Source organism: Uloborus diversus, chromosome 1 (assembly GCF_026930045.1).
Source record: "Uloborus diversus isolate 005 chromosome 1, Udiv.v.3.1, whole genome shotgun sequence".
In the NCBI taxonomy this organism is placed as follows: domain Eukaryota; kingdom Metazoa; phylum Arthropoda; class Arachnida; order Araneae; family Uloboridae; genus Uloborus; species Uloborus diversus.
Genome location: NC_072731.1, coordinates 248,799,455 through 248,871,543, shown reverse-complemented (window position 1 = coordinate 248,871,543; position 72,089 = coordinate 248,799,455).

Here is a 72,089-nt window from a genome sequence, read left to right as displayed (position 1 = left end):
TTATGCCTTACCTCGTTTGCCTTTATTCCATTGTCTCGAAGTAATTAGTTTACTGTAATCACAATTTCAAAAAGAAATCTTTGGTTTTTGAATTAATACTGATAAAAGCTTGAAAGTTATTACTTCTTCGCGTTTTAAATTTAGTTGCTAAAATTGAACTTTCAATTAAAAAACCTTTGTTTTTGCCGTTATACTATTTGTTGTCACCGCAGATTATAAAGGTTTTAAATTTTCTATAATCTTTCCATTGTATAAAATTTAATATACTGTTTTGTAGGTTATTCCCCCCCCCCCCCAAAAAAAATAGTATTGTTTTTTTAACCATTTTATTAAAAAAAGTAGCATCGTTTTAAAACATATCTTTAATTCAACAACTTTACATAACTTAGAACGTTTAAAATACTGCATTTTATACAAACATTCAATGGATTTCAAATAAAGCAAAGAAAGAAAACCATTATCATTGGTAACGTAAATCAGGGAAATTTTGGTGAACTAAATCAGGGAAAAGTCAGGGAACTTTTTTTCACAGTTCCTGTCGCTACCCTGTATCAGTATCATTCTTTAAAGGGAAATTCTGTCTTATTTATTAATGATTCCAGCGAAATTTCTTCTACATTTGAACGATGCAATTGCCTGTCTAGTGAGATTTTGATGGTTGAAATTTTAACCCTAACTCCAGTGGATGAACCCTAAACTGCAGTAGATAGCGTTCATGGTTGACCACTTTTTCTTTTCTTCATTAATCTGAAATTACACGGTCTTACCAGCAAAGCAGTTAAGTGACCGGATCCAGCTCAGCCTTGTCACGATAAAGCCTTTCCCTGCATGTCAAACATCACCAAAACATATTATCAAATTATCATGCCGTGGTGCGAGTTTCATTGTTGATGCGTCAGGAGCGTTATTCGATCATTGGCTATTATATGTACAAAGATGACTTTAGAAAACAATAATTTGAAAAGAATAGTTCAAGTATTGTGATCCTCTTAATCAAAAAATGTTTTCTGTGAAAATTTAATTGCGGTTTTTTGCGAATACTTTTCGGTTATTGGCAACCTTTTGTTGTACAAATGGTAGATGACGAATGGGTCCTCTACTGCTTTTAAATATTTTCCCATTTCTAAATATACTCACAAAAACCTGAAATTTCTATGTGTATGGCAAAAGGTCATGATTGAATAAAAAGAAGTATTATTAGATTAAAATAATACTATTTTGATTACGAAGAAGAAATTGGGAAAGTAAGCATAAATTTTTTAAAATTTAATGCAAATTTGCCTGAAATTGTGTGTACGTGTTTCGAACAATTACAACATCCTTTCTTCAGTGCGAAGCCGTGAAGTCACATTTGAAAGATGGGGGGAGTGGGGGGGGGGGAATGAACTAGTCCAGAAAAACTCACCTAAATTGTGTTATACAAAGTTGTGAAATGTAAGACATAATCATTCAATGAACTGTTGATAATTCATAAAAACCCGTGACAAATTTGGGAGAAAATAGGAATAAAAACGACGTTTGTAACTAAATCCTGCGTTTGTAACTAAATCGGTTAACTTCAATAGATGGAAGATTTCTATATAAAAAAAATATATATTAAGGACCGAAATAAATAAAAATGAGATTTTTGCGTATAATTTTGCCTAAGTTAAAATCTCATTCAATCTATAAGGTTGAATTTTAACCATGTTGAGCAAAGCTCGAATTTCTAAGCTTCGTTTTCAACACGAAATTACCATGTTGTTCCAAATAATTTTGGGGACTCGCTTTTCATATAACAATTTCGTTTTCGTCACATAATTTAGCCTCAATTAAAATCCAATGTATGGATTGAACTTAATCTTGTTAAGCAAGGGACGAATTTTTAAGCTTGATTTTCAATATAATTTGCGTGTTCTTCTGACATTGTTTTGGGATCTCGCTTTTTGTTTAATACTTTCGTTTTCGTCATATAATTTAACCTTAATTAAAATCAAATGTATGAGTTAAACTTTGCTCTTGTTGAGCATGACACGAGTTTTAAGCTTGGTTTTCAATACAGTTTTCATGTTCTTCTGACATTGTTTTGGGATCTCCCTTTTTGTTTAATACTTTCGTTTTCGTCACATAAATTAGCCTTAACTAAAATCAAATGTATGAGTTAAACTTTGCTTTTATTGAGCATGACACAAGTTTTTAAGCTTGATTTTCAATATAATTTCCATGATCTTCCACAATAATTTTGGGAACCCGCTTTTCGTAATTCATATAAGTGATTTATAATCGTTTTTCCGTTGTAAAATGTCGTCGCATGATACTGTTACGAGTTCAGTTGCAACTTCAAACTTTCTTTAAATCACAACACAGTTCTTGAGAAAACACAGGAGATTTATTTACAAATATGTACAAGAAATATCGTTAGCAACTACTAAATTAACCATAGTAATTAGGCAAATATCAGTTAACTCCGTAAACTCAACGGTAACACACGTATTTATATCAAAATACGCAAAAACACAGCGCAAAGGCTAATACACACTTCCAGCGGATCGCTGAAAACGAGACTCCACAGTTAGAAAGCAAACTAACTGACTTCACTTCATTCACAAGACGCCCGGCGTTTTATATCAGCTAAGAAAGATCCAGAAAATCCTACAACCTTCTACCAATTTCTCATATTTTCTTTTATTCCATTCACAAATCTTATCATTCAGAACTGGAGGGACCATATACTTCATTCGAATTTAAGGGGGATGTTTATTCATAGCAATAAACTATTTACAGGTTACATATTACATTAATAACATAATTTTAAGTGAAAGATAATGACATAAACGCCAAATTTAGCCAGATTACAACAAATTAATGATAAAAATTATTTACAGAGTTTGTAACAATACTATTTTGAATCAAAATATTTCTTGGAATATCGAAAACATAAACTGACTTTCTCTGCTGCATATGCCCCTTTATTTATTCACAAATCTTCGCTTTTCCGACAGTTATTCGTTCTTATGGCCAATGCTTTCATTCAAGCTTTGGACGGCTCAGCATTCGAGAGGGCCTTACGTCATCCCAATCCTATCAAAATTCCGTTTGCATTGGGGATCGCATCTAGGGGTCATGCCAGGGAAGGAATTACCATCATTGCTGGATATGCTGCGGAAGCAGCTTGAATCCATATCCCTTGCATTGCAGGGGTTGCCGATGTAACTGTCACCATGACGGGTGCATGACGTCACCCTCGTATTTCCTGCGTTTGACTTACGAGGGACATAACGGTTTTATTGTTACTTTGTTGCCACGAGTTTCTTTTCACCCACAAGGAAATCTCGTGTTTGGATTTTTCAAGTAAAAATATTTCTGCTCTATGATTGAATATTGTAACGTTCACAATAGCAAAACAAACAATGGCGCCCGCTGTCGCGATGGCGCTTTCTTCTACAGTCATATGTTGCTGTTAGTAACTGCAGTAAAATGTTTAATAAAATTGAAAATTTTGCGTTATGGGGATTGCGCACACGCAACGGGTTTTTTTTTTGCGCTGGTTTTTTTGACCTTCCAGAATGTGACTGAGTTTTCTGAAATCGCTCGAGTTATCTAATACCCAGTTCTCAAAACTCTACTGTACTAGTGATTTTTTTTTAAAGTAGCTGTTCTATTAAACATTCTGAAATAGTAGGTGTCAAATGTCTTGGCTTTTTGGTTGCATAATGCAAAATACTTCAGCAGAGAAGTCTTAAGAGAAAATTGTTTCAGCATTTATTTATTTACTAGCATTACCCGCACAGCGATTCCCGTGCTAAAAATTTAATGGAAGTCCGTTGAATAAAAAAAATTGACGCCCCCTTCCCCTCTAATATGAAATGATCATTTTTCTTTGAATAAACTGCGTACACACCTTTTCAAAAAAAAAAAAATAGTTCCGCAACTCCATTGTTTATCGCCAAACTCGTCCAGCAACCACCCTATCATAATCCGTCCATCTATCGAAAAAAAAAAAAAAACATCCTGTGGATTATTCAAAAATCATCGTCAGAAAAAAAAGAAGAAAATGTTGTACATTTTACTCGGATAAAAACGAATCAAAAGTTTCTTTTCTTTCAAAACAAATCGCCAAAACAATGAATTACATTAACGGTTGCCTTAAAACAATAATCCTAGACTGAACTGCTCAGCGCCTAACGTGTCAAGCGACCACGCTACCGGAACGCAGCCCTTTTCCGAGTGCGGATGTTTTTTCTTTGGCAATAATAAATGTTTCGCCAAACAAACAAAAAGGTATAAAATCACATTAACAGTAGCTTTCAAATATTTATATAGTAAGAGCTGCGTTGCCTGGCTTTGCCCAGTCTACCTTGAGGATAAAAAATTAAATCGCTTTTGATTTATCATAAGCTGAAAACGTGGTACACACCAAGCGTAAGCGTTCAGCGCGCCAGTGGAGTAGCGCGCCGAAGTTCATCACTTGTGACGTCATAAAGACCACGCCTTAGTTGAAAAATCGGACATTTTAAAAAATTGAAAAAAAAAAAAAAAAAAACTCAAATGTTTTGAAAATAAGACTTTTTTTGCTCCATGTTTTTTCTTTTTTTGCTCATTCTATCAACTTCAGTGACTAAAAGTAGTACTTTTTGACTAATGGAAACAACCCCATTGGTCACTATTCATCGTATAATTTCCAGATTTATTCAAACCGAATTGTTTGACTTTAGTCCGTCTACGCTCCTTTCAAGTGCTTAGGTGTTTTAATTTTCGCATCTACAGATGTGGGCATACCTGGAAGATTGTTGGAAAAGTTCTGTTTCCGAATTTTATCTATTCTTAGCATTGCTCCTTATTAACATTTGTACGAACAACTAATTTAACTAATGAATTTATTAATAAATAAAAAAGCACACCTTTTGTTAACTGATGTAATATTTTTTTCTTACTCACATTTTGATCTTTAACATTAACCTTTAACACGTGATCATGCTTGTATGCCACTTTGTTGTTGAATTCTTAATCGAGAGGAAAGAAAGAGGGCTTGTTTGATTGAAGAGTTGCAGCAAAACCTGGCTTTCCCTGAAGTTAGTGGATATATCTTTTCGTCTTGGCGCTTTATTTTGTTCTGATGAATAATAAATGAATAGTTTTCACAACAGTTATTTACTCGCTGCACTGTTGTAACTGATAGTTGTTTTGAGCAAATTATAGTTTTAAAACAGCTAAGAAAAGGTAATAAGGAAAAAGGAAGGTGTTTTAACTTTTTGAACTTAGCAATCAAGTTTTGTTCGAGAGCCTTGACAATGGGTTTTCTTCCTTAAAATACCATTCTACATTTCATTATCATTTTAATTTTGTGCGAATCCAGAAAACTGAACAACATATTATTTTTTCCGAAAAATAATGGAAATGAAAGAATTTCAAAAAAATAATTTGAATGATGACCTCTTGAATTTAAATTATGTCTTTCGCAATCACGAGTGTGTGTATGTAGGCGTGTGTGTTTGTGTGTAGGGGGTATGTGTGTGTAGGCATGTGTGTTTGTGTCTGTGTGCAGGCAAGAATGTGTGGGTAGTGGTGTGTATGAATGTGTGTGTGGGGGAGTATGTGTATGTACGTGTAGTTATATGTGTTTGTGTCTGTGTGCAGGCATGAATGTGTGGGTAGTTGTGTGTATGTTTTTGTGTGTGTATGTGTAGTTGTCTGTATGTGTTTATGTGTGTTTGTGTATGTGTGTAGGTGTATGTCTGTGTAGGTGTATGTGTGTATGTGTGTGTATGTGTGTATGTGTTTGTGTGTGTGTGTGTGCGTGTATGTAAGCGCGTGTGTGTAGGACATGGATACAACCTGGAGACGGCTTTCGCTAGAGGAGCAGCGTGAGGACCCGGTCGACGGTGATGCTGCGGAGGGTGGCGGTGGGAAAATAAAATGATAGGACGCCAAAAAAACAGTCAAATGAAAGCAATAAGCAATCGTGATTGCTCAATATAGGATGGTTATTCCATTACTTATAAGGCTGTCCGTGAATGATGTCACACTTTTTTTTTCTTTTCAACATTTTTGACCCCTTCCCTTTCTTCTACACAAAGCGTTACACTTTATCTACATCCTACGCTTGTCACATGTCACCAGGATTCCCGATATATATCAGTCGATATATACCATGATATATCCGATGTTTATTTTGAAAATATCATGATATTTTGATATTTTCGATATTTATTTTTCTAACTACACTATTTTAAATATAAAAATTATATCAATCATAGTAATATTGTTCATTTACTATTCAAAATAACCAAAAAGTTATGTACTTTATTTTTATGATGCATTAATACATCATTAATATAACAAAGTAATATTATATCCCTTTTTTATTTCATTTTCATAAAAGTAAGTAATGTAACATTTTAAATTCATATTACACGTGCCTAATTACCTATTAAACAATAGTCAGAAAAAAAGAAAGTGTCTTATGACTGTGCACTGACTAATGCACATTTTTTATGTCTGAATCATGTAACTGTGTAAAAGTAGCTAACAGAAGAAAAATGAGTAAAACAGCTAATGCCTAATTAACTCGATCAAAGTTGATTAAAATGTTAAATGAAATCTCTACATACTATGAAATGAAATGAAGTCTCCAAAAAAGCGTCTGTGTGTTTGAACCCTCAAAACTCGAGAACTACCCGATCGATTTTGCTGAAATTTTCGTAATTTGTTTCTTTGTCATGAAAAGGTTTTCAGACCAGTTCAAAAAAAAAAAAAATCGATGAATAGTTCTTTTTTTGTTCCAATTTAAGCCCATTTTTCACATAAATTTTCGAATATGTGGGTGAAAAAATACTTGCACATAGTAACATTTCATATCGTTGGAAATTGTAGAATTTTCCGAGTTCTACGCAATTTGTTTCAACACTCTAACTTAATTACGGCGGGAGTTATTAGCGTTCTTACTTGGAATTCTTTTAGGCTTAGCTGAAATTTAGGCACTACTTTCTTCATCACATCTATCAGCAAATATGAAGGAATGGTCCCGCAGATTTCCTTTTGACACCATTGGAAAGAGCGACATTTTTTACTCCAGATCTATCTCGACCTTTGGTCGAAAAAACTGAGCTTCTATCTCCAAAGGAAAAAAAATACAAGCCTTTTTAAGTCAAGTTCCAAAAATCTCATATCCGTTCAAATTGTTAACCATTTTCTTTCGCATTTTAATTCCTTAAACTTATTTTATTTTGTGTTTCCATGGTTACGCTCTTTGAATCCATCTTTCTCGATTGAATTTCTTAAAAGTATTTTTATATCTGTCGTCATTGTTTTTAAGGGAAATTTTGCATGATGCTTTTATTTATTTATTTTTTTTTTTTAGTTCAGCCAGATTGCTGAATATACGTCGCTTGACACAATTTTTATTTTCAAGGTAGACCGGGCGAAGACGGGCAATGCAACTAGTATTATTAGATATAAATAATGAAAGAAACCGTAATTTTAAGTCTACATATTGTAAAAACAATATAAGAAAATAAATAGTGATTTGAGAATGCATTTACTATTTTGAAGACTTTAGTTTGTGCTGATTGAAACTATCGGATATATATCAAAATATCTAATATATATCAAAATATCAGATATTTTCGAAAATACTACGATATTTTCGAACCCTGAGTGTCACGGTATATTATTACATGAAAATATTGCTACAAAAAATTACTTTAATTCGGTCCAAATGTGTGATGTCACACTTCCTGTTACCTCTTCCCCTCTCACCCTTGTCACAAAATGTCACAATTTTATGATCATCCTCCCCCTCAAAGTGTGAAATCATTTGTAGACAACCCCTGTCTGCATTTTGGAAACAAATTTCATCAGCAATATTGTTGCTCAAGACTAACGCGTTCCTGTTACCAAGTTAAACAAAAACTCTGATATAACTTTTGAAGCATCGAAAGTTATACGCAGCAGAAGAAAAGGGAATAAAATCGAAGGGAAGGATTGAACCGAAGAGAAGACAAAAGAAATTTGCATTTTTGGAGTTGTTTCTTTGCTTTCAGCATTGTTCTTTTCTTTTTAGTTCCAATTCCCACGATCGCTGCGTTCGACCGGCAATTCGCTCGGCACGAAATTCGCGTTCGAATAATCTTCGATGATCGCCGAAAAAGTTAAATGTTCAAAGGATTACTATCTCAATAACGGAATCTGGAGATAAGTATAAATAAATGAAAAGCTGTATCAAAAAATCAAGCATAAGTTGAATTTTCTCGCCATTTTGGGTCAGCTTAAAATGAATTGTTCACGCCGAAGTAGTTTCCCAAGAATTGTATAAGTAATAACATCATGTTGGCTAATGAAGAGAAACAAGTATGTGGGAGGAAATATTAAAAATACACTGGTTATCATAAATTAAGGAAAAATCACGAATAAAAAGTTTAAGTTTTGAGATTTTGAATTCAAACTATGTTTTTCGCAATCACGAATTGCGATAGGACCCTACTAGTTGGCTTTCCTGTCTCTACTAATGGCTTTTATCGCAACCATATTTGGAATTCAAGGCGTCAAAACTCAAATGAATGCCGCCAGGAGCTGGTTGCTGGATGAAATGTGCTGAATGCTGATTGTTGTGTGCTGGATACTTCTTTTGCGTAAAAAGAATTGTGTAAAGTCTGGCAGGTCGTTTATAAATACAGTCGAACCTCCATATATCGAACTTCCACATATCGAAGCTTTGCATATATCGAAATCCCAGTAAATTTCTATGTTCATTACATAAAAAAATTGTTTCTATACATCGAAAAACTCTCTACATATCGATTTTTTTTTCGACACATTAGTAGTTTTTTTTTTCCACTTTAGACTGTTTATCTAATGAAAAATAAAGGTTAGGGGAGAAAATTATGTCCACTAAAGGTTGCTACGAAACTCATAAGGAATCTGGGGTTGAGGGGTGTGTAGGTAGGTCTTTGTTTCTTTCTGGAGTTCTTAAATTCCCTCAAGCTTATTTCAAATATCTTAGTTGCAACCAATAATACAGAAATATCAGTTTCAAGTTATCCCTATTGCCTGTTGATCATAATTCCTAGTCTTTTTAGCTTCAGTGAAAATCATTTAAGTTAAGTAGATTGATTTTTTACTTTTCTCTCGATTGCATTGTCAAAACGAAAATCCCCTCATGTTGCGAATCAAGTTGAATTGCCAAAGAATGAAGATGTGTGAAGACGCAAAAATGTAATTTCTGTTACTTTTTTAATTATTAACTTTCATTTATTGCTCGTATAAATTAGAAACTAGATACACGAAAATTAGCTTTAATTTTAATGTTTTAGGAGATTTATAGGATAAAATAAGATCGTTTCTATATAACGAAATTTCTATATATCGAATTTTTTTCCGGCAATTTGCTACTTCGATATATGGAGGTCTGACTGTAGTCCAATTCCGAGGTACATGGACGCCTGCACTATAAGCATCTTTACTAATAATAAAGCTGAAAGTCTCTCTGTCTGGATATCTGTCCGGATCTCTGTCTGTCATCGGTGTGCACCTCGAAGCGATTTTTCGAAAATTGGATTTTTTTTTCTATTCCAACTTCAAGAACATTTTCCCGGGCAAAATTATCATAAGATGGACGGGTAAATTACCAAGTTATCATAACGTGGAACCGAAACATGGGCAAGCCAATTGGCGAGAAATTCATCATACATTATTCGTAAATATACAGGCGAGCCAAAAGACCTTTAAATTTTCTACTACGGGTAAAGCCGTGCTGGTGCCTCTAGTAGAAAAATAAAATCAAAGGACGGACGCCGTTCAACGGTCAAGTGAAAGCAATAAGCAGTTCATGATTGCTCAAAAAAAGGAAAGAAAAAAAAACTTTTAAACTGATTACTTGAATCGAGGAAAGCCACGAAAATCTACACATTATTTGAAAAGTTTCAAAAGACACAAATCCACTAAAGGGTTCTCCATAGATGATGTCAGACTTTTTTTCAACATTTTTAATCCCCTCCCACCTTTGTTACATACCACGCTAATTTTTATTGACATATTCTTATAAAAAATGCTTAACGTCACGCTTGTTGTTACCCCCTAACTCCCCTTGTCACAATCTCAGGAACACCCCTCAAAGCCAAGCGGTGACATCATTTGTAGACAGGACAGCCCCTGACAGTTCTAGCTTTTATCCAGCGAAAAAAAAAGAAAAGACGCTTATGAAAAAAAGTTAGGGGTGAAATAACTTTTTATTATTTAAGTAGTGGTACCCGCACGGCTTTGCCCGTAATAGAAAAATTAAAATGTCTTTTGGTTCGCCTGTATATTTACAAATAATGTATGGTGAATTTTCTCGCCAATTGGCTTGTACCCATGTTACCGTTCCACGTTATGATAATTTCGTATCTCGCCAATTGTCTTGTGCCCATGTTACGGTTCCACGTTATGATAATTTCGTAATTTACTCGTCCATCTTATGATATTTTTGTTCTTAAAATTGAAATAGAAAAAGAACCACATTGAATTTTCGAAAAATCACTTCAAGGTGCACACCCCCATGCTACAAACTAACTTTGTGCCAAATTTCATGAAAATCGGCCGAACGGTCTAGGCGCTATGCGCGTCACACAGATCCAGACATCCTCCGGACAGAGAGACTTTCAGCTTTATTATTAGTAAAGATAAAGATATAGCATCAAAAAATGTATATGTTACCGTTAAAGTATGAAATCCGTTATTTTAAAGAATACCTAGTTATTTCATGGAATAACTGTCGTGTCCGTTAAAGTGTTTAACTAGCTATTTCATAGAATAACGATCTGAAGCCCGTTTAAGTGTAAAATAATCTATATCATATATCTTGCACGACAAATACATTTACCTTCCACCCCTGTGTCACCCCCAAAATGTTCGTGTAAAACCCAGTGTGTGAACAGAAAATGTTTTGTTTTAGAAATAATTTTCTTTGTAATTCCAAGTGTCATTTTAGTAATCCTTGTTGTAACAAATGATTTTATGGTACATTTCCATAAATACAATTTATACGCTGCATAAATTAGATAAATTGCTTCCTTTTCATTTTAATTGTCTATCATTAGGTTATTTAGAGAATTCCTAGTTATTTCATTTTGGATAAATTGTTTATTTTACACTTTAACTGTCTCTCATTAGTTAATTTATAGAATATCAGTTATTTCATAGAATAACTAGCTAAAGTGTCAAATTAATAACATATTACACACTTTAACGGACACGATCAGTTATTTCATGGAAATAACTAGGTATTCTATAAAATAACTGCATTATATACTTTAACGGTAACATATATAATAAACGTTCTTCACTGAAATTTTTAATTTTTCGATTAAGTGTAGTAAACTAAGTTGATTTGATGTTACATCAAGACTTTTGTAATTTAATTTTATTATTGCATTTAAAAACAGTCAAGACCTTGTGATTATGCGTAATATGCTTTGTGGAATATGAGCAATAAAATGAGACTGCATTAAAAGTGAAATAAATGTAATAAAACGAGTTAAACTCTTTTCATTACTTTCATTTGTACTTTTTTACGCTATCTCATTTTACTACTTTGATGTGTTTGATCGTTAATAGGTGAAATAAACGCGTGTCCTTATTAAAAAAAATAATAATATAAAATATTTATTCTCAAAGCAGTTGAAGAAAAAGCCCTTTGAATATATTACATTTTTCTAGTGGAGAAATGATTAAAAAGAAATCATCAAATTTTAAACCTATACCTTTACAATTAAGTAATTGAAATTTTGTTTTAAATGATTCTATGAAAAAATTAACGCAATGGCATTTTTAAATTTTGTTTTTATTGAAGGGGGGAAAAAAGAGAAGATGATGGAGCAATGACATCATAAGTAATAGGATCCACAATGGCGGCGGGTGGAAGATGTTCGCCTAAAGAACGGTCCAATTCTTTTAACTTTGACCTTGACGGAAAAAAGAAAAACAATAACGGGAGGGGTGCGTGAGGTCGGGGTGACAGAGAAGAGAGAGAGAGTGGGGAGTCCGAGGAGAGCGAAGGAGCCGAGAAGAGTTCCGCAAACCGTCACGCGCATGCTCCCGCGCCGGACACCCCAAAACAGTCGTCTGCTTCTATCGTTCCCGCACTTGGAAAATATTTCTTCTGCGCGCGATCGCCTTTTTTTCCGCGTTCGAAAACAGAATCGCGGGAAATAAGCCTCGAGAAGTTGCGTCAAATATGAGTGTCGCGCACATGGATGCTGGTGACGATGGAGTGACGAATGGAACGAACTGGTTGATGACTGACCCCATCTAAATGGAAGGAGACTCGGCGTGGGTGCTCGCTCCAAACTGATGTTTTGTTTACTCTTCTTCTTTATATGTTGGAGAGCGTTTGAGAAATATGCGCGCCCAAGGGCCCTCTATTTAAATATTAGATTTTATGCTTGTGGCTTCTTTTAGTTCTAGTTGTTGGTGGTGTCCTGTTTTATTTGCTTACAAGATATTTTTGCTCGTCTAGTTTATTCTGTTTTGTCTACAATACGTTGAGCTTCGAAAATTTTGAAATGTGAAAGCATTGTTGTCAGAGGTGTCTTTTTTAGCTAGCCTTTAAGCGTAGGTTTTTATTGAAAGCTCAAGAATTTTACACTGCATTAATGCAATCAAAAACTACCGCAGAAAAAGGATTCATAGAACTAGAATTGTAGAAATGAAATTATTCTTTAGTTGGAATGAAATTTATTCTTGTTTTCAAACGGGCCGCTGCTGAAAATTCGGCCTAAAGACAAATCAAAGAAAAAAATAAAATAGGTTTTTGCAAAAAACCTGTGCAAATGCAAAAGCATAATAATTTGTTCTCCAATCGAACGCATTGTCTATCTAGTCTCAAGCACTTTGAATTACAAAATGGTGAAATAGTAGCGAATTCGTTTTGTTCGACGAGTCAGAAACGTCGATTTTCGTAACAGACAATTTGTTTTAACGCTTCTTCGAAAATGGGATGCTTCAAGAGCAAGAAATCGAGAAAGCCCGCTTATGTCCCGCTGCAGTCTTCGCGCGATGCATCGCCAAATTGTAGGTGTTCTTGTCATAGGAAGAAGGTAAGTTTAGTTTTTTTATTCAAGAAAACTTTGGAAAGTGCTTTGGTTTATGCTTTTACACAACAACGGTGGGGATAAGGTGTTCGCTGAGAAATAAAACTTTTAGCTAGAAGACAGAGTATTTCAGCTGTATGAAAAAATAAAATCAATGTGCTCTCTTCTTAGCTAATGAATGTTGTTATGCGCATGAATTTAATTGTGAAACGGGATTTTTTTGTGTATTTTGACCGTCATTTTCGCATCACCATTTTTGTGAAACACTTTTATTTTTCAAAGTTATTTGATAGTTAAATGTTAATCGAATTCATTTTTTTAAAAATGTCATACCACTTCTGTCTGAAATAGACAATGTCCTCATTAAGAAAGTTCTGAAACAAACAATGTTTCCATTAAGTAACTTCTGAAATAGATAATGTCCTCATCAAGTAACTTCTGAAATAGACAATGTCCTCATCAAGTAACTTCTGAAATAGAAAATGTCCTCATTAAGTAACTTCTGAAATACATAATGTGCTCATCAAGTAACTTCTGAAATAGACAATGTCCTCATTAAGTAACTTCTGAAGTTCATAATGTCCTCATTAAGTAACTTCTGAAATAGACAATGTACTCATCATGTAACTTCTAAAATAGATAATATCCTCATCAAGTAACTTTTGAAATAGACAATGTCCTCATCAAGTAACTTCTGAAATAGACAAAGTAATAATCAAGAAACTTCTGAAATAGACAATGTCCTCAATAAGTATTCTTGCTTGGAAGCAAACTAAATGAATTTCAATGAACCTCCTATCATGTCAGTCAAAGGCGAACAAAGTACATTACAGTAGCTAATTGGATTTACGGCTCGTACTACAATATCACGGGGGAGTGAAAGACTGCGACCAAATGTAACTAATTTGCGAGCAATCCTATATGGTTAATAGCCTGTCTTAAGAATCACTGAAATGATCATTAGATCGCCGATATCTTTTTCAATTTTTAGGATGATTTAAAAGTACTTGCATTTGTTCCGAAATACATCTTTAGACACCAATTGCTGCGAAATATATACTACTTATAACTTTAACATAACGTATGATTAATGTAATTTAAGCAATATATTTCAAACCTCATTTCATTTCTAATGTCATTTCTGGAAAAAGTTTCTGCAAATAAGTTTCTGACGGAGAAAAAACGTTCATTGATTTCATTGGATCATATAGCTATAAAGATGATGTATTTTTCCAATGTTAATGAAAGTATTAATGAAAGTATTCTAAACAACGGAAAAGAAAATAATGAACAGTACTTAATTATAAAACTGAATATTGGAAACATTTATGTTTCCCCCTCGTTTTTCTCTCTCAATCAAAACCTAACAGCGAGATAATCTCTGGGAATGAAGACATTTTTTAAAAACATGAAATCTTGAAATAAAATTAGGTCAGGGTTGAGAGAATGAGAACGCTAAGTAGTGGTTTTGTGTGTGTTTGTGTATTTAAAAGATTTTTTAACTAGTAATCTTTTTACAAATCTTTCAGACGTAACTTTTTTAATGATAAGAAAAGTAATTTTTTTGCAACTTACCTTGGCAAAAATATGGCATTAATTCTGAAATAGGAGTTTTTTTTTAAATCTGTGCCTAAGAAAACTGGTAAGACGAGTACAAAAAGCAAATTTGTGAGTTTTGAAACAATTTTAATTCACATTTAAATTAAAATGTGAGTTTAAAAAAATGCGTGTTGCATTTTTTTTTTACTGAGAAAGAAAAGATGTGTTTTCATTTGAAAATACTTTACTTAAACACTAAAAAATAAATAAATAAAAATAAATAAATAAATAAAAAAAACTTTAAAAAAAGAAAAACAGTCAAAAGTTCTGATTAGACTACTTAAAGGAAAAATTTACCTACGATTTCGCAATTAAAACTTTATTGCTTGTTTATGATAAAAAACAAATTGTGCAATGATCGTTATTTAAAACTATGAAGAAAAAGATTTGAAAGTATAAAATTATATAAAATTGTAGATGTTGAATTAACTGAGCAAATTATTCCGGATAAGGAAAGTTTTTTTGTTTGAAAAAAACAGGGGGGGGAGGGGGTAATGTGTGTGATTTAACTTGAGATTCACTTTTGAAATTGACGATTAGCTAAAATCTTTATAAAAACTTCTTGACGCTATATTTTTATACCAGTGATCATTAAATAATATCATTTTTTAAGTAATATTATTTGTTGTAATCTGCGTTCAAAATAGTAGCAACTGAAACTTCGTTTCTTTTCGCATCTTCTTCTTTCTTTCTTTTTAAAGCTATTATTCTAGAAAATCGCCCGTCAAGGTATAACGGGCAAAAATTGCTTCTTCATTTGAACGCAGGAATTGCCTGTTTGATGATATTTTGAAAGTTGAAATTTTAACCCTAACTCCAGTGGATTAACCCTAAACTCCAGTCGATAGCGTTTATTGTTGACCACTTTTCCGTTTCTTCATTCTCGAAATATGACAGTCTTTCCAGTAAACAGTTAAGTTACCGGATCCAGTCCAGCTTTGTCAAAATTAAGCATTTGCTTGCATGTCAAACATTACCAAAACATATTATCAAATTATCATGACGTGGAGCGAGTTTCATTGTTGATTACCTCAAGAACGTTTCTCGATCAGTGAATAGGATATTATATATATGAGGATACTAAGCGCTTCTACAAGAGTGCCGTAGGGAATTCAAAACACTGTTCCATCTGATATATTTCACCTTGCATGTTATCTGTATTAGTTTATATCAACTTCGTTGTTTTCAAAAAGAAAAGAGAGAGAGAGAGAGAAGATGGGAACGGTTTAATGTAATACAAGAGAGAGAGAGAGAAAGAGTGAACTTACTACTTGGGGAAATCTTAACAAAATGATTGAAAACTAAGGGAAGAAAAAGTTGTTATAACTAAAAGACAATTTTCATTTTTTATTGAAACAGATTTTTTTTTCTTTTAGTAAGACATCGAGAGAGCATATTAAAACTGAATTGGGTAATAAGTGAAATTAAACGATGAAAATATATAGAACATAGCTGATGAAAAAGCTTTGTGTTTTATTGTTCAGAAACGTCGATTTTCGTTACAGACAATTTGTTTTAACGCTTCTTCGAAAATGAGATACTTCAAGAGCAAGAAATCGAAAAAGCCCGTTTATGCCCCGCTTACGCGATAGAGAGAGAATGGGAACGGTATAATGTAATACAAAAGAGAGAGAGAGAGAGAGAGAGAGAACTTACTACTTGCGGAAATCAAAACAAAATGGTTGAAAACTAAGGGAAGAAAAAGTTGTTATAACTAAAAGACAATTTTCATTTTTTATTGAAACAAATTTTCTTTTCTCTTAGTAAGACATAGAGAGAGCATATTAAAACTGAATTGAGTAATAAATGAAATTAAACCATGAAAATATTTAGAATATAGCTGATGAAAAAGTCTTTGTGTTTTATTGTTCCATAAAATAATATTGCATTTATTTTTGCAATGAAACTTTCCTAAAACTCATTCATTTATCAGGATCTCTTATTTTTCTCTGACTGCATGTTATCAAACCAAGTGAAAATCATTAATTCAAGAAACAATATTATAGTTTGCAACATAACATATTAATAAACTTCAAAGTTTAATTCTCCTTCCCCCCCCCCCTCCCCGCGCAGTAAAAACTTTCAAATCGTTGGTGGGTGGAGCATGTATTTTAATCGTTGCCAAAACCAAATATGAATAACAGTAGATAGAAGTTTTATTTAACAAACCAATTTCAAGGTTGAAACTTAAAAAAGCATAGATTGTGGATTTTGAGCTTTTGAAAATTTCCAAATAATACAGGTTTTCGTGTATTTCTTTGATTCAAGTCATTATTTAAATGCGCTTATAAAGCTTTTTTTTTTTCATCATATGCTTGTTATTTTCCTAATTTTCAGTTTATTAACAGTTTTTTGATGCAAAATGGCCCTGCATCTTGTTCTTGAGGCAATAAACTATTTCATCATAAGTTTTAATTTTGAATAAGAGACGGAAATTAGAGCAGCAAATAACTGCAAAAAATACCTGAAAATTATCGTCATTGTAACATCGCATTTTGAAGCTAGTAAATTAAATTTGAAACAATAACAATGATTCGGTAGAATTTCTAAAATATTATTCGAAAGTTATTTTAAAAATGAATGTATCACAAATATATATATTAGAATGATGGTGAATAAAATAAAATAGGTGGAGGAAAACCATGTTTTAAACTCCGTATCAATAATGTTCTGTAATGTTTCAAAGTTGTGCAACTTCAAAAGTTAAAAAAAAAAAATGTTTATTTAAGTTTTGCCATTTTCTGAACGAGGACCACCACGTGGCAGATTGGCAAAGTTGCATCACTACGCGCCATCTGCAAGCGCAGCCGCCAAGAAAATATTTAATGTCTAAAACAATCATTTCGTGCATAAGTACATAATTTTTCTTTTTCCACCAGATTCCAGGGATATCAAAAAATTCTTTTGTTCTCTTTGTGAAAATACTAAAAAAAACCTCTCCACGAAAATTCTAACGTCAAATTAGTTCAATCTACCCTGAAGTACCATGCTCATTAAACCGAATCCCATAGCTTTTCAAACTTTTTTTCAGCATTATTCCTCTTGAAAATGCGAAATTTATCTGAATATCATTTCCACAATTATTACCGCCGCTTTTACTCAGATGAATGGTGTTTTAAGAATGAAAAAAGAGATTCTTTAAAAAAATGACCGCAGTCGGAATTGCCGTCATTAATCGTTTGTTGGCTAAATGATGAATTGTGCTTCATTTTGAGAAGGCGGAAACCGGCCATAGGGGAAAAAAAGTTAAGAAGATAGACTTGGCTAATGCAGTTTCCCTGTTCTTTTGTGGCTTTCCAATTTGTCGGTTGGATGATAGAGACCTGTTACATGTTGTTTGATGAAGGTCACGATCAAAAAGGCACAGACTTTTTTAACTGCGGGAAAAATTGTGGAATTTGTAGAATAAAAGGGAAGATGCTATTATGGGCACAACTTTGGTGTTCCAAACCATTATGAGCTATGTTTACCAGTCTGTGTTATTTTTTGGGTTTCCTCTCTATCGATGTGTTTACGCTTGTGTGACCTTTTGTTTTAAAATAATTGCCTTGGACACACGCACACACACATCTTTCTATCTATCAAATCTATTTACCTATCTATCTATCTATAAAATTATATAAGCATGTATATTAGGGTGGTTCAAAAAAACCTTTTTTCAGCTAGAGTCCAGGACACCCTCTATTTTTTTTTTTTTTGACCTCCCCAAAAATGGCAAAGGACCCCCTTAGGAACATCCGAATGCAACCAAAAGGGAAGGTGCACAACTAGACCCCACTAGGAGTCTACGTACCAAATTTCAACTTTCCAGGACATTCCGTTCTTGAGTTATGCAACATAACATACGCACGTGCATACGGACGTCACGAGAAAATTCGTTGTAATTAACTCGGGGATCGTCAAAATGGATATTTCGGGTATCTGTACGTTTCTAGGCATATATCCACGTGTGATCGGGTCGAAAAAGAAACTCGGCATTCATTCGGGGGTGAGAAAATGGAAATTAAAGGTGATTTTTGAGTTAAAATTTTTTCGCAAATACAATACTTCCTTTTTTGTAAAAGGAAGTAAAAAAAAAACGCAATATTTTGTATTTTTACACAAATATCAGGAATCCCGTTGTGTTACAAAACAATTTAAATTGTCTTGAAAAATTTCATGCACAAAACTTAATGCCTCTTTCCGCTGTTCTTTTTCCTGATATAAATGCTTTGAAGGAGAACAACAAAAAATTCTGAGTGAAAAAAAAAAGTTTTGGTGAGATTTCTATCTTTATGTGGCTGGTTCTGGATAAATGTTCAGCAGAAATATCTTTCAGTGATGCTGGGATTAACCGCGAGATAAAAAATTCGCCCATCCACGGCACTCATGTTGATAATAAAGTCTTCCGTTAATGGCGCATATTCCTGATTTCGAGCCTGTTTTAACTTGATACCCGAAAGTGTGCCGACGTTTGTTCTTGACGCTGTCTCACAATCGCGACAGATTTTTTTCTTCTTTTTGCCCTAGCCGGCAACGTATATCAGTTTCAACCTGCAATTTATCTCAGCATTTTAGCCATTTTTTAGGCCGTGTACAAGCTCTGTCGATTCGCAGTTTTATAGCTTAAATACGCCACCTTGCGGTGGTTTTAAAAAGTAGCCATGAGCTAAAACATTCCATTCCTCTTTTGGTTTAAAATATAAAATTTCAGACAGTTTGTAATGTTAAAGTAATTTGAAAAGAAAATGAAAAAGACAAACAATCCATAAACACGGAAAAAGAAGAAGAAGAAAAAAAAAACTCGTCAACTAAGTTTAAAAACTGGTTTTATGATTGGTTGTTCTACCTTATTCAGCAGCCATTAGTCAGGGACTGCAGCGCCTCCTACAGTTTATTTGTATGGTGAATGGTTGGATCGCTCGGAAAATGGGGTCGTTTCCAAAATTTTAAAAGTATTTTTTTCTGAAAGAGCATGCTTAAAAACATAGAATCTGACCATTTTTTAAATAATATGTTTATGTTTAATATTTAAAAAAAAATACTTAAATCGGTGCGCTTTTATTGTTTACAATTCTGTCCTGTGACATCACAAATGATGAAATGCCATTCAATGTTGCCATTCACAGAACAAAATATTTAATTCGCATCTTTACTCACGTGTATTGGCAATGATATGGTTGATAGCAAGCGTAGAGCGCAATTTTAATTCGCTGCTTGATTATCATTACGTGGAAACGTAGTAGAAAGATGCGCCAAATTGCGTCATTTGTGACGTCATAAAGACCACGCCTTGTTTGAAAAATCGTACATTTTAAAAAATTAGTTTAAAAAAATTAAAAAAAAACCGGTGGGTAAATGAAAGTATTTTCTGGGTCCATGTAAATTTTTTTGCACAATGACTAAAAGTAGTACTTTTGACTGAAGGAAGCCACCCCATTGTCTTCTTTTGCTGGCGGGGATCATGCAAAAGAGTTTATCGTTAGTACTGAAAATGAAAAGGATTGCTGAAAGTCAATGCGACAATTATTCCAATAATTTCTCATTGGATTTTCCGGGGTTGTGGAATGCATTTTATGAATGAGAAAACAAGTATACATTTTATGAATGGGAAAATAAGAATTCATATTATATGTGGGGAAAACAAGAATACATTTTATGAATGGGGAAATAAGAATACAGATCGGGGAAAACAAGAACACATTTTCATGAATGGCAAAACAAGAACATATTACATGAATGGGAAAACAAGAACACATTTCATGAATGGGAAAATAAGAATACATTTCATGAATGGGGAAAACAAGAATGCATTTTCTGAGTGGGAAAACAAGAATAAATTTCATGAATGGATAAGCAATAGTATGTTTCTTGAATGGGAAAACAAGAATGCTGAGTGGGAAAAACAACAGAATTTGTGTGAAATCAAAGATTGGCAAAACTAAAGGATGATGAACGAGATTTCAACAACCAGTGGCAGATTTACACATCTGTGGGCTATTCGCGAAGCATTTTTGAGGGACCTTAGTCTAACGTAAACTGTTTTTATGTGCCGTTTTACATCCCTTCCGGGACTCTAGTCTTGGGTCTCCTTGCTAGCACGACAAGGTAAGTCTGCCCCTGTCAATCGCACATTTGTTACTTCACCACAGATTCATATTTCAATCTACGTAATCGGAAATAATGATGTATTTTGTTTCCCGTTTATTATGCAGTAGTGACACCCGCACAGCTTTGCCCGTAGTAGAAAATTAAAAGGTCATTTGGTTCGCCTCCATATTTACAAATAACGTATGATGAATTTCTCGCCAATTGGCTTGCTCATGTTACGGTTCCACGTTATGATAACTTGGTAATTTACTCGTCCATCTTATGATAATTTTGCTCGGGAAAATGTTCTTAAAAATTGGAATAGGAAAAGAACAAAATCAAATTTTCGAAAAATCGCTTCGATGTGCACACCCCTATGCTACAAACTAATTCTGTGCCAAATGTCTTGAAAATCGGCAGAACGGTCTAGGCACTATGCGCGTCACAGAGATCCTGACAGACAGAGAGAGATCCGGACAGAGATATATCCAGACACAGAGACTTTTTGTTTTATTATTAGTAAAGATAAAGAAGAGATTTCGTGTTGCAGTCCTTGTACTTTATTCCCAGAGGACAACGATTGCCAAGTGTGCAGTAAGCTTCTATGAGAACTGTGTATTCACCAAGTTCTCAGCCAATTTTTCTTAGTCAGTGTGGACTTTGGAAACTCTTTTTAGCGTGGGGATGATTGCCAAATCATGGACAGAAATAATATTTTTTCACTAATTCATTCAATTTTATCAATCATTATTTGATGGCACAAATTACCACCCCGGCTGACACCCGTGCTTGAGGCACTGATTGTTTTTTTTTTTTTTTTGAGCAATTACGATTGCTTATTGCTTTCATTTGACTGTTTTGATGTCCTATGATTTTATTTTCCCGCCAGCACCCTCTGCCAGCATCACCGTCGACCGGCTCCTCACGATGTTGCTCCTATAGCAAAAATAGTCTCCAGGTTGCGTCAATATCCTACGCAAACATACACGCACGTAGACACACACACAAACACATACACACATACATACAACTACACACTTACACAAATATATACACACACTCAAACACATACACACGCACGCATACATACAGACTCATACACATACAGACACCTACACATACACACACAACTACACACACACACACGCACGCATACATACAGACTCCTACACATACATACAAACACCTACACATACATGTACGCATACATACACGCACGTACACACAAACACATACACACATACATACACCTACACACACATACACAAACACATACACACACTCAAACACATACACACGCACGCATACATACAGACTCCTACACATACAGACACCTACACATACATACACACAACTACACACACACGCATACATACACACACACACACTCGTGATTGCGAAAAACATAATTTGAATTCCAAATGTCAAAATTCAAATTATTATTTTTTTTTTTACTTTGCGACATTTAGTGTTCCGTCGGAGCTTCGTCAAAGACTATCGGGAAAAAACACATCCTTGCTCACTTTGTAATCCTTTCTAATCCAAATTGTTACGTTTTTTAACTCTAAAAGCACTTTTCCGAAGTCACTGAACCTATAACATTCAAACTCTCTCTCTTTCCCACTCTCCTAACATCAACTTATCAGGCTCTCAACCAATTTATCTCAACTTTCCTAAACTTTCAGCTACCACTCCAATCCTCCTTTGCTATTCCGAGGGAAACAAACGCCGCTGCTGCTTGTTTTCTGATTTACAGCTGTGACAAAAGACTTCAGGGGGCCCCGTGCCCTTTTAAATGGTCCCTGCCCCCCTCCCGATGCATTCCTGGCGTCTTCTTCCATCTCGGACGTAAATTTAAAGCTTGTTTTCGGGTCTCGTCGTTTTTTATGTTCCTTTTTTCCTTTTTCACTTTAACGTCTATATTGCGAATGTAATTTAATAAGTCCTGTAATTTGTAGACTTGTTTTCATGTGGCAGGGGGAGTGAGAGGAGATTTATTTTCGTTTGGTGTCGCATTCTTGGAAATGCGTTTGCTCCGACTTGTGTCGTTTGGGGAAAAGTCTGAATGAAATATACTTATGTCAGAGTTGTACGCTATAATTTGTTTTTCATATCGTTAAGATTGAAGGAAATTCTGTTCTTAAAAAAACGACTTTTATTCTATTAATGAGATCAGTATTTCTCATTCCACCCACCTAGAGTTCTTTTTTTTTTCTTCGGGCTGTTTTCTGCTATAAATAAGTCTATAAATTTTAAAAAATACAAAATTGGAAAAATAGGGATATAATTTGTGTTTGTCTGTTCTTTAAAAACTTGAAAATTAATCTCCCGTATTCAAAGAAATAAGAAAACTTATTTTTTTTCAAAGAATTTTGTTAGGATAACTCATAATTATTATTATATATATTTATTAAATACAGTTTTTCATTCAGTCTTGAACAGCTACGATTTTTATTCGTATAAACACGCTGCAATTTAAGTTACAAGTCTGTATTTTTTTTCACCAAAAGATAAGAGAGCTATTTTAAACTAATGTTTTATCTTAAAAAAACAATTTGCAAGGTCATTTTCTTATGTTTTTACTTCCTTTTACAAAAAGGGAAGTATTGTATTCGCGAAATAATTTTCACTCAAAATTCGGCCTTAATTTCCATTTTGCTCACCCCCGAATATAATGTTGAGGTTTTTTTTTTTTTTTTTTCAACCCGACCACACGCGGATAAGTGCCTAAGAACGCATAGACACTTGAAATATCTATTTTGACATTCCCCGAGTCAATTACAACGACTTTTCTCGTGGCGTCCGTATGTACGTATGTGCGGATGTGCGTATGTATGTCTCATAACTCAAGAAGGTATGTCCTAGAAAGTTGAAATTTGGTATGTAGACTCGTAGTGGGGTCTATTTGTGCACCTCCATTTTTGGTTGCATTCGGATGCTCCAAAGGGGGTCTTTTACACCTTTTTTGGGGGAAATCAATGTTAATTTCAATACAAACTCAAGTGGTGTTAAAATGTATACAAACTCTTGGCAATATATCGCCAAGCTTTTGATCACCAAGTTTTGTCACCAACTTGGTGCCAAACTTGGCGTTTTTTTTTTTTTTTTTAAATCTGGTTTCAATTTGGCCATATTTAGAGAGTTAACTATTGAATCACGTCAAAATTGCCAATAATGGGGAAATAACTTTAAATTGGTGTAAAAGGCAGTCATGTGATGCACACATCAGCTCGTTTATTTAGATTAGGGAAATCGTCCTAATATGACTACAAACGAAAATTTTTGTTTGTGCACACGTCATTTATTTGTACATTAAATGAATTCGTTACTTTTCACGCACGTCTTACGAATATATTGCGTATTTGTTTCCCGACAAGCGTGATACAACGAGGGGTTACTGTACTTCCAAAGTAGGGTATCGAAAAAAACTGTACAGTCGAGTCGCTCTACAACGCGGCACGAAATGGCTCTAACGCGAGTTTTTCACGAGTAACAATTTTTAGAATTACCGCGAATTCCTCACACACTATACAAAAATTTTTGCCAAAATTATTTCTGTAGCAGATCAACTGTTTCTTCTTCTCCCTCTTCTTCCAATTAGTTACTTGATGCGCATGACCTGGCAAGAGAAGACTGATAATAATCCAGTCGTACAGCATAAATCATCTTCATTTTTAAAGTCATAAATATAACTATCGTATCTACTGCACAGTACTGTTATAGTGGTGCATTTTATTTTTTACTGTAAACTGCACGTATCGTACTGTTTCATTTTATGTCACTCTCCCATTGATCATTGATTTTGTGCATCCTAAACAATATTTTATGCTGAATAATAAAGCTTTTCTTTACTAATAATGAAGCTAAAAATCTCTGTCTGTCAGGATCTCTGTGACGCGCATAGCGCCTAGATCGTTCGGCCGATTTTCATGAAATTTGACACAGAATTAATTTGTAGTAAGGGGGTGTGCACCTCCAAGCGATTTTTCGAAAATTCAATTTTGTTCTTTTTTTATTCCAATTTTAAGAACATTTTCCCAAACAAAATTATCTTAAGATGAGCGAGTAAATTACCAAGTTATCATAACGTAGAACCGTAACATGGACAAGCCAATAGGCGAGGAATTCATCATGAATTATTTGTAGATATTCAGGCGAACCAAAAGACCTTTTAATTTTCTACTACGGGCAAAGCCGTGAGGGTTCCACTAGTTTAAAATAAAAGTTCAGTTCCTTAAATACGAAATGGTAATTTATTGCAAAGAAATGATTTAAAACAGTTTAAAGGGCGTTTACAAATGTCTAAAACAATTTAGTGCGTTGAAAAAAATCGTTTATTAACATGTTGCACAACGCGAAATTCCGACTTACGCGAAGGGTCTTGGAACGCATCCCTCGAGTAAGTCGAGACTCGACTGTATGAGTAACTTCTCATTCATGTTCACTTTCGAATATTTATACTTTTTGTTCCGTTTCTTCTTGAAATTCTCCCTATAAATATCAGCTGATCAAACCTTTAAATCGAAACATGTTCTTCAAGTTCTTCTCGTCAGCAAACTTACTACGAAAGTTGCAATTTCAGTGCAATGTTTAAACAGTCGTCATTCAGAAGTTCTTGGTTTATAAATAAATTCTTGCAGCATACTCTTGCAAAAGTATTGCAAAACGTGGATTTTATTTCTGTGTGTGCGTTTCCTTTTTCACAATCTATCAATTTATTATTTCTTTATTATATTACGAGTGGTACCCGCACGACTTTGCCCGCAGTAGAAAATTAAAAGGTCATTTGGTTCGCCTGTATATTTACAAATAATGGATTATGTACTTCTTAACAATTTGTTATGTTCATTTGCTCGCCCATGTTATGGTAATTTGCTCGTTCACGTTATGATAATTTCCTCGATAAAATTTTCTAAAAATTTGAATAGAAAAAGAACAAAATGCTACGAATAAATTTTGTGCCAAATTTCATGAAAATCGGCCGAACGGTCTAGGCGCTGTGCGCCTAATAAGCATTCAGACAGAGATCCAGTTACACAGACTTTCACTTTTATTATTAGTAAAGATTACTATAATTTATTATTATTATTATTTCTATAATATTTTACTTTGTGCGTGCTAACACTTGTGACCTGATTGTACACGATTAGGTAGAAGCATAGCAAAGTAATCTTTACTAATAATAAAGCAGAAAGTCTCTCTGTCCGGAGGATGTCTGTAGGATGTCTGTAGGATATCTGTAGGATGTCTGTGACGCGCATAGCGCCTAGACCGTTCGGCCGATTTTCATGAAATTTGGCACAAAGTTAGTATGTAGCATGGGGGTGTGCACCTCGAAGCGATTTTTCGAAAATTCGATGTGGTTCTTTTTTTATTCCAATTTTAAGGAAAAAAAACTATCATAAATTACGAAATTATCATAACGTGGAACCGTAACATGGGCACAAGCCAATTGGCGAGATACGAAATTATCATAACGTGGAACTGTAACGTCGGTACAAGCCAATTGGCGAGAAAATTCACCATACATTATTTGTAAATATACAAGCGAACCAAAAGACCTTTAAATTTTCTATTACGGGCGAAGCCGTGCGGGTGCCACTAGTTTGACATAAAGTAAAATACGAGTTTTCTGATCGGCAAGTTATAAGTAATTTTTTGAAGTGCTAGAAAGGTTGAATAAGTAAGCATTGTTGTTTTATTTGAACTAAATAGTATTCTCTTATCTTTTTCACAATAAGAAGCAAAAATTATCTTGCAAGAAATAACTACTATGATCGTAACACAACAGTAGGTAGTTACGATAAATTTTTCATATTCTAAAAGCTGAATAATGCGCAGTTAGTTGAAAAATGGTTTTTCTTTCGTTCGGGGTCAGTACTGGATTTATTAATTTGATGGCCCGTCGTATTGTACTTTTGGGACCCCTTCACTTTTAAAATAAAGAGTTTGAGAAACAAGTATTGAGATCAGTTTTGGGGCCCTTATGTCATGGGGGCCCTCGTCTCAGTTTCATTACCACGAAATCGGTGATGCATTTGTTTATCGAAGCATCTTTGAAAATTTAAAACTGAAAAATTAATAAAAGTTTAGAAGCATTGATACTAACAACAATAACGTCATGAATTGTAAGGTAGACCGGGGCACATTTACGCGGATTTCTTTCAATGAGTTTTCTAAATTTTTATGTTTTAATTTAGGAAATTTCAGACATTGCGGTTTTACAAAGCAGTTAATGGAGTCAAAATTGGCATATTCGGTTGTTGCTCAGTTAGTGTTTTTAACCGTTAAAAAAAATTATTTTAGAGTCCAAGTCGGTTGCGTAAACGTGCCCCGGACACGGTGCACGTTTACGGATATTTATTTTGGCACCTAACGTGGTTCTGTTAGTGTTTTGAACTAATGCCTTACCATCGTTAAAATAAAGCAAATTTATTACAGACTGAATAGTGTATAAAGTAAAAGCTGAACGGGCATGAAGACTGCACTAAATGACTGTAAGCTGAAAGATACAAATTTGTAACTCAATTAAAAATTAAATGCGTAAACGTGCCCCGGTCTGCCTTGTACGTCGCAAAAGTTGTTAAACATTGAAATAAGAAAAAGAGAAGAAAGAAAATAATTTCCTTTCCTACTTATTTACCCCTTCGTCGACAATCCGTTAAGTTCATAAAAATCACATAAATTGCTAAATGCATTGAGAACCTAACTCGATAAAGTTAAAACCGCTTTGATTCGCTTTGTTTAAAAATAGATAAAATTCTCCCACTACTGATTAGTGAAGTAGAAAATGAAAGAAAAAAAAATAAATTAACAAAGGACGTTCGAGGTAATAACTTGGCGGCTTTACTGTAGTGAAAGATTTCATGACCCCACCCCTTCCCCTCCCCAAGAAGAAAGTTACGACATAAAATGTTCTGTGAAGAGGTCGTAAACAGTGTAAAAAAGGACATAACCATTAATTGTGCTTTGTTTTTTTTCCTTTATCGCATAAAAAATCTAATGAAAGAATGCGAAATTATAATCCCACCTGAAAGTAATTTTTAAAGACCTAAGTGGTTTAGAAAGTAATTATACTTTTCTAGGAAAGACCACTTTTCTACCCGTCGGTAACCTCCCCTCCCTCCTCCCCCGCCTTCTAAACAAAATGTTTTTGAAAAAATTAAGAATTTTATGTAGGCAGTTTCAATTAGCAAAATGATTTTTGAAAAAATCTTGCATGTAGTTATTAAAATTTTTGATGGCTTATTCTTATTTATAAGAATACTAGTCGTACCCGCACGGCTTGGCTCGTAATAGAAAAATTAAAAGGTCTTTTGGTTCGCCTGTATATTTACAAATAATGTGTGGTGAATTTTCTCGCCAATTGGCTTGTGCCCATGTTACTGTTCCACGTTATGATAATTTAGTATTTCGCCAATTGGCTTATGCCCATGTTACGGTTCCACGTTGTGATAATTTCGTAATTTACTCGTCCATCTTATGATATTTTTGTTCTTAAAATTGGAATAGAAAAAGAAGAAAATCGATTTTTCGAAAAATCGCTTCGAGGTGCATGCACACCCCCATGCTACAAACTAACTTTGAGCTAAATTTCATGAAAATCGGCCGAACGGTCTAGGCGCTATGCGCGTCACAGAGATCCTGACATCCAGACATCCTACAGACATCCTCCAGACAGAGAGACTTTCAGCTTTATTATTAGTAAAGATTCGCTGTTCAACTGTTTGATGTTTCCAAATGTAATCACTTTCCATTTTAATCCGTATTGAACATTTATTACTCTTTCCTTCCATATAAAAGGTTCGCATTCTATTCTCTAAAGCTGCAGTGCATCAGACAGTTATAATTGGACAGTTTTTCAATGGTTTCTGATGCAAGTTTTGTGAATGGTTCTCGTTTGTGACAAAAATGAACTTTCTCATTATAATTACCTCTAATCATTTCTTCGTAAACGATTGTGAAAACGCGCTAATAGAAGGAAGTTTTCAAATTGATTAATCGCTACGTAATAGTATCGTGCAAAGTGCGCAGTAAATAAAAACGTTTTCTTCCGCGCTTGAAAGCACTTGTATTTGTTTTATTAATGCAGTAGGATGAAAAATGCTTTTGCGGAATTTTCGTTAAACGGGGTTACTTTTTTTATCGTTTCCCTAAAATATGGGATGAAGAAACTTTTCTCAGGGTGTGTAATTGAATAAATTTTTAGCTCACGTAATCTTTTTTTTTTTCTACTGTTTTAAAAATGATATCCTTTAACAACTTGTAATAAGCGTGTTTATATATATTATCAAATACAACATCAAGTTTTACTGAGTCATTTTCAATTTCCGTAATTTTTTCCCTCTTAGAGTTGATTCAAACATTTGAAAAATATAGTTTGTAACAAATATGACTGATTGAAATTTAAAATCATTGACTGATTGAAATTTTAAATTGAAATTGAAAAATAAAAAAAAATACATTACTGTTTTTATGTTCAAACTAGTGGTACCCGCACGACTTTGCCCGTAGTAGAAAAATTGAAAGGTCATTTGGTCCGCCTGTATATTTACAAATAATCGATGATGAATTTCTCGCCAATTTGCTATGTTAAATGGCTCGCCCATTTTACGGTTCCACGTTATGATAATTCCGTAATTTACTATTCCACGTTGTGATAATTGCTCGGTAAAATTTTCTTAAAAATTGGAATAGAAAAAGAACAAAATCGAATTTTTGAAAAATTGCTGAGAGGTGCACACCCCCATGCTACAAACTAACTTTGTGCCAAATTTCATGAAAATCAGTCGTACGGTCGAGGCGCTATGCGCGTCAGAGATCCAGACAGACAGAGGTTCAGTCGACTTTCAGCTTTATTATTTGTATAAAGATTTTGTATGCTCCTCTATGAATAACGAATAAATATTGAAAGAGGATTTAAATGAAGAAACGAAAACCAGCTGAAGTATCTTAAAAAGAAAAGTAAAAAAAGCATTTAGACTTGAATATTACAACGTGACTCGCATTTTTGCGCTAAAATGAAGTATTCTTAATCACTGAGTCGCTTTATTGTTGAAATGAAGACAATTTTCATTTCGATCATTTTTACGTCATTTTAATTACTTAGCAAAAGAAAATTCTTATTTATTTCTTGACAAGAGAATCTTCTAGTTTTCAAGAATACCTTTAAAATGGAGACTAATTGTAAAAATGTGTAGATTATTTTATAAAAACTTGCTGCTAATATTAGATATAAACTGCATTGTTCTCTTTTGCAACAAGTCAATATTTCAATTTTTCTTTTCTTTTTTCAAATATTACTTAGCAAAAACTATATTACACCTTGTTTCCTCAAACGTTTGATTTCAGCTATTAATGTTGTTGTTGTTTTTTCCAGAAATTTCTAATACCAATATTCCGGTATCACGTATTAAAAAATGCCGAATTCCGGTATTGCATTTTTGTTCCGGTATTGCAATCCCTAGTTATATGCGAAGAGTGAGTTGTGTAGGAATTCAATGAGTCAGATAAAACACCTGAAAATAGTAGATATTTATTATTGAACTTATTATTCTATCAATTAAGGTTTTCCGAACTTAATCCGCAATCTGTCATAGCTGCTGAGTTGGAGTCGGACTGATTTTGAGGTAAAGGAGTCGGAGTCGAAGACTCTAAAATCCTCGGAGTCGGTAATTTTCCCTCCAACTCTACAATTTTGGTTGCAACTCATTTTTACGCTGCCGCTGTGGCTTTGCCACTGTTTAAGATTGCTTATCATAAAACCACATGTCTTTAAGCTGCAACCTATTAATGGGAAAGTCGTGAACATATAACGTAGTCATTCAACAGTTCACTTGCCCAGTGGTTTTCTGAAGCTTTGGGGCTTTTTTTTTTTTTTTTTTGGTGGGAAAACCAAGCCGGCGTTTTTATAGCTACTGTAGCAACATTATTGCTCTTTTACCATGGACAACGTGCAAATCAGCTGTAATGAACGTCTCAAGGTTAAAGTCCAACCTAACGATGTCTAACGGGAAACATCGGAAACTTGGTTTTTGTGATCGAGCTCTTTGTGTCATTATTGTATCCAAATGCAATGATTACCACATGATTCTTTTAGACAAACAGCCATTGCTTATGAACTTTGTTGAACCACTTTCCTAATTAACATATGAGGCAGTGAGAAGCAAAGGGATGCAAGTGGAAAAATTTGGAGATAACCAGTACAAATGGTAGGTGAACCTCTTCTTTGTCTTAAGGCAAGAGATTGCACTAGTAGCCCTGGTAGGTGCTGCTGTACAGCATGATTTAGAAAAAAATTTCAATGAAAGCCTACCTAGGATCTGATCTTTAAATGCGTTTTACTCGAAACTTAAAATAGTCCACTTGTATATCCCTTTGCTTCTCACTGCCTCATATAATCTTTACTAATAATAAAGCTGAAAGTCTCTCTGTCCGGAGGATGTCTGGATGTCTGGAGGATGTTTGTAGGATGTCTGGAGGATGTCTGTAGGATGTCTGTGACGCGCATAGCGCCTAGACCGTTGGGCCGATTTTCATGAAATTTGGCACAAAGTTAGTTTGTAGCATGGGGGTGTGCACCTCGAAGCGATTTTTCGAAAATTCGATGTGGTTCTTTTTCTATTCCAATTTTAAGAAAAAAACTGATAAAATACGAAATTATCATAACGTGGAACTGTAACGTGGGTACAAGCCAATTGGCGAGAAAATTCACCATACATTATTTGTAAATATACAGGCGAACCAAAAGACCTTTTAATTTTTCTATTACGGGCAAAGCCGTGCGGGTTCCACTAGTATAGAATAATTCCTTTAATTACTCTCTTTTTTCAAATTCATTTATGTGTACGGAAAACGTTTTCTAAGGTTTCTGGAAAACTAAACTTCAAAATTTCAACCATTTAACAAAATGTTGTCTGGGTACTCCACGGTGAAAGAATGAAATTTATTGCGTTCAATAGAATTTTCTGGTTTATAATAATAAACTATCAAAGCTCCTTACGATTGTCCGAAAGTTTCATTTTGATGATTTTTTATACAACTGAAGAAATCATTTGCAAACTGGAAAAATCTTCTGTGGTCAAGCAGGGTTGACCACATGGATGTGGTTGAGACATGCATCAACAGATGCATGTCTCAGAGCAATGATTAAAACTACTGAAACTCACAGCTTCAGGGAATCGAGTTCCTAGCTGAAAGGTTTTTTCCCTGCTCCAGTTCAGCATTAAAATACACAAATTTGTTAAAGAAAACAAGTAAAAGAGTTAAATATCTATCGTGCTGACTGTGTAGGACGCTTACAAAAGCTCTGAAGCGTTGATAGGTGGTTTTTGTAAAAGAAATCTGTATTCAGATCAGATTGGAGGGCGTTATCTGATGTTTAGAATATTGAAGATGTGATGATGTAATATGATTCTCTAAATTGTTTTTCCATATAAGCTTAATTTCGTAATTCAAGCCAAACAAATTCTCCAAAGTAAAAGATTAAATTTCTGTGCCTTAACTTAAACTTTGCATTCAGTTTTTGTTTCATGTTAATTTTTAAGATCTCTTTTAAACATCAACTCATTTAACTCATTACAAATGCAAAATAAATTATTTTTGTTTTATTAATTTCCAAGACAGTTTGTCTCCAAATCGCTACAGACAACCCCCGCAAATACGAATGATAAGTTTTTTTTTTTTTTTAAGAATGCTTGTGTTAAAAAGAAAAATATATGCAACCCGAAATAGATTTTAAAAAGTTTATGTGAAAAACTGAAAATGTAAAATTTCATTTAAGACTGGGAAATTCAATCTTTTTCTTAGAAGAATCATATCACATCATCACATCTTTAATGTTCCAAACATCAGATACCGCCCTCTAATCTGATCTGAATGTAGATTTCTCTTGCAGACCTTCTATCAGCGCTTCAGAGGCTTTGTAAATGTCCTGCTCAGCAAGAAAGATATTTACGACAGCTTTTATTAGCTAAGCGCTCAGAATTTTCGAACAACGAAGAACACGAAGCTGTTGTTCCGACGAATGAATATTACATGAGAGGTGCTCGCTTTTTAATGCAAGTTGCCAAATATATTTTATATCGGAATTCGTGCATAAAATAAGTCATATCGAAAGTATTGCACAGAATTTTTATGGCTGACCTCGATATTGTAAATCTTTTTTTTTTTCTTTCGCGATGGGATAACTGTAACCTTAAGGATCCTGGAATAGCATCGTTCCATTCTTCACTTGTGCAATAACTTATTTGAAAGAATAGGCGGGAATATTTTGGATTTAAATTGTTTTCTTTATCCTGTTCTAGAACACGGAATAACCAAATATGTGATAATAGAAGTTTTGTGCACATAGTAAATCATAAGAAACTTAAGGTTCATGTGTATTAAACTTATGCGGTTTAGAACCGTTGTCTATTTTTTCCCGCCATAATGTGGTTCAGAATTTTTTTTTTTTTTTTCATGATGGGTTATTACAATGTGATACGTTGCCGATGTTGACAACGGAAATAAATAGCATGAGTATTTTAACTCAGTCATTTTTAAATTTTTCTTTCACTTCAAATGTTAGAGCGATTTTCTTGCTTGTTTAGTAAAATTGTTTTGTAATAATCAAACGGTGCTAAAAAAAACATATCTTAGGAACAAAAGAAATATCAAAATTTATTGAATCAAATGTGTCAATATTGTCTTTGTTCTTTTCCTTTTTAGCAGTGACAGTAAAAAAAGTATTTTATAGAGAACAAATAGTTTCTTCAAAAAAAAAAAAAAAAAAAAAATTGCACTTTATTTTATTTTAAAAATATTTTAAAATAATGTAACAACGTAAACGATTTATTAATTTATTTATTCATTTTTTAACATGGAAAATAAATTTTCGTTTAGAACTTTTTTACACAGTTTGTTGATTGAAAATATGTTATTGAAAAACAGAAACTTATGAAAAAGTTACTCGTATTATTTCGAATCTAGAACAAAAATTCTTAAGCCGTAATTTATTTCTTTAAGAATATAGCTTCTAGAAACTTTGTATTGAGCATCTGTCAGGAAATTATTCATTAAAATATTTTCAACGTAATCAACGCTAGTTTATTCATAAACTTAATTAACGCTTTTCAGCAAATTTACTGTACTGCTCCGTCAAAAATAAATAAATAAAACTATAATCGAAGGAGGAACGATTGTTTTGTACTTGTGTTGTATGTATGGCCTATTTATTTAGGTTTTCATATCCAAAAACTCACACTTCTTTGCATTTAAAAAGGTGTTCCTTGTAACACCGAAATACGTGTCTGCAGTAATTTGCAATTTTTGTGCATTAAAACATCATTCATTTAAATCCTTAATGTTGTGGGAAACAGATACAGAGTAATTTCAGTGCCTCTTAAAATTACATTGACAAGATTTCAAAGACAAGATTTTTGATGATTAACTACAACATTTTTATTGCCATATTGCAACAATTTTAAATACACGCTGAAATCAAAACGATTCTACTGGCATTTGATTATGATTAAGACTTTTTGATCACAGCAAACGTCTGATTCCAACACCCAACCTATTAACAACGAAACACGTGTCTGCAGTAATTTGCAATTTTTGTGCCTCACAACGTTGGCACATCATTCATTTAACTCTTTAACGTTGTAGGCAACAAATACTCAGTGCCTCTTAATCTTTAATCTCAGTGCCTCTTAAAATTACTTTGGCAAGATTTCAAAGACAAGATTTTTGATGATTAACAACAACATTTTCATTGCCATATTGCAACGTTTTAAATACACGCTGAAATCAAAACGATTGTACAGGCATTTGATTATGATTAAGACTTTTTGACTACAGTAAACGTCTGATTCCAATACCCAACTACTGAGAAACACGGCGGCCGTTGTAGATTTTTCATTTTTCATAGTGTGATTTTTGAGGCAGTCAGTTAAGCAATTCCGAAACAGCTCGCTCGAGATCCTTTTAAATGATAATGATTGGTTAATAGCGATTACGAAGATGATCTTTCTGAACTCGTGTCATCTGGACCGAATCTGGTGATAATCCTTCTTGATGACACCATAGAAAACCATCACTCACAACTTCGCTTCTGTGTTGCCAAATCGCGTGTCAACTGAACGTTGTCAACCAGATATCAATGTGAAGATTCCCATTCAATCTTTTAACTCTGCGTTCCCTCCTCCGCCTCTCCCTCCCTCTCTTTAGCTTGTTCACTTAATCGGAACTTGAAGAAGAGGGAGACGGGGTGAAGTAATTGAGGTCAACTTTTAACCCTCATCCACTTAAATTCGCATTCCAGATTCAGAAGTAAGCGAATTATATAAATAAATAAGAGCTGTGAAAATTCTTGGTACCACTTCATAAATGTAAACGTGAGTGTTCCCCCCTTTAGTGCTTGAGATGTGATATGAATGCAGTGGGTTCGAAAAATGGAACCAGCGGAAATTTACAGGATTTGTTTTATTTTTTCCGTCTTTCCGTGTGGGATAGAGTTTCACCACTCTGTAAAGTTGAAATGCAATTTGGAAAAAAAAAATCCAATTCGAAAATTTTCAAAGAAAATGCTGGTGTTTTTTTTTTTTTTTCAAGAAGGTGTAGCGAGGAGTTGAATACTTTACTATTTTGCTACAAGGCATAGCCCTTAAATAAGTTATTTTTTTATATATTTTTTAATTGTTTAAATTTGTAGTATTGATAAATTAAGTATACCTAAGTCAAACTTCATGATACATTTTGATTGAAGTTACAAAATAGTTTCTTTTGTACCAAGTGAATTCGGAAAGTTACATGGAAAGACACAAATTTAAAATACAAATATCGGAGCTTGTAGCCAGGAGATATGAGTAATATTACCTATCACTTTTATGTGCACTCTTTTTTTCCGGAATTACCACAATATCTTTATTTTGAGTCACATTCAATTTTACTTTTCTTGTTTTCATGTGTGCACCTTTTTGAAGTATTTGCGCTCATTTTTGAAATGTAAATGTAGTATTTCAAAATTGAGTATTACATACTCATTTTTGAGTATGAAATAATTCAGCTCACTATTTGAAAACATGGGTACTCATATTTGAAACAAATGGTTTCAAGACAGTTTGAAAGCATGAATGTACTCATTTTTGAAAACTTCATATTTCTCAGTGTAGTCGTTAATATTAACATGAAGTCGGAAAACAAATGTTCCAAGCTGAATTTAATGCAGCGAAAGAAAACCTAATATTTCCGCTCTGAGCAAATCGGATTATCCTCGGGTCTGTTCACAATTTATCTATTTTTTTAGCGGTCATTTAATGTTTTTTAAACTTACGATTGTATTATTGTTCATTTTTAGCTTTTATATATGTATATTTTTTTACATTTCATGTTAGTAGATGCAGTGTAGCAATGTTTTTAGCTACAGTTTAAATGTATGTGTGAGTGTTATTCATATTTTTTAGCTATTGCATACAGTAGTATCGTTTTTTATCTAATACTCGGATAATCCGCGGTTTTCGCTTATCCGCGGTTACCCTGTCACCCTATTCCGTTTATAATCGGGAGTTAATGTATTCAAAAACAAGAACAATTGTGTGAATATTAATTTAATAAAATGTGTCCACATATGTTAACCGGGAAGAACCTTTTCTGCTTATCAAAAACAGTTCTAATGCGTTCTCAAGTACAGACCCGGACCACATCGTAAGCCTGTTTTCCCAGATGTTGCCGTTTGACACTTAGCCCCTTCCTATCTATCTGCCTATCTATTTCGCGTTTTTGTTCTTTTTAATTTCTCTGTCCTTTTTTTCCTCTACAGCTTCATTTTTTTTCCCGCCTACCCTCTTATGAGTGATGAGAAGCGAAAGTGAAAGACGTGATGAATTTTTCGAATGGAAGATGAAAAAAAAAGAATACCCCATCTCTTGTGTCGGTGTATCTGGTTGTGAAGAGCCGCATTGTGCTCTGACGGCAACCACGAGTTGAGTTGCAGTGTCGCTTTCCATTGTAATTTATTGTCCCTGTTTTCTTCTTTAAGTGTGCTTGGATATGACGTTACTTTTGACGTGATAGTTATCTCTCGGTGTAGGCGTAGCTTTCGCCATCTTGAATTTTTCCAGTTTTCAATGATTAGAGTATTTACCAAATTTTTCATAATTTATCTTTTTCAGTTCATTTTAAGTGAACTGCATAAGATTTTATATAGCAGTAGCGTACCTAGCATGGGTGATCTCCGGGGAGGCAATTTGTGGTGTCACCTCCCTTCCGCCCTCCGCACACACACAAACGGAAAGAAAAATAATATTCTATGTAAGCATGAAATTCGTACAATTTTCAGTCTGAGTTCTGACAATATAAAACCTTATCCTGAGTATAGTATTCAACCCATGATGTAGAATGGAAGAAAGGGGGTTTCCCCTCTAAAATTTTTCAAATTTGTAGTCTTAAAATGCATTAATAGTGAAAACTTGCAATTCCACTTTGGGGGTTGAAACCCGTGGCGGACTTTCCCCTCCCTCCCCCGTAGTAACGCCACTGTATATAATATTAGTGCAAGTGCTTACTTGCACTAATACTATGTACAGTGGGTATTCGGAATAATTTTTCCTTACAACCATGGGTATTTGGAATAATTTTTCCTTATATACAGTGGGTATTTGGAATAATTTTTCCTTACATACAGTGGGTACTTGGAATAATTTTTCCTTACATACAGTGGGTATTTGGAATAATTTTTCCTTACATACAGTGGGTATTTGGAATAATTTTTCTTTGCTTAGATCTCCTTGAGTTGAAGAGAAGAGATACATTTATCCATACTGATTGCCTTCAGTATTAGGGATTCGTCCATGTTCTGTTTCTTTCAAGTACTTAAATACCACAACCTCTAAATCGATATATAGGCGCCCCTCGTATAACACGGTACTTCTACAACACGGTTTCGATATTGCACGCTACCGAATTTGCGATTATTATAACACGGTTTCGATATTACACGGTACGAAACTAGAATTTAATACTTCGTGGTTTTGATGTAACTCGAATGTTATATTTATAAAAGATGGAATTTCATTTTTGTTTAATAATCTGTTAATGGTTGATAACTCTAATAAGTTTTTACTTTGTTTTTATGAAACTTGGTTTCGATATAACACGTTATACATCCCTTGATTTACATTATTTCTAAGTCTCGTATAACACGGTTTCTATATAACACGATACATCGTAACCTGATTTGTCTCATGCACATACATAATTAGTATTAAAAATAAGTAAAAAAGACCTTTATAAAAAAGTCTCGTATAACACGGTTTCGATACTACACGGAACGAACTAACTGTATTATACGAGGGACACAGATGTCACATGTATTTGAGGACACATGAGGGGGCAATTAAGGGTCAACCTTCCTCCAGAACCCCAGATTTCAACATATTGGCAATATACTAATGTGATATTTCATATGGACACCAACCCCACCTCCCACCCAGAAGGTAATAAATTCAGCATGCGCTAGTGCATACATTTAGATAACATTTTAGATCAACTTTGATTTATCTAAATTTGAATTGCAATGTTGTCTAATTTCAGTTTATTTTATTCCATGCAAATGAGAGAGATTTCTTCACGTGTACTAATTTATGTAAATTATATAATAAATCACGCAGTTTTACGAAAAGCATGCTTTTCTATTGAGAAGGTTGTCTTTTTTTGAATGAAAATTTTTCTATTTATTTTATTTTTCAATAACATGGGGAAAACTCTCCTTACTCAAATGCATAACTTGCACCCAAACACTTGGAAATGCGTCAGTTTTACTTCATTAACCATTTGTGCTTCCCAACCTGTGCTTTATTGAATCCATAATTTATGGTTGTTCATTTTTCTTTACAGTTAATTTTTATTCTCATTTATTTATTTATAGATGGTTAAGAGTGTTTTTTCAGAAGCTTATCGGTGGTACCCATTATAACCGACTGATTGTCTAACTATTAGGCATTAACCGCTATTCTATAAGACATTCTAATAATGCAAAGCTAATACATCCCTGCATGCATTCATTCATCAGCTTCATTCTACTTTCCATTTCGTCTGAAACATACGTTCAGGCCTTCATTTAAGACACATTACGTCACGGTCGTTTCCTGTCTACTTAGCGAAAGATGAGAATTCGATGAAACATTGACACCATCTCCTTAGCACCATTTTTTTTTCGCTGTGAGTAAAAGCAAAACCAGTTCTGTGCTATCTTTTGCTGCCTTAATAAATAAAAGCGTGGTTGTAACACACTATAATTTATCTATCCGCTGCTGAGTACTTTCCCTCCTCTTTCAGTGTAATATTTTCTGTGTCTGGAGTAGAAACAGGAATTTGTTAGTTTATGCCGTCACACTCATAGCATGGAATAAAAGACTTAGCTTACATGGTAGGAAATGTCTTTGTTGATCATCACCGAGTAGAATATAAAAACAACTACATTTCGTTTTGTCTTACATTGAGTGGTGATCCTGCAAATTCTCAGTTCTGATTTCACGTTTACTCCGTACAAAGGTGACACACTAAAACTGCAATAAAACTACCACGTAGGATAAAGCCCAGTTATCACATCTTTTAACGAGCTGACGTGTACATCACATGACTTCCTTTTACACCAATTAAAAGTTATTTCTCCATTATTGGCAATTTTAATGTGAGTCAATAGTTAACTCTCTAAATATCACCAACAATGGCCAAATTGAAACTAGATTTTTAAAAAAATCGCCAAATTTGTCGTCAAGTTGGTGACAAAACTTGGCGATCAAAAGCTTGGCGATATATTGCCAAGTGTTTGCATAAATTATAACACCACTTGAGTTAGCATTAAAATTAACATTGATTTCCCCCAAAAAATGTGTAAAAGACCCCCTTTGGAACATCCGAATGCAACCAAAAAAAAGAGGCGCACAACTAGAACCCTATAGGAGTCTACGTACCAAATTTCAACTTTCTAGGACATACCATTCTTGAGTTATGCGACATACTACGCATATCCGCACATAAATACGGACGTCACGAGAAAAGTCGTTGCAATTAACTCGGCGAATGTCAAAATGGATATTTCGGGTGTCTATACGTTCTAAGGCACGTATCCACGTGTGGTTCGGGTTGAAAAAAAACTCAACATTGATTCGGGGTTAAGCAAAATGGAAATTAAGGCCGAATTTTGAGTGAATTTTTTTTTTCGCGAATACAATACTTCCTTTTTTTTAAAAGGAAGTAAAAATTGAAAGTAAATAAAAGATATAGCTATTATCTGACACTAAATTACATTTTTAAGTAGACTGATTTTTTTTTCATGAAACTTTAAGGCAAAAGTGTTGGCATCCGTGTTGCCAGTACTTTGTTACCTGTAAAATCTCTTTATATTGTAAAATTTTACGGCGAAAAAACAAGAACGCTGTGAGTAGTTGTGCTGATTAAAAAAAAAAAAAAAAGATACCCGCAATGGGATTCGAACCTGTCTTCGCATTGTTCGTAGAACGACGCACTAATCCCTATACTCGACTCTAGAGGAAAGGTAGAAATACAAATTATCTTCTTGGCACCAGGGTTTAATTTCTGACAAAATAAGTGCAGGAACCATATAGTTGTCAGATCTCACGTGTTTGAACTCCCGTCCACTACGTAAAATATCCATGCAAAAAATCACTATGTAATAAGTGCAGGAGCTGAGTTCCTGTAAGCTCCCATGCAAATTAAACCCTGCTTCGCACCGTAAGTCGCCTGGCGTACCAATTATCACTGCAACCGTTTACTTCTCTCCTGAACCTGTAAACTTTTCTCTGAACTGTAAACACTTCATCTTGCAGTAATATTTACTTTAAAATTTTCCTGAGTTTTTCAGTGTAATATTTTTACCCGGTTTTGACTACATACTTGTCTCCTTCGGCAGGAGCACAACTAGGAGAGAGAGGGTTAAAGCAACCTCCACAGCTCTAGATTTTTAGCTATATTAACAATCTATCCATCTATATTTGGTTATATTAACTGTCTAATATAGTAGTGATTGTGTATATAGTGATTGTTATAAAGAAATCCTCAGAAGTAAGCAAACTCTGGTTGTGTCACTCACTGTCCATGGACAACTGACTGATTCCCTAGTTTTTTCTTTTCCCTTTCTTTTTCTCTTTCTTTTGTCTTTTGTTACTTTTAGTTACTAGTGCCTGATATTGTCATTCATCTTCCTACATTATACAAATATTAAAGTTTAAAGAGATTTTATGTATGCAAAGAAAACTTAGGTACTAAATTCTTCACTTTGATGTAACACACAAATTTGAAACCCTTAGGATAAAAAATGATCCCATACGCTTGCTTCCCATACATGACAAAAAGAATGCATAGTTTGGAAAGACATATGCTGCCATCCCTAGCAAGACAAAGAAAGACCCCCGGTGTTATTGCTGTTCTTCTTTGGTTCATAAATGCACCTTTTGTTTTCTTCGCTAAAATTACAAACACTTGACATTGAAAAATTGTCCAAATGTCAGGCACAATATTTTAAGAAGTGTCCGCTCCAATGGGAGTTGTATATGTTTTGGCAATGCAGATGACGCCACCATGGCTTGAAGGCTATGAGTGATATTTGCATTAGTCTCCAGAGACGCAGCGTAGTGGAAGGTTGGCAGCTACAGCTAAATTGCTGCGGTATAAAGTATTCTCCAATGACATCCTTCTCAGAAGGCAACGAACGTTTTTGTCAAAAAAAGAAAAAGTGTCAAGAGACAGTAAAAATCTGTCTTCTACTTATTAGAAAGAAGATGTTGATGCAGTTTCGTATTATGAACTGAATTTCTAACAAAAGTCAAGAAGTTCTGTCTAGAACTAGACGAGCCTACTTTCCCGTATACCCATACTACTTTCTAGTACCTACCTGATCAATATTCTCAAAAATAGCAAAAATCGCAAATGTTTTCAAACATATTTTTAAAATACTTTAAGCTGATTTCTAGGAATAAAATATTCCTCACTCATCTAAAAAAATTAAATGCGTAAAAAAAAAAAAAAAAAAAAAAAAAAAGCAGCAACTTTTAAACAAAGCAGCTAATACACTTTTTTCCATTAAAAAAATCTTTAACAGCTTTCAAAACGAAAAAATAATAATTAAAATTAATAAGCTCATTAAAATAAATATATCAAAAAAAAAAAAAAATCATTTCTTTTTCCCCTGTTGCCAAAAACAATTTTTTAAATGAATCAATGCACTTACCAAAATAAATAAAAACAATAAAATGTCAACTTAAAGAAATAATTTTCATTGTCAAAAAGAAAAAAAAAATCGTCTGCGCATATCTTTATGTAGAAACATAAATGACTTCGAGTTTATACCTAAATTAAAACTTTAGCGTAAAAATAAAAACAAGTCAGATCAACAATAATTAATTCCCAGTCAAAACCATAGTTGCGGAGTTGGAGTCAATCTCATTTTGGGATAAAGGAGTCGGAGTCGAATATCTAAGAATCGGAATCAGTCATTTGTCCTCCGTGTATAAATTTTTGCCAAAGCTACGAAGTCGGAGTCTAAGTCGGGGAGTCGGAGATCGATTAATTGTCGTGCATAGGAGTCGGAGTTAAGTGCCCCTAAATTCTCGGAGTCGAAGTCTGTAGTTTGGCATCAAGAACTACTTCCAACAAAATTTGTTTGAAAAAAATCCGCCTTCAAGTACGGAATCTACATTGACTTTCAGTTTCCCCGTAGGCGCTAATGTTAAGGGATTTGAACTGTTCAAAATTGAACGGAAAATTGTTCAAATCAAAAAGATATTTTATATACAAGTTTTTCATCAAAAGCTTTTTTCTACAAAGTTTGTTTGAAGCAAATTCGCCTCACAGTTCGGAATTGCCTTGAATTTCCCCGTAGGCGCTAATGTTAAGTTTTTTTGAACTGTTTAAAATTGAACAAAAAAAAGTTCGAATCAAAAAGTGAAATATGGGAACGAGGTGTCCTCGCCGATATCTTTCGAACAAAAAAAAGTTTGTTCGAATCGGACTATTTATTCAAAAGTTATTAGGGGGGACAGACAGACAGACATACAGACAGACCGACAGACATTTTTCCCCATCTCAATACCAAACTTTCCAATTTTTAATTTTTCAATATTTATTTAATTATTTTATTTATTTTTGACTTTTTTTTTGTTTCTTGCGATATTTTTAAGATGCATTAAGCCTTCTTTCATGCTTTTTGAGCAATCACGATTGCTTATTGCTTTCATTTGACTGTCCTTGACGTTACGGTTCCTTTTTCAGCTTGGACCAGGGCTGCAGCACCACCGTCCACCGGCGGCGGAGCGGCTGGTCCTGACCACTGTCCTCCGAAATCCACTTTTGCTGGACGGTGGCGTCCATGTCCCACACACACGAACGCCTACACACACACCCACACACGAACGCCTACACACACACACGAACGCCTACACACACACACGAACGCCTACACGCATACGCACGTACACAACACTCACTCACACACATGCATACATACACTTACGCACCCACGCACCCACACACATGCGCCTACACAAACACACACGCTCGTGATTGCGAAAAACATAATTTGAATTCAAGATGCAAAAAATTCAAATTAATTTTTTTTTTTCTTCTTTTTCTGATTTTTACTGGGAAAGTAGGCTAAAAAACGAGAGCCCTGTAGTCCTCAAAGCCTATTCTCGTATTTTATAGCCAATATTTTGTCTACTTTGTAACAATTCACTCGCAATTAAAACGAAGTGCTAAGCTCTCATGAGTTCCCAAATTAAGCTCTGATTTTGATCAGCACAACCACAGGAAGTAAATAATAAATTTTTGTTTCCACTGTGTTTTCCAAAAATAAAATGCTTTCACGGTAAATGTCGTTCTTGTAAAATATTCTTTTATTCTATGCTTCATTTGCATGGGAGCTCAGAGTAGCAGGGCCTGATTACCGCACAGGCCACCTGGGCCTGTAGCCCCCTCTTCCTAAAGAGGCCCCAAATTAGTTAAAGAATTACGCATAGCCCCATTACAACTATACAAAAAATACACAAATTTTTAAAATAATAGCCTTCAGGCGGCCTCCAAATTATTGTGGACCTTGGGCCTCACTTTTAGTTAGTCGGGCCTTGCAGGGTAGTTGAGCTTCTGTACTTCTTATTTTTTTTCAATGAAGTTTTTTTAGAAGAAATTTGAGACGACTTAGCGTATGAATATAGGCTTTGAAAAAAAAAATAGGGCGCCTATGCACGTTTTGGGTAAAAATTAAGTCCCACTTGTACTAAATAATTTAAATAAAATGATTACAATTTTTGTGTTTTTCAGAAACAAAGAGAAGCATCCAAAAGTGTTTTTCACGTATTATTTAGAAGGCCTTAAAAAAATAAAAAAAAAAAAAATATCTAAAGAGCCCGAACGTAACGAAATTCCAAATTTCAGAACCTGAACGTCGAAGACATCAGCATGTAGATTACGTTTCGAACTCAACTCTGTCGGAAACAATTCAGATGCTGAAAAGAGCGAGTTAAAAAAAAAAAGAGGTTTTGCTGTAGTTAGTATGCGCAATGGTCATGACTCCTCCTAAAACTTCAAGAACAGAATCCGTTCATATTGTGTTCAAACGCTTTCTGCTTAAATGTAAACGATTACAGAATCTTTTCAATTTGTTAATTGTTTTTGCATAAAAATTTGAACTACTACTTCCTTTTTATTGCTTATGAAATTAATTTGAAACTTTTATCCCCTATTAGGTGCCTTAATCCCGGCCAATTAGGTTCTTTTTATTGACTCCCAAGCGCTCAGAAATTTGTCGTACCCAAGACCGCAGATTCGTTCATGGGCGGGGGTCCTTCTTTAGCATGAGCCCCCCCCCCCCTAAAATGGTTTTCTGTATCCGCCCCTGGACGTGCGATCTGTCTCGGTGTAATGAAGTGATGTGCAATTCTGAATATTTAATATGTTAAAGGGGGGTTGGCCCATTTTTTCTACGACAATTCTAAATAATGTACACCACCAAGTTTTATAGTCCTTCAATATCGTCACAAGTATTGTGCACAACCCTTTTTTCCAACCATGTGGAAATCGTAGGAAGTATGTAGCAGCGCCTAGTCTGTTGCTAGTTCGTATAAAGCTCGAAATCGTAGAATAAGTTGCGGCACGACGGCCATCTTGGAGCTCAACGATACTTCCTTCCTCTGTCTGAGATGGTGAAGTGGCTTGTTTTCCTTTTTGGTTGTGGTTTCTTTATGTCAATTCACAAAAATCATAAAGGGGTCTTTGTGACTTCGACTTAATTCTTGCGATGAAGAAACCACTTTGTGGCATTCGTTTCAGAATTGTTCCCGATATTCTGCCAGTAGACCAGTCCACTCGAATAATCAGCAGAAGAGGCGCTGCTACCTATGACATTCACATTGTAGGAAACTGGGTTTCCCACAATGTTGGTGACTATACTGAAGGACAAGGTCGTAGTGACCTGATCGGCAAGGCATGGCAATCATAACCGAAAAGGTCCCGAGTTCGATGTTAGCCGGTCGTAGATCTTCCGTGTTCGTTTGTGGTGACTGGCTCAGGAAGTAAATGCAGTGGTCACAAAGTCCTCCAAGTGAATCAATACCTCTGGAGGTGCTGAACCAGGGATTGCTCAACTTCTGGCCTGGATCAAAAAAAAAAAAAAAAAAAGCTGTCTTCAGGGCCCCATCCAGTCGGTAACACCATAAATAGTGGAAGGTACTGGTGACCTTGGGTATGGGTTGTGTTATGGTTTGAAGGACAGTAAAAACATGGTGACATATATCACTGTTGCCTTGCTTTAAATAAATAGTTGTCACTTTTGAAGCTCCAACCCTCGTAGTTCTTCCTGCATGATCTTTACTAATAATAAAGCTGAAAGTATGTCCGGAGGATGTCTGGATCTCTGTGACGCGCATAGCGCCTAGTCCGTTCGACCGATTTTCATGAAATCTGGCACAAAGTTAGTTTGTAGCATGGGGTGTGCGCCTCGAAGCGATTTTTCGAAAATTCGATGTGGTTCTTTTTCTATTCCAATTTTAAGAACAAAACTACCCCAAGATGGACGAGTAAATTACGAAATTATCATAACGTGGTACCGTAACATGGGCACAAGTCAATTGGCGATATACGAAATGATCATAACGTGGAACCGTAACATGGGTACAAGCCAATTGGCGAGAAGATTCACCATACATTATTTGTAAATATATAGGCGAACCAAAAGACCTTTTAATTTTTGTATTACGGGCAAAGCCGTGCGGGTACAACTAGTGAATAATAAAATTCAATTACAGGTGCAGAATGATCATATCAAGTGCTAAGCAGCCGAAAATTATTACCCTGCACTAAATCCATCTGCGGCAATTCACTTTTGCGATGCCGCATCAGTAACAACCATCTCTCTTTATTCATTTGCGATCGCTTTCCGATGTGCTTCACGTTCGCTCCATTCCACGAGGTTTAAGGTCAAATAGACGCTTTGCATAAAAGCCGCAACTACTTTCTCACACCGGTTTTACCGCCGCGTGTGCCGAGAATTATTTTTAATCCGGAATATTTTATTTCTATTTCTCTTTTTCCCTTTCGCAGTGCGAGTATGAACAGGAAATATTTACTCTTTTTTCGTGTTTTATTATCGTAAGAACATGTTTTTGTTTATTTTCGCAGCTATTTATTTGAAACTGGCGTGTTTGCTGAAGTCGCTAAAAAGGCTTTTTTCTCCGTGGAAAAAAGAAGGTGGAGTGTATATTCGCAAATATTTATTTATGCAATGTTGAATTTGATAAAAAGAGAGCTGTTTCTCTATTTGACATTGAGTAGATGTATTTAATACGGTCAATGTTGAAAATTTGACGCTTTACTATTTGTAACGAGTCGATTTTCTTTAGTCAAAATCTTTGTCTTGTTCGTTCGATCACAATTCATACCATGTTTAATTTTTCATTTCTATTTTAAATTCTGTTTTGTCTCATATGTTTTATTAAATCATCAGTGTTGCCCGTACGGCTTTGCCCGTAGTAGAAAATTAAAAGGTCATTTGGTTCGCCTGTATATTTACAAATAATGGATGATGAATTTCTCGCCAATTTGCTTATGGTCATTTGCTCGCTTACGTTATGGTAATTTGCTCGCCCACGTTATGGTAATTTGCTCGCCCACGTTATGGTAATTTGCTCGTCCACGTCATGATAATTTGCTCGGTAAAATTTTCTTAAAATTGGAATAAAAAAAGAACAAAATCGAATTTTCGAAAAATCGCTTCGAGGTGCACACCCCCATACCACAAATTAACTTCTTGCCAAATTTCATGAAAATCGGAGGAACGGTTTAGGCACTATGCGCGTCACAGACATCTAGACATCCAGACAGAGATCCAGACTTTCAGCTTAAAAATTAGTAAAGAAAAGAAGATTACGAAAATTGTTTTTCAGTTTCTAATGTTTCAAAATATTTTTATTTCCGAGTATAATGCATTTAATGCATTAGAATTTAATACATTTCTCAGCTAGAATGTTGATACTGATCTAACCTCTCAGTTTGTCACTGATTTAAATAAAGATGCTGTTTAATCCACTTTGAGAGAGGAGTACTTAGTTATCTTTAATGCAGTTTTATTATCGAATAAACAGCTTATTATTTTATAATTATGTTACCATGTTTAAGTACCACATTACATTAAACTTAATTTTCATTTAATAACTTATATTAAACCACATTATTATTTTATCTATTTTATGATCGTTTATTTTATTCTGTTTTATGATATTATTATTGTTACTATAAAAGAAGTAGTAGTGGTTTCATCATCGCAATCATCATCATTATTGTTTTTGATATCCTACAGGGTTTCCAATATTTTCCAAACTTTAAAACATTTTCCCATAAAAACGAACATCAAGGTTGTGTTTAAAAAACTTGTATAGTTTAATAGAATAAATGTAAAGAAAAAAATAATTCTAATGTGCCATTTTTTATTGGCAGAGCCGTGAACTGTACCATAAATGCAGTAATAAAGTAATGGAATTCGTTTACTTTGAATTCAGAACTAGATTTAATCTTGTATTTTGTAAATACTTATCCTCATCACTATATTTTTGTTAATTACTTTGCTTTATTTTCAATGTATATCTTTGATCCTAATATTCGAAAACATTCTTTTCCTAAATTGAGAAATTAAAAATGAAAGAAGGAAAAAAAATCGCTTAGTGATAATTATTTTGGGGGGATTTTCCAGGTAATATGACTAGGAGATGTAGTTTTCTCATTTATTCCAATCATAAGCACGGGACTTGAAAAGGGAAAATGGAATTCGTGATTCGCCAAATTTAACCTGAGCCCTCGCAGACAATTAATATTAATTCGTCCAACCTGTGAACAGGAACTGCAGTGAACGTGTTGCCTTCGGTCGTGCTTGTCTGTTTAATAAACCGATGCAGGCTAAAAACCTTTCATTACCATCTGCTTCTGGTAGCTTGCAGCAAAACATCAAACTTAATTTGCTGCGATTTGCATGTGTTTCAAGTAGCCGCTGTAAACCGTGGTATTCGAAGAGCGCAAAATCGGAGTCTTCTCTGAAATCTTAATTTATTTTTTGTCTTTTCTTTTTGCTTTTCTAATAAGTACAGTGGACCCTCGTTTTACTCGGGGGTTACGTTCCATGGAAATGCCGCGTAAACTGAGACCTAATACTAGTGTTAAAATAGGGGTTTGGTTCGTTAGATAACAAAACACTTCATTCTAGTGATGACTAAGTGTATGATAAGTTTAATGCGTACTTATATCGACTTTTATGCACAACATGCATAAAGAAAACATAAATAAATTTCTTGTTCTGTTTATAAAGAAGAGCTGGCTATGATAGTCTTTTGACAATCATTAAGAATTTTTCTCTGTATTTCTTTACAGAGCGTTAGCGCATCCATGATCACTTGCGCCGTTCCCATGATAGAATCTTCCTTCACTAACAAATCAGAAAGATCACTGTCACAGAATGGCTCAAAATTTTCAATGTTAGCGTTTTTGGTTCTCTGTCATCGATGTCGGTATCCTCGTTGCTTTTGTTCTCCTTTGTCACTCTTAAAAACTCTTCTTCCAGTGAGTTCTGAACTGTGCGAGTTCAATAACTTTACTTCTGGAAAGAGCTCTGGAATCAATCGCAAAAAATATATCCAGTGGCTCAAGCTCGATTATTAGCAAGCCAAAATGCAGTTGATTATGCGTAATCTGCAATCTTTAGGAGTTTGGATTTTGAAAGAGGGTAAAATTTTGTCTGTGTGCATTGCTGCATCCGCATAAAACCGAAACTCATCCGCGTAAAATAAAATAAAGGTGTCAAATCTTAAACCGCGTATAATCGAAACCGCGTAAACTGAACCCGTGTAAAACGAGGGTCTACTGTATTCATCTGAAAAAGAAAGCTGTTCATATTGATAAACATTCCAATGGCTTAATAGATAAATTTTAAAACTCAAAACGATTATTATTGGAAAATGGGCTATTTTATTTTAACAGACTCATTAATCGTTGCAGAAAACACTCCACAAAACCTCTAAGTATGTTGGATCATTGTTTCATAGCATGAACGTCATGAATAACCAAGTCTCTACTTCTTTTTCATGCAATAAAACTTGGAAAATTTCTATTGTTGGGGAAAACGTTACACAGAATTGGGTTGATTCCTTAGATGGTGTGTGGTTAACCCCATTAGATTTCTTCTTATGGGCCTGTTTGAAGTCAAAGGTCAATGCCCACAACCAGGGGCATGCACAGAAATGTTTTGCTCATCACAAATTACTTTTCCGCCCCCCCCCCTCGAAATTGTTTACCCCTATATTTCATACAGAATTTTTGAAATATTGGGCCCCCTTCAGGTTTGGGCCCGGGCCAACAGGTGTCCCTTCTCCCCCCCCCCGTGCACGCCCCTACCCACAACCACCCATGTGTTATCGTGTCGCGATATCGAGCAACAGTAACAGCAATTTCTTGTCCAATCTCAACTTTCATTATTTTTGAAACAATTGTTAAATAATGAAAACACGTTGTTGTATCGTATAACGCTCCTATTTTACCAACCCTAAACTCTCAGCTGTCAGATTGTTCTCTTTTCAGAGTTGCCAACAATTAACTGCAAAAATGCTGGAAAATTCAAATCTTGTGCTAATTTTGGGACACCCTTTATTTTTAATAAGACTATAGGTTGCATAATTTATTCTGTCCCTGAAAATCAAACCGTCAACAACTAAGGTGAGTTATGACGAAATCATAGATCTTTCCAAAACATGGACATCGATGTTACTCCCCTAATTTCAAGCCTAGGAAAAAGACGAGACAAATGACAGTATCAATTAAAACTTCTTCAGTGGCATATTCCTCTGCCAGAAATCTACATAAAAGACAATGGAAATAGCAAAGACATTATAAACTGAAATGGTAGGGTAGGAGACATTGATCGTTCTAATCATCGCAAGTTCGAAAAGGCTTTGATGAATCTAATTGGATCTCCTCACGAAAGGTCTCGTTTGTCACTTTATTCCTAGTATTAAAGATAAGCTCGTCTTGTTTGTACAGTAATATCTTTAATCCTAATTGATCTTATCTCATGGACTGTGTCAGTCATTAGTCTTGTAAATCGCATTGAATGTACGGAATTGGCATGCATACACTATGGGAATAAATTATAATAATAACGATAACGAAAACGATTAATCCAACTGCAGGTGAAATGGTATACGAAATATATTAAAGGAACCACGAAGTTTTTTCATGCTTAATATGAAATCACTGGCAAAAAGTTTTGTAAGTTCACAATTCAGTATTTGAAGTAGTGATGTGCCGGATCTGTAAAAAAGTAGATCCGCGGATACGGATCATTAATGTCAAGATATACGGATACGGACCTCAAAAAAAAAAAAATCCCCCCCCCCCCAAATCAACTACCCAAGTGTAAAATTTGTTAAGGAAGGTATCCCGTCAGGGTAATGGCACTGTTTCTTCAAAAAATGTCATCTACGGCGAAAAGATAATCAAGACTATGATTTGCTCTTTAAAGAAATCTCCGTTAAAATTGAGGGAGAGTTGGAAGGAATGAGTCAGCTTTGCATTAATGCTTAGATAGAATGTGAAAAATTATTTTTAGCTTGCTCGTTAGATGTCGGATACAGGAGCAAGAGTGTAAAGCTGCTTCTGGACATGCTAGAAATAGTTTTTTCGCATTTTATTTCAGTATAAATGCAACGCTGACCCATTCCAACCAACTTACCCGGACCGACGAAATAACAGAGCCGGGAACACCTTTACAATCAGTAAATAGAGAATTTAGTCACACTTTTTTTTTTTTTTTGAAGTAAGCCGAGGAAAACCAAAATGAGATATAACACATACCCCAAATACATAACAAAAAACAATATTAAATTTTAAAAAAAATGTCCCCGGGGGCCGACCTCATATGAAGATGAATTTCGCGGGTCAGAACACACATTTGTTAACAAATATGAACTGACAGCAGGTAGAAATTTTAAATCATTGAGCTTTTTCGTCTTGTTTTAAATCGTTACCAATCATGCTTATAAAGGCTTAGAATTGCATTTAAAACTTACTTAACAAGATTATAGCTCCTACTGTATATATAACTTGGAAGTTCCAAATAAATATAAAACGCAGAAAACTTCGTTCTTTCAATTACCTCCAATATTTTAAACTTACGGGTAAGTTTTACTACCATAATTGTGAAAAACGTTAAGTCGGCTTTTAATAATTATCTCCGGCACTCCGGTAATTAAAGTTCTGCAAAAACGAGGCTAATCTAAGCACACTTTCTTTCAAGTCAGCTTTTGAACGAAAAAAAGAACTATCAAAATCGGTTTATCTGTTTAGGAGCTACGATGTCACAAATAGAGGCACATACACACATTTTTTTTAAACTTATTATATCTTCTTTTTTGCGACGGGGGGTACAAATTGGCCTCGTAAATGATACCTTATAATTTAAATAGGGAATAAAACCTAATTGAAACGGAATTTAACAGGCTTTTATTCAAATATTTAAGAACTTTTAGAATAGAAAAGATCCGTTTAAGATCCGTCAAAGTAACGGATACGGATCCGAATACAGATCGTTATTTTCCCTCGGATATCCGCGGATACGGATATCCGGAACATCACTAATTTGAAGCAAAGAATGGCTTCCAAAATTAGGCCACTAGACATTTATTTTTCCTATGAAATTTTTGTGTTAAGAAGTTAAGGAAGCACAAATAAGCAAAGTTTTGTAGATACGAAATTTTGGAGTTAGAGTTACAAGGAATTCTTTTTTCACTGCAAAAAGATGTGATATTGTGAATGTAGAGACATTCGTCAGAAGCTTTTCTGTTCCCCTTTTTTATCCTAAATTCCGTGTCTTCATTTTTTTAAATACAAATTTCTGCTTTTTTATTTATTTATTTATTTTTAAAGTTTATTTATTCATCTCTTCTATGACTCTATTTGTTAACATTTATCATTGTTATTTATATTTAATTTACATATTATTTTAGTTTCGTCAAAATGAGATGGCAAAGTTTTGTGAGGAACATTATAGTAGCTCAAAAGCGCATTTGATTACATATTTTAGTAGAAATATTTGACTCGCTCTTGAAATATAAAAATAAATTTACCGTACATATTTCTTTAATAGATATGTCGACAAAAATTTCATAGATTTGATAAAAATTAAACCTTCATTTTTTATAGTTATTCGTAAACTTTCTTCTTAAATAGGCGAGACTTAATAAATAATCTTTTTATGAAATTATCTGCGCAGTCGGAGATAAATTTCCCAGAATATCTTCAAGTGCTTAAGATTCGATTTCTTTTTGATACAGGAGTTCGAGATATTAAACTAAAGACTCAGGCAAATTGCGGAATAATCACTTCGTCCTGTTTACTACTTAAGATACAAAACGATAAAACTCTTCTGCATTTTTTTTTATTATTATTTTTTTAAAATTTAGTACTAAAGAATTTTTTGTTCATGTTTCAGGTCGTTGCAAGTTGTGAACCTCCCGTTGTAAACTATGATTTGGTAAGTAATAATTCTTTAGTTATTTGAACTCTGTACAAAATCAGAAAAAGAACTTTTTTAACAGACGCTAATGAATACCAAAGGCTTACTGTAGTAGTGAATGGGATCGTTTTTGAAATTTTAAAAGCGTTTTTTCTGAAAGAACATGCTTAAAAACATGGGATTTAACCATTTTTTAAGTATTTTGAAAAAAAAAATAATGCATTTAAAAAATTATTTTAATTGGTGCGACTTTCACTGCAACTTTCTTAAGAGGCGCTAATGAATGTCAAAAGTTGGATAGTTTAGGAGTTATAAAGGAAAAACTAAAAAAATTCCGAAAATTTCGCAGTTTTTCGCGAATTACGCAGCTAGCACAAGTTTTTGAGAACCGCAAATTTAGATTTTCACTACTCTAACTGACTCAAACAACATATTAAAAAATCAGAACTACATCGCATTTTGCGATTTTAATGTCGAATATGACTTCATGAAAAGACAAAAGGTTTTTTCCGTAGTAGTGAATAGAGTCGTTTCCGAAATTTCAAAAGTTTTTTTGAAAGAACATGCTTAAAAACATGAGATTTAAGCATTTTTTAAATAATATGAAAAATTTAATGTTTTTAAAAGGTATTGTAATTGGTGCGACTTTCACTGCAACTTTCTTAAGAGTGATTGACAAAAGGTTTATCGTAGTAGTGAATGAGGTCGTTTTTGAAATTTTAAAAGCATTTTTTTTTCTGAAAGAACATGCTTAAAAACATGCGATTTAACCATTTTTTAAGTATTTTGGGGAAAAAAATAATGCATTTAAAAAATTACTTTGATTGGTGCGACTTTCACTGCAACTTTCTTAACAGACGCTAATAAAGACAAAAGGTTTTTCTATAGTAGTAAATGGGGTCGTTTCCGAAATTTTAAGTTTTTTTTCTGAAAGAGCATGTTTAAAAACATGGGATTTAACCATTTTTCAAATAATTTGAAAAAAATTAACATTAAAAAAAATATTTTAATTGGTGAGCAGATTCAATTTCATTTTTGCTCGCTTCTACTCACGACATCACAAATGATGAAATGCCTTTCACTGATACCATTACCGCAGATCGCAATATTTTGGCATTAGATAAAGACGATTATTGGCATCAGAAAAATAAAATATTATAGCGCAATGACAGTAATGAATTTCATGTTTGCTTCAGAAAAGCCTTCACTCAAATTTCTCATTGTGATTGCTGTTAGTATTACTGTAATGGCAACCTTTTTTTTAACAATGCGTAAGCATTCAGCGCGGCAATGGAGTAGCGTGCCAAAGTACATCACTTCTGACGTCATAGACTACCCCGGTTTTCCAAACTCGGACTTAAAAAAAATACATTAAAAATAACTGTTGAGAAAAAAGTTTTTCTGGCTCCAAGTTTTTTTTTTTTTTTTTTGCTTATTCTATCAATTACAGTGACTAAAAGAGTACTTTTGACTGAAGGAAATGACCCCATTGTACATCAAATGAGAGTATATTGTGCGATTAATTTTTGCGACCTGAACGTAGAAGTATGTACTCATGAAAGTGTGGATCTGAAGTGGGCAATTCTTTCTGGAGAGTTATAGCTTATGAATGTCATGTTTATGATATTCAGAGAACGTTAACAGTCATAGGGCGATTCATTGGGAATATCCGGCGTTTCGCCCGTATTTTTGCTATGTGAATGTTAACATTCACCGGCGAACGTCGCCATTTTCAGTCTTTCGCAGTATAACACAGTCATACATGTAAAGCGTAATTCAGACATCGTCCGCACATCACGTTCGCCACGTAAAACGGACAGATAAACGTTTTCCGTAAAGGGAGAAGTATTCATACATTGCGAACGCGCGTAAAGCACACGTGGATACTCTTACTCAATAGCGAGAGCGCGCTCATCTCCTGGAGACCAATGCAATGCGACTCCCAACTCTACGGACGTCATTGACGTCAGTTATCTAGCTTCCAGTACCGTTGGCGGGTCCCGTACAATACGGCTTGCTGTCATGGCAACGCAGATCGAAAACTGGTTTTAGGTAGAAAAATACGGAGCTCACGTGCTGTACGGACGCAGTCTGAATGTTGCTTAAGACAAATAATAATAAGACTCGTAAGTCATGCAAGCAATTTAAAAGGTTTTTTCTCTCTCTCTCTCTCTCAAAAAAAAAAAAAAAAAAAAAACTGCCTTTTCATTTTCTAAAAAGGTGTTTTTCCCATAACTTTGAAATGATTGCATTCAAAAGTTTTGAAATTTTTTGATAATAACTATTATTCCTTCTGCACAAGGTATACGTGTTATACTTCTAAACGTATCTGGTTTTTTACTGTAGATGAACGTGCTAAGTTAATACTTACGTTATATGCTTACCGTATAGATAAAAACCGGGTAAATTGTCAAATGCAGACGTTTATACACCGTGAAAAAAACTGCCCGTTTACTAGAAAAATTCTAAGAAACTGGGATTCCATAAAATTTTCTAGTAACCTTCCTTCTTCAGTAGCATTTCTTAAGAAAAGTTGTACTTCGAAAAGCTAGAACTTTTTCTTAAGTAACGAGCTAGCTGTATCGCCAATAGGAAAGTTTGTGGAATCCCAGTTTTCTAGAGATTTTCTAACAAACTTGTAGTTTTTATTTTTTACTTCCTTTTACAAAAAAGGAAGTATTGTATTCGCGAAAACAATTTCACCCAAAAAGCGGCCTTAATTTCCATTTTGACGATCCCCGAGTTAATTACAACGAGTTTTCTCGTGACGTCTGTATGTACGTATGTGTGATGTGTGTATGTATGTCGCATAATTCAAGAACAGAATGTCCTAGAAAGTTGTAATTTGGTACATAGACTCCTAGTGGGATCTAGTTGTGCACCTTCCTTTTTGGTTGCATTCGTATGCCTCAAAGGGAATCTTCTGCCTCTTTTTTTTTGGGGGGGGGGGAATCATTGTTAATTTCGATGTAAACTCATGTGGTGTTATAATTTGGCGGACACTTGGCGATCTATGGCCAGTCTTTTTGGTCGCACTTTTTTGTCGCCACCTTGGCGACAAATTTGGTGATTTTTTTTAAATATATATATATATTTTTTAATGTGGTTTTAATTTGGCCACTGTTGGTGATATTTAGAGAGTAAACTATTGAATCATATTAAAACTGCCAATAATGAGAAAATGACATTAAATTGGAGTAAAAGGAAGTCATGTGATGCACACATCAGCTCGTTTATTTTTAAGTGCATTTTATCTTAGTGGGTTTATTCTTCAACCACAATCAAACACGGAACTGTAAAAGAATTGCCCCTATCTCATCACTACGAATAATAGTTGATCGACAACATAGTAGGTATTTACTGGATTAGACCTCAAGCAAGTTCAGGAATAACTTATGCAATGCATTGAACTATGTACTCCCCAACGATTTAGCTACAGGATAAGCTAAGGCCCCTATATATACGAACCGGCGCTTCAGCTTAAGATCAGCCATTTTGGATCGGAGCGCGAGTTTGAGTGGTAGTCTTTTCTGGCGAGTTATCGCGTTTGGTGATTGTTCACTGCAAGCGATTATTAGCGGCACGTGGATTGTTTATAAAATAAAATAGTATTTTCGGCAAATTTGGCGAAACTTGAAGCTTAGTTGTGGTAACCAGGGTTGCCAGATTTAAGAACTGTAAATACGTGACAGGCTTCTAGAAGCGAAAGGGGTGGGGGGATATTTTTGAGGTTGAGGGCAATTACTGGATATTGTGTATTTTTAAGGGGTGCTTTCCAACATATATAGTCTCTTCGTGATAAATCTGAAAACTTCAATCGTAACAAAGCATTAAACCTTACAAAATGTAGCGATCAAAGTATGAAAATGTAGCGATCAAAGTATATTATGCGTCTACGCATGCGATTGAAGAGCATGCATAGAGATATATTTCCAATATTAGTCAATGAGCAAAGAGGAAGTAATCATTCGGCTCCTAATAATGGTCTGCCGCCAAAACAAAAACCAAATTAAAACGAAAATAATTTTTGCGTTTGCTCCCACATGATTTTCTTATTGCTCTTTGTTTCACATTTTTTGTTTTACTTTATTTTTTCCTTTAAAATAATGTCTCGTTTTTAAAATATTGTTATGAGCTAGAATACGGGACCTAAACCGTCCCGTATGAAAGTTCCCCGGGACGCGGGACACTTTTTCAAAATACGGGACTGTCCCTTGAAATCCGGGACGTCTGGCAACCCTGGTGGTAACCCTAGCAGTGCAACAGTGAAAACTCCTATCTTTAAGCTGATGCGTCGGCCCATCTATATCGCGGCTCTAGGATGAGCATAATAAGTTCATGCGTTACCTCGTCACTTATCGCAGGAAGGTTTGGAAAAAAAAAAAAAAGGCTTAGGACGTTATTCACCTCATTAATAGATCAAATAACTCTGATGAGTGTCTTGATTTAAAGTTCCATGTGAATACAATCGAAGAAATTAGTATTTACCTTCTTACACTAATCGTGGATTATTTTCTCCGCACTACTAAACTTGCAACTTAGTCGTACAACAAATAAAAAAGCCATTTTGTATTTTAGATATTATAAATGTGCGTTTTTCTCCGCTGGGGCAATCTGCTTTTCATCAGCCGCGCGTGGGTTAAGAATTTAATGACTTTTCTCAAGTGTCTTCGGGTTATTTCCGGAAAAACGTGTAGGCCCATTGAACTTTCCACGGGTTATAGTTCTGCTTTACGTAGGAGATTTGTCACACCCTAAAAATAAATTTCAGATTAAGCAAGCTGTCCTTGCTCCTCTCACTATGTGTATACTGTATACTTTCACGCTCAGATTTCACACTATAAAGTAAATAGACCACACATCTTGAAAAAGAAAAAAAAATAGCTAAAATAACAATTTTCTTTTTCAGTTTCACTTTAATATTATTAATTTAGGCTTTCAGTTGCATTAACCAGCTATAAAATATTCTATCATCTATTAAAAGAAAAAGAGATATAGAAAAAAAACCTTGATATTTTGTAATTTTATGGGTGTTACTAATGAAAGGTCAGTTCATTTTTTACAGTTAGTATTTCTTAATTTTTTGTAACTGTGCTGTAGTTTTCTTTCTTTCTAATGGGGCTCCGTTAGGTGATTTAGCCTTTTGTAGACCTAATGCGAGCACCCGATATGGCATCCAATCTTTCATGTGCCACCATCAAGGCATAGATATCAATGGCACAGATAATTTTGACACCCAGTTTCCACCAGATGGAGGTACCTGGTCTCTCTTCGATGTGAAACTGCACTATGGATTAATTTTTGCCGTGGGAAATTCAAAGCCAAACGAATTCCCAAGAGATCGTTTACATGCCGCATAACCATGCGATATGGTAGTTGACGATTTTCTGCATCTTGAAAGTCCACCGACTGGTCACCGCGGGTCAGAACCCGGGAACGGCGCAGAATACCAACGCCATACCACCCACGCCACTCAGCCACAATGTGCTATAGTATTTTGTGAGTTTTCTATCTTTTCTTTTGTCAACTTTACTCTAGTAGATAGTTATTCTGTTAAAAATATTAATCAGGAAATTGAAAATTCAAAAATTGTGGACTAAAGTTACTCTGAATGATGGTTACGGATTGGATCGCTTTAGGGGCCATTCCACGGAAAAGCCGCCATTTTGTCTCGCACGTGACAGCTTATATATTTCCCTAAAAATAATAATTTTAAAATGTAATGAACAAAATTTTTTTGCTAAGAAATAACGAAAACGTTTAGGATTTCTTAAGCAACGAAATTTTGTTATTAAATTCTTATTTTTAGTGTAATACATTGGCTGTCACGTGCGGGACAAGATGGCCGTGTTTCCGTGGCATGGCCTGCAACATAAGGTCGTCGTAGCGCTAGTCGAGCGCATGTTGATCATAGTGAGAAGCTCGTGATTGTTCTCCTAAATTCAAAACAGAGCATTCGTTTAGAATTTAAAAAAGCATGCCGTAGCTGAAAATGGAAAACATATTCAGCTTTCAGCCTCCGCTTTGTCGAACAATGGTTTCGCCTCAGAACTGCCTGTTTTCCGGAATGGTGGGAAAAGCTATGAATAAGCTCAGTGCACGACCTCTGACGAAGATGTGACCCTGCACACTGGCAGGGGTGTGTCGAAATTTAAAGGTTGAAATTATTTCTCCCTTCCTTTATTTCCAAAACGAGCGAGTTCGCATTTCCAGTTCTTCTTTTGCTCTTATGAGGAATTGTTATGAAACATGTTTTTCTCGTCTGCACCCTTTGCATTCCCCAAAAAACGCCTTCAGCATCCTCCCCCCACCCCTTGAAAAATCTATTTTTTAAACTCGGGAAAAGTAATCTTACTTGAAGTTAGACTAGTTTTGAATTGTGCTTACAATGCAAAAATTATCAGTTTAGATCGTAATTTTAGCGAGGGATGATTAATTGTGCAATTTACTATTATAAATAATTCCTTCCAAGAATGTGCCTGCCCAACGGTGTGTAATTACTCCAAGGAATGCGGATCTTACGTTTGTATTGTACGAAATTCAGGGATATATGGAGCTGTCAGAGGCATCTACTTAGACCCCAAACGAAAGGTGCGAAGTTTAAACAACCTATTGTATTCCTGAATTTTCTAGAAATCTCTTGAAGTGATAAGTAAATGTGGGGTTTCAAATAATGTGAAATCTTTTGAATTTTTGTATGAAAAAGCGACCCAAAAATGAATAAGAAACTCAAAACGTACTTAAATGCTTGAAGAAGTTGTTCGCGTATCTTTATATATTACTCCTTTTTGAGTCGAAGGGTAGACACCATACAGTGCTGACAACGCGATTTCAGCCGGTTAAAAATAGCAATATAGAAGAATTAGTGAAGGAAGCAATTAAAAGGCAATGAACTTAGTCAAAGAAGATTCAAGCCACTATCATTAACATTAAATGCTATTCAAACTAGTCGAGAACTTTTAGCAGTAATTTACTATGGTTTTATTTGATAATTTCAATGCACGTGTGTATTAAAACTTGATAAAAAAATTGTAAGCAGGGAAAAAAAAAATTTTTGCGTATTGTGGGCTTTTTAGCAGGATAGTAATCTATCTTATGTGGATTTTGTTTATTTTAATAGTCGGAGTTGTATACGTTATAGCTGATGACGCTTGAACCGTAATTTAGCTGTCATTTTTCTTTCTTTATCGTGATTTTATCTTAATAAAATTTGAAAGAAATTTTCCAATTGGTTTTGACCTACTGAAATGTTTGAGGTAAGAAATAGTCTCAAGTTAGAGTTGATGAAGGATTTGTTCGCACGATATCTTCTTTCTGATTCTAGATAATATATTGACAGAATAACTACTAGAATAATGTATTGACAGAGCATATGTTGGTACGATGTAAAATTTGTTTAAGAATAAAAGAAAAAGTGCACTCAAGATTACTTATTTCTTTCCTTTTTTCGAGTCTTGACGTTTATCATTTTATTGTCTTTGCGATTGACAGATTGCGATCACGTGATCCATTGGTATGTTGCCAAAGAAATTTATTATATTTCCTTTCCTCCTGCCACTGAGCCTAACTATGAATTTTCTAACCACAGGGCGTAAAAATATGTAATTAAAAGATATGGACTCTCCCATTCAAGAAAAAACTAAGAACAAAAAAAAAAAAAAAAGAGCAACTCATTATAAATATTCTTTTTTCCTTCTGAATTATTTGCGCTTTAAACCAAGTACGTCAGAGAGAATATGATAGAACTCAAATTCTACTCACAGTTCTTACCTCTGTGCTTATTGAATGTTAACTATTATCGACAGTAAAATAGTTATAAATCCTAAGAAGAGTTACAAATGAAAAATCGAAATCAATTTAATTCTAGCAAAAGGGAAATTGTACAAAAATGTAATTTGAAAACGCAACAGGTTTTAACTGCGTTAAAAAGCGTGCGTTAAAACTGCGAGTAAAACTGATTTCTACACAAATGCTCATATGAAAAATGTAAAGCAGGCGCACTCTGATATTGAAATCGTGAAATCCCGACTCTAATAAACGGAAATCAGGCTATTTACGTATCAAAATATGTTCTGCAAACTATTGGGCGCCCCCACCTCATTTGTTTAAACTTAAGCCCTGTTTACAACAGAAATTGTTTTAAGACTGCATGAATCTGCTGTGGTGGTTTACAATATTGACAAGCCGAAAGAAAATGGATTCAGTAAACAACTCTCTTCTATATTAAAAAGCGAGTGTATGAATGTATGTATCTATGCGTCTATTCATCTGTATCATCATTACTCCTGATGAACGCCGGGGGACTGATAATCGAACTTAGTATCGAAAGATTCGTAAACTTTTTTGGCTACGAGTTTGGCTGGGTTGCGTAATTATTGGTCGAGGTGGCCGACGTAGGCGACTAGTTTTGCTTTGCATTCTGAAACCTTACGACTTAATCATTATATTATTTGCTTTTCTTTTATTTTCTTTCTATTTATTAAATTCTTTACGGATATTTGTACATTTATTAAACTGATTTATTTTGGGCCATTTGAGTTAAATTATTCATATCACACGCAAAATCCTTTTTTTTTTAATATAAATTCATCGTTTATTTACAAAAAACAAACTCATTTAATACGTGATATCTTTTGGGTCTAAAAGGCTTTTGTCAGGATAAAAAAATAATAATAAATTACGCAGAACGAAATTAATGAACGTGGTTTCGAATTTCGAATTCTCTATAAACTTAGCGACCTTGCACGCTTGTCAAGAACTTCAACTTCAACCTAAAAGAATTCTCTGCGCTACCTCGCTTACCGGCAAAAAATGTCAATGACTCTTTCTCAATAAAAAATGGATATGCTTGTTTCCCTCAGGCCTGTGACATAGCGTGGGCTGTATTTAATGGCAACACATCTTGTTTTGAATTTCGGTAATTTTATTGTAGCACTCATGTGTTGGCTGAGCAAGTTTGTAACAACGTTTTCATTGTTTTGAGGCCGCTATTTTTTCTTGTCTTCGTTTTTTTTCTTCCTCTTTGCCTTGAATAGCTTTTTTCCTTTACATGTCAGCAAATAAGTTGTTAAAAATTACCGAAGCATAACCATTCCATTTTTTGTTCCCTTGCTACTGTTGAATATGTTATTTTTAAGCGTTAAATTATCGAACATGCCGTGATTTAAAAATGTTGACCTGACAACGAGTTATTTACCTCGAAATTTATGAGAGTGTGTGTGTGGGGGGGGGGGGGGAGTAAACGTCTTGTCGCTGCTTTTTTGATACGTTTATGTATCACAATTGTTTTATGCTTCGTGAAAATCACAGTTAAATAAAATTAGCTGTTGACTGATGTGAAATTTGTCTTCCCATGATCGATAGTTTCCGAGAACCTTTAAATTATAATTATCATTGTATTTTCAAATTAATTTTTGTTCTTAATAGTTAATAATGTGCGGGATGTAGTTTGCCCCACCCCTCCGATATCTGTGAATCTGATACTTTATTAATCTTTTTGATATGATTGGATAATATTGTTGGTAACATTTAACTAACAGAGGAGAGCTATGTTTGGATAATAATATTGAAAATGATAGTAATCTGAACATACGTTTGACAAACTGAGACTTTTGTGATGTTTGAACAAGTATGTATGCAAATGTTCCTGCGAAAGGCCGAAATTGGAGAATGTCAGCATACACCGGTGATTTGCCGTAAATATTCGGTCTTTTACCAATGTCTATGCTATGTGAATGCCAACATTCACCGGCAAGTGTAGACATTTACCCGGTTTTGGTCAATCACAGCAACATAAATTTGAAATTCTTTTTACTTTCTTCTATATCTAATATATAGAAGAAAGTATTGGATTCGTGCAAATTTTCGAATTTCGAATTTTGACGGATTCGAACGTTTTGAGGTGTGCTGAGTCCATTTCGACTATTTTTGGAAAATGTCTGTCTGCCTGTGTGTGTGTGTGTATGTGTATGTGTGTGTGTATGTGTGTCACGTCTGTGTGTGGCCAGTTTTTTGTGGCCGCTCTACAGCAAAAACTACCACGTGAAATCGAACGAAACTTGGTACACATATGTGCCCCTATGTGAACTTGTGCCCATTGGTTTTTGGCGCAAATTCCTCCAAGGGGGGTGGAGCAATGGGACGTTTTTTGAGTTACGCGTGATTGCTATTCCTCAGGAAGTAACTGGCGGAATCAAACAAAATTTGGTCCATATGTTGCCATTAACAGGAACAGGTGCTGATTCAATTTTGGTGTCAATAACTCAAACGGGGGTTGAGCTATAGAACGTTTTTTTGTCGTCAATTGTGACTGCTGTATCTCAAGAAATAATGAACGGAATGAAAGAAAAATTTATCGGCAAGTAGCCCTTAGTAGGTATAAGAGCTGATTTTGTTTTGGTGTCAACAGCTAAAAAGGGGGTAGCGCAAACGCCCGTTCTTTTTTTCCATTGTGAGTGCCCTATCTCAAGAAGTAATGCTACGTTCTGGTTGAAATTTGGAATATATGTAAATCCATATGTAAACAGGCTTTGGTTCAATTTTGGCGCCAATCGTGCCAAGAGGTGCTGATTTATTTTTATTATCATTATTTTTTAGCGAATAAAAATAGTTTTATTAATGCAACAATAAGAAAGATAAATCGTAATAGATTGTCGTCTGCGTATTTCTCGTGATTTTAATTGTATGGAAATGATAGGAAATATTATCTCAATGATTTAAAATTTTTAACTGTTGCCATCTTATGTTAGTTAATTTTAAATCTTGTTTATGCTTTTTACTTTCTTCTATATCTAATATATAGAAGAAAGTATTGGATTCGTGCAAATTTTCGAATTTCGAATTTTGACGGATTCGAACGTTTTGAGGTGTGCTGAGTCCATTTCGACCATTTTTGGAAAATGTCTGTCTGTCTGTCTGTGTGTGTGTGTGTGTGTATGTGTGTGTATGTATGTGTGTCACGTCTGTGTGTGACCAGTTTTTTGTGGCCGCTCTACAACGAAAACTACCGCATGAAATCGAACGAAATTTAGTACACATATGTGCCCCTATGTGAACTTGTGCCCATTAGTTTTTGGCGCGAATTCCTCCAAGGGGGTGGAGCAATGGGACGTTTTTCGAGTTACGCGTGCTTGCTATTCCTCAGGAAGTAACTGGCGGAATCAAACAAAATTTGGTCCATATGTTGGTATTAACAGGAACAGGTGCTGATTCAATTTTGGTGTCAATAATTCAAACGGGGGTTGAGCTATAGAACGTTTTTTGTCGTCAATTGTGACTGCTGTATCTCAAGAAATAATGAACGGAATGAAAGAAAAATTTATCGGCAAGTAGCCCTTAGTGGGTATAAGAACTGATTTTATTTTTGTGTCAACAGCTAAAAAGGGGGTAGCGCAAACGCCCGTTCTTTTTTTCCATTGTGAGTGCCCTATCTCAAGAAGTAATGCTACGTTCTGGTTGAAATTTGGAATATATGTGAATCCATATGTAAACAGGCTTTGGTTCAATTTTGACGCCGATCGCTCCAAGAGGTGTTAATTTTTTATTTTTTTTGCGAATAAAAATATTTTTATTAATGCAACAATAAGAAAGATAAATCGTAATAGATTGTCGTCTGCGTATTTCTCGTGATTTTAATTGTATGGAAATGATAGGAAATATTATCTCAATGATTTAAAATTTTTAACTGTTGCCATCTTATGTTTGTTAACAAATAAAATATTTGTAATTAATTCAAGCAAGGCTTTTAAAATAACTTTCAATTTTCGCTCTTTGCTTTGCTTTTGCAATAATTCAGACATTGGGATGGTCGTCAAGTTTTTGCATGTGTAATTTTGTTTTTGTTGGGAATATTGCTTCCTCGTCAAGCATGGGGAGGGATCAGAAAAAAAAAAAAAAAAAAGAAAAATATAGAAGAAAGTTTCGTGATGGCCACAACATACTAGTTACTTTCTTCTATATCTAATATATAGAAGAAAGTATTGGATTCGTGCAAATTTTCGAATTTCGAATTTTGACGGATTCGAACGTTTTGAGGTGTGCTGAGTCCATTTCGACTATTTTTGGAAAATGTCTGTCTGTGTGTGTGTGTGTGTGTATGTGTGTGTGTGTGTATGTGTGTCACGTCTGTGTGTGACCAGTTTTTTGTGGCCGCTCTACAGAAAAAACTACCGCATGAAATCGAACGAAATTTGGTATGCATATGTGCCCCTATGTGAACTTGTGCCCATTGGTTTTTGGCGCGAATTCCTCCAAGGGGGTGGAGCAATGGGACGTTTTTTGAGTTACGCGTGATTGCTATTCCTCAGGAAGTAACTGGCGGAATCGAACAAAATTTGGTCCATATGTTGCCAGTAACAGGAACAGGTGCTGATTCAATTTTGGTGTCAATAACTCAAACGGGGGTTGAGCTATAGAACGTTTTTTTGTCGTCAATTGTGACTGCTGTATCTCAAGAAATAATGAACGGAATGAAAGAAAAATTTATCGGCAAGTAGCCCTTAGTAGGTATAAGAGCTGATTTTGTTTTGGTGTCAACAGCTAAAAAGGGGGTAGCGCAAACGCCCGTTCTTTTTTTCCATTGTGAGTGCCCTATCTCAAGAAGTAATGCTACGTTCTGGTTGAAATTTGGAATATATGTAAATCCATATGTAAACAGGCTTTGGTTCAATTTTGGCGCCAATCGTGCCAAGAGGTGCTGATTTATTTTTATTATCATTATTTTTTAGCGAATAAAAATAGTTTTATTAATGCAACAATAAGAAAGATAAATCGTAATAGATTGTCGTCTGCGTATTTCTCGTGATTTTAATTGTATGGAAATGATCGGAAATATTATCTCAATGATTTAAAATTTTTAACTGTTGTTGCCATCTTATGTTTGTTAATAAATAAAATATTTGTAATTAATTCAAGCAAGGCTTTTAAAATAACTTTCAATTTTCGCTCTTTGCTTTGCTTTTGCAATAATTCAGACATTGGGATGGTCGTCAAGATTTTGCATGTGTCATTTTGTGTTTGTTGGGAATATTGCTTCCCCGTCAAGCATGGGGAGGGATCAGAAAAAAAAAAAAGAAAAATATAGAAGAAAGTTTCGTGATGGCCACAACATACTAGTTGTTTTTGTATGAGGATTTTAGATCGTTTGAGAGAGAGCAAATACATGCCCCTTATATGTTTATAATAGGGACTTAAAATGTTACGGAAATTTTTTTCGCACCAGTACCAGCGTAGAATTCGACGAGTATTCCGTTGCAGAAACTGCATGACATTTTCCCTGGATGTGCTAGGTAAAGTAGACATTTAGAAATCTGCATGCCACAAGCCCATCCCAAGCATGAGTAAAACATGGGAAAATCTTTTGTCAAAACTAGCAGTGTGGTACCCAATCTCCTTTTTTTTTTCTTCTCTTTTTTAAATCTGAGGACCGCAGCTCACATTAATTTAAATACTGCGGGCTAGAACACATTGAAATTTAAACTGTTTTCCAGGTAACATGAGAAAAAAAGAAAAGAAAATTAAACTAAACTAAGAAACGTTGTTATGATTACTACATGCTTACTTTATAAATAAGAAGTTTCAATCTGTCTCTTATGAAAAAAAATGTCTGACTATTTGACTCCAAATTAGCAACAATGGTTCATAATACCGAGTGAAAATGATCAGTTGTTGGGCCGTTGGTTGGGCACCACTGTTCAATACCTATTCCTCGGAAACTTCCAAGACACATTGCAGTGACTTCTGAGACATCTTTTTCTTTGTACTTGCTGTATGGACTGGATATAAATACTTACACCACATTGGTGTTGTTTCTGTTCCCGACTGCCACCTTTGTTTTACAAGGTGCTTATATGGATTTTAATCCTATGTTGTTATATTCTGCACCGTCTTCAAGGGGAACACTTCTCTGTTGTTGATATTAACACTAGAGTGCGTGCTCTTTTAGAGTCCAAGCAGAAACTTGCTGTCAATATGAAGATAGTGATCAAAGAAGGGCAAGGGATTCTATGTTTGGCATCTCTCCCGTCACTTAAGTTTTGTGTGCTTTAAACCGTTCGCCAAACAATTGTGATCAAAACCCATTCTTAGAGTCAAAAACTATACTCTAGCGTGTTCTCAAGCTGGATTGTTAGCAGAGCCTGATTACCGCAGGGGCATGTGGAGCACAGACCCCTCCTCTTAGATTTCAGGGGGCCCAAAATCCCCTTAATTTATCATGTTAATTAAAAATAAATAATGATTTTACTCAGAATCTCGAGTACAATGATATCATTGATAGTTTTGCAAATGCCAAAATAAGGAAAAAAGCTATTTGTTGATAAAAATTCTCCTTAAAAAAGTGATCTCTTTGCAAATTAGAAAAACACTCCAAATTTAGTCTGTATTTACTAAATTTGGATCATAGATCATTTTGGTATTTACGGTTTACTGCAACGGGCAAAGTTTAACCACATTTATATATTTATATCATATACTAATATATCTCTTCTACTTTTTAAATGTATATATTACATTGTGATATGAGGTACACCAAATTTAGTATGGTTGTGTAAAAACGCAAGTATCGAAATATTTTATTGCTTCAACATATAAAAAAAGCTGGAATGGGGAGGGTGTGGCACAAAATTAATTTCGTGCCCAGTGTCTTCAAAAATCTTAGGGGGGCCCTGAAATGGAAATGTGCCCCATGTCCAATGTCATGATGATCGGGCTCTGATTGTTAGTCTGATTGTTGACTATTTCGATATGACTGAACTTACTTGGCCGCTGGTGGGCAGTTACGGTCCTTGGACTCTTCCCGAACATAGACAGAAAACATTTACCTTGGAATAACAAATATAATTGCATATTAAATATTACATATGCTTTGCGTGTGTGTGTTGTATACACCAGTGAAAAAAAGTTCTACTTATCACACCGTTTACTTGTTTACCTACCATCCTTAAACGATAAAGTTTCAGAAAGGAAACCGCCACGTTATCTTTCCCGCTTCGTACTCGAAGAATGACAATGTTATGATTCAACATCAAAGCTCCGATCTTACGTCATCGCGCCATTATATCCGTACTTCAATCCCACGTGGTTTTATTTACATCCTTACTCACACCCATAATTACCTTTACATAGTCTTCGAGTGTTGCTATAATTGGTTCGGAAAGGTTGGCACTGCATAATGGATCGGTTCTGGATGGGGTGAAATTGGTACCTCCGATTGATTCAGAAGTACTGGAAGGGGGAAATGTTAAACGTTACTCAGTTTTTAAAGTTTCTTTCGTTCAAGGCTATTTCCCGCTGGATTTTCCTTCTTTTTCCATGAAAACTGAATGTCATTAAAATCTCTTGGTTTTGAGCGTTTGTTGCAGTTTATTTGCGTCGCGTCGTATGATAATGGTGTGAACGAAAGGTTAATGATTCCACCTTTTATTTACGTAGTTTGTCCTATGACGGAATATTTTATTTAGACAGTGTTCGGGAATTTTCTTATTTAAAGAATGAAGAATAACATGTTGATTACATTTTATGATACTCTTTTCCTTTCTAAAAAGCTTATTTACTTACTCATAACTTTAAATAACTACTTATCTTTATATGAAAAATTATCATATAAGCTTTGTGCTACAATATGATTAAAGTGAAAAACAACGTAAATAAAGCACAAATATTGGAGTAGATACAGCATATAGCTATTTCAAGGCTAACAATGGTTCTCTCGCAACTTTTGGTTGTGTTGGTGAGCTTTTTGCACTGATGAAGAGGCTCCATTGTAGCCTTGAAATAGCTATATGCTGTATCTACTACAATATTTGTGCTTTATTTACGTTGTTTTTCACTTTAATCATACTTATCTTTATATTTGACTATTATTGTGAGTATAAATCGTGATTAAAAAAATTGGTAATAACTCATGTAACAGTGTTTTAATATCCAGTAAGAAAATTTTATTTGCAAAAAAAAATCGCCGGTTCGAGAATGTTCTTTTAAAATTTTACCGGTCTATGGGACAAAAAGAGGGGGAGGGGGTAAAGAAATTCTGCTCTAATCAGTATCTTTTCTGTTCATCAAAAATCTTCTTTTTGTTCATCAAGTGGTTCATTATTTAAAAATAAAGATCTTTGTCACTTCCTCAGGGGAAAAAAAAGACTAAATGTGAAAGTGGAATTTACAATACAAAATTCATTTGAAAGAAATGATAACGAGTTCACTGGAGATGCCATTCAATGCTCAAATTTCAGGGGCAACACAATTTGTTTTAGGGGGAAAAAAGGCTCGCAGAGTGTAGGTATAAAAAGTTCGGAAATCATTGCGCCCTCATCATTGGCAAGAAGCGAAAGTTTGGTGCAAATGAAATGCCCTAATCGTATCTATCTGTTCATCAAAGAAACCGTTCATTGTTATTGAAAAATGACAATCATCAAAAATCTGACTAAAGGTATAAATATTAGGATACAAAATTATAACAAATTGTAAGGAAAATTTCTTTAGAGATTGCAATGAATAATTGTTTCAAGAGTTTTTTGATGACACAGAGTATAAACTTCTCTTGAAATCCCTTTCTAAGAGGTAATAACACAGCGCGGGCCCAACAAAGCAAATATATCATTTTGTAACCATTGTTTAGTTCGCTTTTGATATAGATCACGATTTTCGTGCACTCAGTAAACTATAGTACACGAATGAAGTGATTGGGGGGATAATTTCGAAAACGAGATGAATCTATAGAGCAAATAAATCAAAGCTTGTTTACACCCAATTTGCTACTCGTAACTTATTGCAGAAGCTTTCAAAGTCTTGTCCAATTACTCTTGATAAAGTAATGTAGTATTTTTAATGGAAGGATCAGTAAAGACTTGCGAGGTGATCCTCGTAATCTCCAGCTTCACGATTTCAAAATAATGCATCAATGTAAAAGGCACAGAGTTTAAACAGCAATTCTTATCTCTCTTAAAAAGTGTTGGCATGTCACTTGTCATACGCACTTATGTGGAAGGATAGGGTACAATCAGAACAATGTCAGTTGTTATTAGAAAAGGGGGGCATCATTTTTTGAGGTAATGAGGTTGGGGAGCTTTGTAAAGTTATTTGTGTGTTAAATATGCTGCCATAGGCAGGTTGGGCAATATTGTCCGTTTTTCAAAAGAAGGCACTTGACTCCTCCCTCGTCACGTGGCATCCGATGATTCTATTTCGCTGTTTTCGACAGAAGGTATATTCGGATCATAGCATTTTGTTGTAAAAGCAGCAATTTTTAAAATGTAAGAATAACTAAAAATGCCAACAATGAAGGGAAGCAAGTGATGTAAAGGACACTAAGACTTTTTTGCACATTAAGATGCACGCCCAAGTTAAGGGTGTCTGGTTTTGTCTCCTTTAGAAGCGAGTGGATTGCGTACCGATCACCCCCTCGTAAAATGGAACTCTGCGTTCAAGGAGGCGTGGCGAAGTGCCTTCTCTTGAAAAACGGACAATAACTGCAAATTTTTCAATTTTTGCATTTTTTTTCATCTATTGTAAAATACGTATTTGGCTTGCTTATTTGGTTTCCGCTGGAAAAAAAAAAGATCTCTTTTTTGCAGACACTGCGGTTTACCTGCCACTGCAGTATAATTTTAAAAATCAGAAAAATTTTGTAAAAAATTTATTCTTAAAATTACGTAAAAAAGAGATTTTAAAGTTATTCCCCTCCCCCTCTTAAATGCCCCCCCTCCCCAAACTCAGTATTTTTTAGACACGAAACCATGAAATTACATGTGCTGTAGGAAAAGTGGTCTGCTTTATCCGTGTCAAGGATCCAGCTCCTTGGATGCTGTTATAACCACTGATACACAAGGAGCGGTATAAATGTCCCTACCATTTTGTGATTCACTATCAGCGTTTCTTAACAATTTTTACCCACGAACTGGTATAAATTACTGACAAACCGGTGTAGGTGTAAAAAAAAAAAGAAAAAAAAAGAAAAAAAACTGTAACGTCATTTTAGTACTGTAAGTAATAAAATGCTGATTCCTAGTAATTTAGGAAAAATCACCCTTCCTCTCACATTGTATGATTTTTCGTTATTGTCCAAGCATTTACGCAAAAATTTGGATCATATATCAAATTTCGATGTCATTTTATTCATGAAGATTTTCTTGAAAAAAATTAATCTACATAAATTAATTATTCTAAGTCTAATCTTTTCATCCATATATAGTAAACCCTTGATTATCGGCGGCCCGATTATCCGCAGGTCTTTTCAAATCTTTTTTAACAGTGATGAACTTACAACTAACAAACTCTTTTTTATAAAAATGTAAGATATGTACTACAAATGTTTTTTAAACTTATGTATGTTGTTCGTTTTTAGCTTTTACATGTATTTTTTACATTCAATGTTATTGTTTTTAGCTATAATTTAAAAGTTTTGTGTGAGTGTTATTCATATTTTTTAGCCATTATATACACTAGTACCGTTTCTTATTTATAATTCGGATTATCCGCGGTTTTCGCTTATCCGCGCCTACCGTGGCACCCTATTCCGCAGATTTAATCGGGACTTTACTGTGCAGACAATGGGGTTGTTTCCTTCAGTCAAAAGTAGTACTTTTTGTCACTGAAATTATAGAATAAGCAAAAAAAAAAAAAAAAACATGGAGCCAGAAAATACTTTCATTTTCCCAACAGTTATTTTTTAATTATTTTTTTCAAATGTCCGTTTTTTTAAACAAGGCGTGGTCTTGATGATGTCACAAATATCAACCATATCGTTGCCAATGCACGTGAGTAAAGATGCGAATTAAATATTTTGCTCGGTGAATGGCAACAAAGAATGGCATTTCATCATTTGTGATGTCACCGGACAGAAGCATAAACATTGAAAGCGCACCGATTTAAGTAATTTTTTAAAAATATTAAACTTAAACAAATTATTTAAAAAATGGTCAGATCCAATGTTTTTAAGCATGCTCTTTCAGAAAAAAAATACTTTTAAAATTTTGGAAACGACCCCATTTAGGATTTAATTATAGATAAAACTCATAATTAACCTTTGCTGTGCAAAACTTTCTGAAACAAGTCTTAGTTTTTTCAATGTATAACAACCTGTGTTATACAAGTGATAGCTGCAAGCAGAATACAATGCTTTCGTTCGCCTTTCCTACAAAGCACTCCTGCTCCTTTTTGAAAATTAAGATCGTGATTTTGAAGAAAACCCGATCAAAAGGAGCCGCTTTTCATAATTATCTCCGTAGCTTTGGAAAGAAAATGCAGTGTAGAAATGTTTTAGCTGTTAATTAAAGTTTTTTAGTCGTTTTATGTGAAAAATTAATTGCTTTTTTAAGCCTAAAAATTAGTCTCAA